A 72,089-nucleotide genomic window follows, 5' to 3' on the forward strand; every position below is an offset into this window, starting at 1 on the left:
TTCAAAAATGCAAAGAGCATTAAAAACTGGGCTAGGATGTACTTACAATCAAGCTTGAAAGATGAAAAAACCCTAGCTATGGACTCCTTGAAAAATTCAGCCAGGGTGAAGAAGATGGACACCAATTTTGACTTGATTTTCCCTTTTTATTCTTTTATTTACCAAATGACCAAAATGCCCTTTTTACCAAACTTAAAAATTTTATCTCACCAAGTCCATTTTTGTCCACTAACTTAAAAAATGGTCTAATTATCATATAAGGACCTTTAATTTAAAATTTCATAGCAATTGGACACCTTTAACAAGTAGAACTTAACTTTTTCACTTTTTACGATTTAGCCCTTTTGGCTAAATTGAGTGCCCAAACATCAAAATTTTTGAATGAAATTTTCACAGAATAGTTCTATAAAATTTTAGACCATAAAAATATAATAAAATATGGATTTTTCTACGTCAGATTTGTGGTCCCGAAACCACTGTTCCGACTAGCCCCAAAATCGGGCAGTTATAGTGGTGCTTCGTTACAACAAAAATAATCAATAAAATAAGCCATCGTGATCCACTAGAAAAACCCACAAAGTTGACCAGGAGTAATTTGGTACTTTTGAAGGAGATGGCAATAAAATGGATGTAAGGGCAAGTAAAACCCGACTTCCAAGGCATGGAGGGGAAGCTAAAAACTATTATCATTGGTATCACTGAGCCTGTGTGGTCCCTCAAGAATGGAGAATTCGTAAGTAAAGTTGCGGATTTGAACCCCTTGCGCACGCAAAACTCGACTCATCTCTTTATATTTTATAGTGCAGGTGAAAAAGTTGGCTTCAATGAGGACCTTAGAAGTGCGCTCTCGCGGTGGGCAACATGGAACTAATTGGCCTTGAGCTTATCTCATTCTCGTCATATCTCCGATGCAAAAAGAAGAAGAAAAAGATAAAGAAAATTTAAAACCTATAATGAGGAGTTACTAATATTTATCTTGAAGAAAAAACTGATTCTATTTACAAAAATGCTAAGTTCGTGAGTTTTAGGGCTTCAGAAAATCCCCTTTTAGAAGAAGTCTCTTCCCTATCGTTTTGACGGTTTAAATAACCGAGGGGCACCGAGGGTCAGATTTACACAAATGTGATCTACCCGTATTTGTGGCTAAGATAACATCATATTCCAATAGACGCTGCATATTCTGCAAGCCATAATAAACGCGAAGTGATGGCCCTAATGAGTGCCACTTTATAATCCTCCTTAGGCCCACTATGGGGACTAGATTGTTATACACCAACGACCACCAATCCAAAACCCAGATAAGATCCGGGTTGCCTACCTGCGACCTAGATCTGCCCCGCTAGATAGATGTGTGCGAGACGTATAGCGAGAAGATAGCCAGGGGAGCTTTAGGTATCCACTTACACGATTCGACAGGAGTTCGTAGTCTCAATTTGCACATACCCAAGGAATTCGCATATGGTGGATTATGAGGTTCATCAGGTGACCCAGAACGATACACGTGTCTAGCATTCCCAAGGCCTGCTCAGAATGTCAATCCTATGAATAGTAGGGTCAAGTTTATGAATAGTGGAGTCAAATCATGAACAGTGATAGTATGTATAAATACTTGAATGTTCTCTTTAATGAGACACACAAAAAATTACTCAACAAAATTATAAAGAACCATGTAACATTTTAATTGAAAAGTTAACTATATTAACTGCTCGAACTAATTAATAGCATTATAAAAATATAGAGACCAAACTATGTTAGAAATTAAAGTATAATGATTAAAGATAAAATTTAAGTCTATTAAAAGGAGCAAAACTGAAAATTAACCATTTTTTATAAAGTGAAAAAAAAAAGAAGAAAAAGAAGAAGAAAAGAATCATGGTGTGTGTCACGTATCAGAATGAGGAAGGTCCAAATATATAATTATATAAATTTTGAGCATATTTTGGGGACTAAAACTAAAATTATATCATTGTTTGAAAATCTAAAGGAAAAAAAAAAGAAAAAGAAGAAAGGAAGCTTTGTTTGATTTTTAAGGGGGTTGAAAGAATGAATGATTTTGTACACTACTTTTATAGTGCATATAACGGATATTAATTTCCATTAAACTATAATCGTGAAAAACCAAATTATTTTAAATTTAGAAAAGAAAAAGAAAAAGTTTGGATATGAAGGGTAATTATGGGAATAAAGATATAAAACAATTACACGTACCCAAAATTTCAACCCTATTCCTTGTGGAACAAGGCAAATGGTACCCTTTTGCTACATTTATGTGTAGATTACTCTACCAAAGCCACGTCAGCAACTAACACGTAGCGAATGCACCACATTGTTTGGTTCAGTTGAGAAGAAACCACCTTAACATGTAGATCATAATATAGTTTTTAATTCATTTTTCTTATATTTTATGTTATTACTCATTTATTTATTTGTTTGTAACAAGGTGGAAAAACGCACGCAAAAGGCAAAACTAACTCAGTCTTTACATTGGACCCACCAAAACTTAACGACTTGCTTTTGAAATTTTATTTGGATTTAAATTTTAACTTATACTTTATATTATTCCGCCACAATATTTAAAATCAAGTTGAAGAAATAGTTCAAACAATTTAATTTCGTCTTTAAATTATGTTTGAGAGTTTATTGCAATTTATTGATCGAAATAAATAATGGGTTAGGTAACTCATTATTGTTCGAACATCCATTTGAAAAGTAGGAGGATTTGAATAAAGATATAGGTCCAAAAAATAAAGTCCATTTTCTAAAACAGTTAAGCTTCGAGCAATTCAGTTCGAATCAACTTAAATTTTTTTCTCTTATTTTGGTGTCATTTCACTATTATATTACTACTATTTTATTGTTATTGTTTGGATATTGTTTAACTTTTATTTTTTGTTAATTTTACTACTATTTTAGAAACAGTGTTATTAAGTATAAATTTTTTAAGGTATTTTATATTTATTGGGAAACATTTATTTTAATATTTTTTGTATATTTGATTTATTATATTTTTTAAATTTACTTTTTATATAAAAAGATAATCTAAAAAAATAATACGGGCAGACCAAGTTAGGTGGGGTTTAGTATTATTAATCTGAACCGGGCTTGAACAAAATTTTATTCCAATTTTTGAGACCTAAAATTTTGCATTGATCCAATCTGGACCTAACCCAACTCATAATTAAGTCTAAATTAAAAGCCACGTTTATGTAGTCAACTTGGATTTAATTTAAATAATAAAATTTCATTAAATTGTTTTTCATTCCTAAAAGTATAAATATTAGTTATATTTTTATTCCTTCAAAAAAATAAATTTATAAATTAAGTATAAATAAAAACAATTTATTATATTCCTAGAAGTATAAAATTTTATTTTAAAGAGGCGAAGTTTACAGAGTGTGAAAAAGTCGTGAGGTAATAATAATCTCACGTAAGTGCCTCAATTTGGTGAACTAAAACATTTATTCATCTTAAGTACCTTTTATTATTATATATTTGTATAATGCAATCATAAATGCACAAGTGATCTAAGAGAGATGATTTAGAAATAATATAATGATTTAAACAATCCGAATTTATACATATAAAAAGTGCATTAAATCAGTCTTAATAATTTAAGATCGGGTTCAGAAATATTTAGATTCAACTTTGATAAGGAGAATTTATCAAAATTTATCTAGAGTAAAATATTAAAACATTCCATAGATTCCTAAAGAAGATAATAGAATTACAAAAATAATTCAAAAGAGGAGAGAAAGTCTTTAGGTGTTTGAAGTTTTCCATTAAGGATTTAATTATATTTTATTTTAATCTTTTAAAAAAATGCATTAAATCATGATAATTTGTTTTCTTAATTAAAATATTTTTCAAACCCATAATTTAATCAAATTTTTTAAGAAGGATGAAATAATAGTTAAAAGTTTGTAAAATAGATAAATATTATATGGCGTGAGACCATCAAATTTTAATTTAGTTTTAGTTATTTGAGTTTGATACTTTTTTTAACCTCGTATTTATGTTATTTTTTCGTTTCGTTCGTGCTTATATTGTTTAGAATTTAATTTAGTTTAGGTTGGTACTTGAGTTTGATATTCTTTTTTCCTAATGTGCTACTTGTGTTTTTTTTTGTTCAATATGATACTTGTATTTGACAAAAGTTATATATTTCGGTACCTAAAGGTAATGATACTAACTTTTTAGTGTTTAATTCAGGTTTTAAGGTTGATTTGATGAAACTTAATTGCTAATGTTATTATGTTTTTTAAGGTTATATATCTTTTGTCAAATATAAGTACCACATTGGATCAAAAAATAACACAAGTACCACATTAGAAAAAGAATGTCAAATTCAAGTACCAAATTATGTATTGAGCCTTTATTTTTATTTTTTTTGTATAAAATCGTTTTTAAGAATTAATTTGAAATTCAAATGTTAACTACTATATTATGCATGCTTTGACTAAGTCGGTATCACACATCAATCAAGCCCCAACTTAATGTGAAATTACCAAAAGGTTACTTCTTTTACAAAACAATAAATATTATTTTGAGAGTAGTTATGTCCTTTTTTATTTGATAAATCTTAAAAATACATAAACTTAATGAAAATGATGAGATTTAAACCCATGACCTCTACTATCTTAACTTTAACATTTCAACCAAAGCAATGTTTGATTATCATATCAATTTTTTTATATACATACTTTCACCTAAATTGTGGGTGTGCCATAATCTAGTATCTACAGTCTCTTTATTTAATTTCAAATTGTGAGCTCCCTTTAAAAAAATAATTAAATGGCATTCTGGTTTGTTAGTGTTTTGTTTTTGAATGCAAACTGGCGTACTCTTATTAATAATGAAAGAGAAAAATAATAGTCATAAAGCAAAGACAATACGGTTCTCGGGCAAACCAAGAAAAACAAAAATGAAAGAAAATAAAATCCTTTCCTCTTTTTTGCCCTAGGGACCTCTCCATGCCAATATGAAATCTCATATCACAAATTAAAACAATGATCTGGCTTAAGTCTGAGACAATCAGTTTTTTGCTAGAGAATGAATAAGACCTTCTAGCTCCTAAAGACATTTGTTTCGTGGCACTCAGCTGGGATGATGGATGTTCTGTCTGTCTGTCTTCGCAACCTTCTGAACCACCACTGGAGCTTTTTCGATCCACCAAACATCTTGTTTTCGCCAAAATCCTTCCGTAGCCAACAGGTTAGCTACTCGATTTCCCCCTCTCTTTATATGTTGGAACTTGATTCTTTCAAAGCCCGCAGAAATTTGTTTCGCATCCCAAATGAAATTACTAATAACCGACATGTCAATGTATGTCGCTTTAAGCTTCTTTATCACCACCAACGAGAAGTTTTCTACTTCCATAGACCGAAAACCCATCTCCTAAGTGAATCTAATTGCTTGGGGTGCTTCCTAAGGCCTCTGCAGTTAAAACATTAGGTATGTATCGATTCCATAAGCAAGTTGCATTCATGATAAATTCTTCACTGTTTTTTATGATAATACCTATAGTTGACATTTCCAGATCCTTTTAAAAGCCCACATCGAAGTTCACCTGAACAAAAGGCTCTAAAGGAGGTCACCACCCCATTGACTCTGTTGGCGTAATGTAACAACTCATTTTTTAGTGGTACCGAAAATGGTGGTTTTAGTACCCCATTTTTAATGATCGAGTCGAAAAATATTATTTATAATATTTACAATTCTAATATAGTATAATATTGATATTTGATCGGTAATTTTATTGAACAATTAGTAATTAAGGTACAAGGGCTAAATCGAAAAAAGCTGTAAAAGTTAATTTCTATTGGTTTTATTATATTAGTGGGCTAAATAATAATTATTAAAGCTTGTAAAACGTAATTATTATTATTATTATTACTATTACTGTTGCATTATTACTATTATTATTATTATTATTATTATTATATTTTTCTTTTGTATTTACTTATACGTTGTTATTATTATATTAATTAATTTAATATTATTATTACCATTATTATTTTCCTTTTTATTTTTATTTATTTACTTTTTATTATTGTCATATTACTAAATTAATTAGTTTCACATTATTATTGCTATTATATTTCTTTTTATATTTATTTACATAACATCTTAAATACATTGATTCTATTTTATCATATTATATATATTTATTCATATTCTTTTGTATGATTACAAGCCTTATGGATCCGCATTTCTAACCCTGATTTTGATGGAGAAGCCAAGGGATCTCATCAATGTATTTAGCAGAAGTAACTTTCTCGTTTTCCTTTCTTTTTTATTTAAAAAAAAAACTAAAACATGCCATATGCAAAAGAGGAAAAAAATATTGAGGATGAAGAGAAAAATTTAAAATCACCTTGGATTTTTATTCTTAGTATTGGATTTTCTCGGTGTGTGTGTAAGTTTTTACAGTTACATTCGTCGGATTTTATAGCGAATTTACTGAGTAAAATAAAATAAAAATAAAAATAAAATTACATTTTATTCTTTGTTATTTGTCAGAGACTCATTATTCTCCTTCTCGTATGTTCCATTTGCAAGAAAGGCCGTACACAAGCATGAGCGGAGCCAGCTGAGGGGTCAGGTGGCCCACGTGTGGTCTTGGAGACCATTGTTAGTTGCGGCGTGAGAGGAGATAGCTAATCTGCTGGTGTTTTCGAAACCTCTAGGGTTTCGGTGTTTTCGATTATTGGGCCTTTTTGGGTCATTTTGGGTCTTTGGTTTGGGCTTGTTTAATGGACTATTAATTTGGACTTTATTTTGGTTTTTTATTTATTTATTTTGATTTATTTTGTTTTTTTTTGGTTTTTTGTGTAAGCCCGGGCACAAATTGGGTCTTACAGCTGCCCCTCTTTGCTCATTGTCGTGTAACGAGAATAGAGCAAAGACTTAAAATAGGGCCAATTTTGCCCGATTTTGCTGAATTCTGACTATAAGGAAATAGGACTGGTGACTTAAATATGCCCCATTGCCAATACATGGAGATAAGATTCGCCTTCCTCAATCTGCTCCACAACTGCCTAGGGAGATAAGATCTGTAATCTTCAGTCTGCTTCCTTGCTACCTCAGGAAGATAAGACTACAATTTTCAACCTGCTCTCTTGCTACCTCAGAGAGATAAGGTCTTGAGGCTTAAATCTGCTCCATTGCCGGTACATGGAGATAATATTTGCCTCTTCCAATCTTCAATCTTCAGTCTGCTTCCTTGCTACCTCAAGAAGATAAGACTTCAATCTTCAAACTGCTCTCTTACTACCTCAGAGAGATAAGGTTTGGGACTCAAATCTACTCCATTGCCGATACATGGAGATAAGATTAGCCATCTATGAAGATCTACTCCGCTGCAACTTCAGGGAGATAAAATCTTCAATTCACAATCTGCTTCCTTGTTACCTTAGGAAGATAAGACTTACTCTTCAACCTGCTCTCTTGCTACCTCAAAGAGATAAGGCTGGTGGCTTAAATCTGCCCCATTGCCGATACATGGAGATAAGATTAGCCATCTGCGAAGATCTGCTCCGCTGCAATTTTAGGGAGATAAAATCTTCAATTCCCAATCTGCTTCCTTCCTACATCAAGGAGATAAGGCTGGTGACTTAAATTTGCTCCATTGCCGGTACATAGAGATAAGATTTGTCGTCTTTGGTCTATTCCACTACTACTTAGGGAAATAAGACCTGTAATCTTCAACCTATTCCACTGCCACTTCAGGGAGATAAGGTTTGTCATCTTTGATCTATTCCGTTGCAACTTCAGGGATATAAGATCTGACTTCACCAATGTTACTACACCGTCCTCTTGGACCTGTCCTGTAGACTCGGTTTCATGTATCATGTTTATGCCAACTAATTAGAATGCTATGATCAAAATGAATCAAATACTCCTAATTAGACGTGATGCTTATGACACATAATTAGGATGCTATGATCAAAATGAATCAAATGCTCCTAACTAGATGTGATGCTAATGTCAAATAATTAGGCCGTTATGATCGAAATGAATCAAATGCTCCTAACTAGATGTAATGCTGATGTCAAATAATTAGGATGCTATTATCGAAATGAATCAAATGCACCTAACTAAATGTGTTATGAATGATATATGAAGGTAAAAATGAAAATGATCCTTTTTTAAATGATCTTTCTTTTTTCTTTTTTCCTTTTTTTTTAAAAAAAAAAGCTTAAGGTATCATCGCTCATTGTTCACCAGAGCATTATCACTAATTTATTATGCTGTCATCTTGTTTGGCTGGTATTCTTAACAGAAGACCCAAAGAAACAATCACATTCTTTCGAAAGCTTGCCCATTGTAATTCCGAATCCCTCTACATCGTAACCACGGAACATAAAGTTTGAACTTCCCACTGCAACTTCAGGGGAATAATCATTTGATTTCTTCTATCCATCCTGTAACCACTCAGAGGTATAGAATTTGCATCATCTTCAATCAATTTGACCTATTACACCCTTCTCTAGGTATAATAAACAAATGTATATGCCTGATATCTGCATGAATACAGAATACCATTTTATTTTTCTGAGAACAATCCCATGTCTCATTCTTTGCCAGGATCATAACACCAATTAATATTTCTGATAGAAAATCCAAGGAGATAATCTCAATTTGGGCTTAAATATTTCCAACCCTTAAGCTTGGTGAGTTTTAAACAGTAGTCCTGTTTCAGGCTCTTGTATTATTTAGAAACTCCCCAAAATAATACGCGAAACTTCCTTTATGAAAGTATTATTAGTCCAAAAATCATTGTTTCAATGCAAAATGCTAAAAAAAGATCATAACTATGGACAAGAAAGGAATTAATTGAGAACATTTCTCGAATCAAATAAGCAAATGCAACCAAGAAAGAAACTTATTGGACGTGACCTAAAAAGAATAAAGTAATCAAAGATAACAAAAGAAACAGGCCGTGTTTGATCCGTTAAATTGCACACGGCCGTGTGGGTCAATAGCCAGGCCGTGTGAATCATGAGAGCCTTGGTCGACACCCTCGAAGGACACGGACATGCGAGTAGCCCGTGTGGCAAGGCTTAGGCCGTGTGATCTTCTCGATTTGGTTCATTTTGTTCCTTTTTAGCTCATTTTTGGCTCATTTTGACTCTTGGTGCTCTCCTGAGTATTAAGAGCACCAAAATCTACAAATCTAGTATTAAACATCCATAAATATGCTAAGTATTTGGGGTAAAACAATGTATAATTTTGGCGTTTATCAAATACCCCCACACTTAAGCATTTGCTTGTCCTCAAGTAAAACTCTCATTTACTGCTAGAATTCATTCCTCTCAATCACATAATCATTACTGATAATGTTACAAGTTATTCCATAGAAAATCATATAGTGAGAATTCAACTATAGGGGGATTAAAAACTTCAAACAATCTAAATTGAATACTTTGATAACAAAATTATAGGTAATCTCCTTCATTCAAGTAATTAACTTTAGTCTTAAATATACAAGAGATGACATCCTCACTAACGATTCACTCAAATCACTCAAAGTGTTTAAGGTTCAAGATTAAACACTCGATTGTCTAACATGAAAAGTTATTACCATAGGCTTGCATGAAAATCAAATCTCCACCACTTGTAAATGATATGATACACTAATCAAAAGGTCTTTGTATGGTTGTAATGGGGTTTAGGCTACAGGTATGGATACAAGTTGAAGAGACAAGGGTTAGAATCGAGATAATTTCAATATATTACCCCACTATCAAAAAATTAATTACTGAACCACAAACAAATATCTAGAACTATTTTACATGAGTTCATGACAACTTTAGCTTGCTGAGGATTACAATAATAATACTGAGTTTTTTTTTTAAGAACAAATCAAGTCAATACAATATAGAAATCATACTTTATGATTCAGTAACAAAAAATGGTGAACATATTGAGGTAACAGTATCAAATTTAATCTCGATAAAAAAAAAGTAAATTAAGTAAGAGGATTTCAACAATAATAGGTTAATGGGTTAATGATGAAGGTTAATCAATAAAAAAAAGGTTAGTAGGCTCAAAGGGGGTTTACTAAGGGTTTAATTATGTGAGAAGGCTTTTTATGGAGTAAATGGGTTGAATCCTAAGTGCCTTTATCACCTCAGTGTATCAAATCATACGTGTGATCTCGATATGCATAATCGAAGCAAGTTCTAGAATAACAGTTCAATGTTGACACACTCAAACCACAAAAGAAGTGAGCAAGAAAGAAAGCTATATGCTCAAAAGGCTCAAAAATCTCACCAAAAATTTGGGTTTTTGATGTCATTCCTGTATACTTAAGATTTCAAGATAATACCTCAATTTAGGAAAATAGTCTAAAAATTTTAGTTCTCAAAATATCAACTTATCATTCTCGATTCTCTAATGTCCTATAATCAAATAATCATGCATACTTCCCATGGTCTAATTCATGACATATCAACAATAATTATAGATCAATCAGAATTCATTCGATCAAGATTATGAGAAAATCACTTAAGCACAAGACCAAATTCAGGGATTTGAGAATAATACAAAAAGTTAGGTTTCATGTTGACCCCCCCACACTTAAGATGTACATTGCCCTCAATGTACAAAGATAGATTATTCAAAATAAAGAAAATCATAAGAGGATAGGAGGTGAAACTCCCTGTTATATGGATGCAGAGCTTGATTCTGAGGCTGGAGTGTTTGGGGAAAGTAGTAACTGCAATCGTTGTTGGCTAGATGAAGAAATTGGGTCGTTGAACATGGCACTCGTAAGGTATTGTTTCCCATTTGTTTCTTCATTCTGTAAAATATTCCTAGCAGCTTTACTTGGAAGTCTGTAGAATCATGAAGAGCTTATTAAGAGTTGGTGTGGAAGAGAGCGTAATGGGTTTACTTGTTAAAAATACCAGAAAATGAAAAAAAGAAAATTTACTAATATAGATATGTCTTGTAAAATAAAATAATCAAATTGAAATGAAAATAAAAATAAAATAAAAATAAAAATAAAATAAATAAATAAATAAATAAATAAATAAGAATAAAAAAGATAGGAGGATTCGATGATCCTCGTCAATAGGGCCCTCAGGTGGTAGCATTGGGGTGGCAATGTGAAAGTGCTGGCACAGCTGCTGCATCATGGCCTGCATATCGTTCATCTGTCAGTCCCGTTATCGATCTCGCTCGTGAATCATCTCGAACTGTGTAGTGTAATACTGCTTAAAATGGGCGAGTCGATCAGAAAGGTGTGCCAATGAAACAGCCGCATGAACTGGTCGTTCCCTAGGTGGCGTGGTGGAAGGCTCCTCATGATGTGGGGGAATATCATCAGGAATGTCCTCAAGATCCTCCTCGTCAATGGCATGAGAGAGACGGTACTGAAGAGGATCGGTCCCATGTCGGTGCTCGATCATCCTCATGTGTAACATAGTCGTGATGCCCTGTGAGGACATCTGACCTATCAGTGTAAGCACTGATGACTAGGCCACGGTGTTGAGGAGGCCGAAGTGTCTAGCAAGGCGCGTCACCTAGGGGTCGGTGGACATCACTCCCTTCTTATGCCGCTCGGTCTGATGGCGAATGGCGAAAGCAATAAAGTATGCCAAGTTAGTCACGTGTGCATTCTCTATGCACTATAAATAGTAGGCGTCGTGGGTGTTGACGACACCGGTGCTCTCTCTCCTCTTGGTCAATGTGTGTGCCAATATGGCATAGAGATAGCGTAGGGAAAGAGCGAGAGTTAAGGCTTTCGAGCGGCTGGGGTTGTAGGTGGAAGAGAGTGGTGCCAAAGCTTTCCAGCACAAGGAGAGAGAAATATGGATATTTCGTGGTAATGCATTCATGTCTTCGTCCTCCATAAACTCATCGGTGTAAAGTCCTAGAGCGACTCCAAACTCTGGGACACTCATTGCGTGAACTAGACCACCTAATCGGAAGTGAATGGTGCCTGGGTTGTCATTGTTCGTCATCACCACCTGTAAATGAAAAGTAGAGCATAATTTTAAAGTTAGCTCTAAATAAGTGGGATCGGTAATAGAAAAGAACCGTTCCCATGTGTTTGTGGATAAGAGGGCGCGGATGGCATCAACTAGCTGAACTTGCTCGACGGCAGCCCAGTCAATGTAGTAACCTGTAGTGAGGGGTCGTGCACGTAGTATTTGAAATAGCTCCTCCTGCGAAGCTTGCAGAAATTCAAGGAACGGGTGCCGAACTTCGGCTGTAGCACGTACCGAAGAAGAACCCGGTCCCCTACTTCTCTTTGAGGATGGGACCACGGCCTTCTTGCCTCTCAATGACGACATAATGTTCTTAAAAATACATGAGCATTGATAGAATCTAAGCTACATTAGTAGTTAAGCAAGAGACCTAAAACTAGTATATTCTATTTAGTAGCTTAAACAATTCAAATATAGAAAATTCTAATGCAAATTCCTAACTTGTCTAAAACATATTTTTAATAGTAACAATATCTATGTAAAGCATGTAGAATACTAATGTAGCAACACAAATTGGAAAAATAAGGTTGAGAAAGTGAACCAAAGGTTGCTGTAGGGCGGTGCATGGGCGTGTTAGTGGCGAGCATGGGTGTGTGACACCGGGATATAGCTGTGTGGAGGAAAAATGGAGGGTATAGAGAGGGGAAAGTGGGGATTAATGTAAGGGGAGTGGATTTGAGGGTGGTTTGGGGGTTGGGGAAGTGAGAATTTGGGGAATGGTGGCTGGAATAGGGATTAGGGAAGGGGGAAGGGTAGATTTCGGCAAGAGTTTTAAAAAAGGGAAGAAGATGAACAGTGGTTTGCTTATATAGGGGAGGTTCACACGGCCTAGGGCCACGCCCGTGTACTTTGAAGGTGAGCCCGTGTTTTTCGAATTTTGCAATTTAGGTCGTGCCCGGCTACTATCCCATTCCCATGTGTCTTGGACGTGTGTCAAACACGGCCATTTCCCACGACCATGGGGATTTATCACACCCCGTGTTTTGGGGAAATCATGTCCCGCTTCAACAAGCCAGTATTGTACGGTCGTGTCTTTTCCCTTATTTGGCCACGGCTTTAGGCACGCCCATATGCCTGGCTGTGTATGCTGAAAAACTTTGCAATTCAAAAATTAAGTTAATGATTCAAAGTGTTAGAAATTAAAAATAAAGAAATCAAAATATGTTAGTGCTCGGGTTGCCTCCCGAGAAGCGCTTATTTATAGTCTAAGCTCGACTTACCTCTCCGTTGAATGATCATGGTGGTTTGAGGAGTTTATGCTCCTCATTCCTGCTGTCAATCTTAAAATAAGGTTTTAATCGGGTGTTGTTTACCTTAAAACTGTCGAACTTGGGATGACTCACCTCCACCGTACCGAATGAAAAAATACTGAGTACCGTAAGAGGGATTTCCTCATTTGGTGTGGTAGTGACAATGTGGGGATCTACGGCATCTAGTAAGACTTTATCGCCAATCTTAAGTTGATTAGGAGAGGTATCAGGCTTGTTTTGGCATAGTTTCGGTTTATCATGTGTTCTCTATTTGTGTGCTTGTCATTCATCTAGCTCCTCTATTTGAAGCATTCATTCCTCATGGGTGTCTTTGTTCGCTACTTGATAATAGTGCACTGTCTTCATTGTCTTGGTTCGAGGAGGATCCTGCAAGGACAATTGAATATTAATTTTATCATTGACAAATTTCATAGCGTTATCTTGAGTCTTAGAAGTTTTGACTGAATCGCGTGCTTGGAGTGTTACTGCGTCGTCTCCTGCACGAAGTGTTAGCTCTCCTGTGCCTACATTAATAATGGTTCTGGCAGTTGCTAAAAAGGGTCGTCCTAAAATTAAAGGTACCTCGTTATTCTCATCCATATCTAAGACGACAAAGTCTATTGGGTAAATAAATTTATCAATTTTAACGAGAACATCTTCAATAATACCTTTAGGAAATCTAAATGTTTTGTCAGCCAATTGTATATTCATCCTAGTCTGTTTAGGTTTACTGAGACCTAGTCGTTTAAACATATTATATGGCATAACATTTATACTTGCCCCTAGATCAGTTAAAGCATTATTCACAGATAAATTACCAATTAAGCAAGGAATTGTAAAACTCCCTGAATCTTTCAATTTGTTAGGTAGCTTATTCTTTAGAATAGCTGAACAGACTGCATTGAGTTCCACATGCGATGTAGCGTCTAATTTTCTTTTATTGCTCAGAAGTTCCTTTAAGAATTTTGCTGAGTTGGGCATCTGGGACAGAACTTCAATAAAGGGTAAGTTAATATGTAATTTCTTTAAGAGTTTGACAAACTTACCGAATTGTTCTTCTGTTTTGTCTTTCGTCATCACTTTAGGATATGGCACACGAGGTTCATGATTCGTACTTACCTATTTAGGTTCATTATCGTTTACCTCTTCTCGACCTTTGTTCATCGCGTTGTCTTGCTGTAATTCTGGCTCCGGTGCAATGAATCCTTCCTTATTTTGAGTACTAATTGCATTGAGGTTTCCATCGGATTAGGTTCAGTATTACTTGGTAAGCTACCTTGTGGTCATTCGGAGATTAGTTTTGATAGCTGGCCTATCTGAGTTTCGAGTCCTTGGATCGATGCTTGTTAATTCTTAAGTACTGTCTCGATATTTTGGAAACGGGTTTCTGACACTGAGATGAATTTAGAAATCATCTCTTCAAGATTTGGTTTCTTCTCTTGTTTATAAGGTGGTTGTTGAAAACTGAGGATTTTGTGGCTTTTGATTCCCTTGACCACCCCAGAAGAAATTTGGATAGTTCCTCCAACCTGCATTATAAGTATTACTGTATGGGTTATTTTGAGATTGGAAGTTATTGTTACCCATATAGTTGACTTGTTCTTCTTCAGTTGTAGAATTGAAGGATTGGTATTCTATATGCACACCTCCGCCACTTGAGTCACACCTCATTACTAGATGTACCTGCGTAGAACCAAGTAAACCGTCAATCTTTTTATTGAGAAGTTACGCTTTGATTAGAGAGCATGGTGGTGAATCGATGTTATAAACGTCATTTGTTTTCGTTGGCTTTGTCCTCATAACTTGCGCTGATAGTTATTCGGTGACATCTCTCTATAAATTCATAGGCATCTTAGGTGTTTTATTATTGATGGTTCCGCCAAGAATGCGTCAACCATTTGCCTAGTCGAGGATTCGGGCCATTGTGGAATATTTGTACTTGAAGCCAAAGCGATAACCCATGGTGAGGGCACCTTCTCGATGAAGTCCTTGTATCTCTCTCATGCATCGTAAAGTGTTTCTAAATCCATCGCACAAAAGAAGAGATATCATTACTTAATTTAGTTGTTTTAGGCGGCCAAAATATTTCGATAAAAATTTCTCGGTCATTTGTTCCCAAGTAGTGATAGACCCTCGTGCTAACGAGTTCAACCAACTGTTTAGCTTTGTTTCTCGGTGAAAAGGGAAACAACCGAAGATGTATGGCATCATCAGAAACGCTATTGATTTTAAATGTATCGTAAAATTCCAGAAAGTTCTCTAAGTGTGCGTTGGGATCTTCATCCTGCAAACCATCAAACTGAACAAACTGCTGTATCATCTGAATAGTGTTAGGTTTTAATTCAAAAGTATTTACAGCTATTGTAACATCCCGAAATAGGGCCTAAACGGAACAGTGGTTGCGAAACCACAAATCCGAGGTAGAATGTAACGGCCTAATTTTCAGTGGTGTCAAAAATGGTGATTTGAGATCACTAAATCGGACAAATAAGATTGAACAAGATAGTAACTTAATATTTATGAGTCAAGTAAGAATTTAGAAGAATTTGTGAAATGGTGAAATTAGTGAATTAAAATAATTTATTAGGTTAGACGGGTCAAAAACGAGGTATCGAGACCTCGAATTTGAAAATCGAGCTATAAATATTTTTATAAATATTTATGAAGTGTCATTGAGTTAGTATTAAAGTTTCGTTAGAAAATTTTGATGTTTAGATAGCTAATTAATTAAAAGGACTAAGCGAAAATAGCTCAAAATTTGTTAAATTGTGAGTAAATAGCTTAAGTATTTAAAAAGATGGATTTAAAGAGCAATTAGACCCAAAGGTTAATGGCTGGACGGTTTGGGTATGAAATAAGCAAGAAAACAATGTGAACAAGGGACAAAATTGGAATTAGCATAAAAGTTAATAGTTAAAAAAAATGATGTAATTGAAAATCTAGACATTTCTTCATCTTTCTCAGCCAGAAACGCAGTAGCAGGTCTCCTATGCTGGTTTTTCATATTTTTGCACCATGTAAGTTCAATTTTTACTATTTCTTAGTAATTTTTATGTTTTGTGACTTTTACAATTAGGTCCAATCATCTAATTCATTAGTTTTTGATTTGGTGGGTGAAATTGGAAGTTACCCTAGCTGAGTAAGGGTAGTTTATGATGAATTATTATGAAATTGAAGTTCTAATTTCATATTAAGGTTGTTTTATTAAGTCATTTTGATAGAAAATGGTATTTAGGACCTAATTGTGAGCAAAATTGTGAATTAGATGTTGGTGTTGAAATTCAGAATATCAAAGGCTGTGAAATAGTTTATAATGATAAAATAAAAGTGTTAATTTAGAAAAAATTAGTTCAATTGATGGGTGAATTGAGTAGGGACTAAATTGTAAAAACTGTAAATTTTGGGGTAAAAGTGCAATTTCGAATTTTGAACAGCATAAATTGTGAAGTGAAATAGAAATCAAATAAATTCTAATGAGTAGAAATATTTTATATTATAGATCAAGAATCCAAAGAAGAACGAGGAAAAGAAAAAGTAAAGGACTAAATTGTAAGGTTTAGTCACATTTTGTATCAAGGTAAGTTTACAGTAAATAAATGCAATATTCTTTTATTTTACATTATTATTGTCAATTTCCAGCATTTATATATTATGTTATGAAAATATTTAAAGTCGAATTTAAGGTGAAGTGACAGAGGAAAAGTGTTAGAAAGCCCCGGTTGAACCCTAGGAATGTTAGGATATTAGGGTTGACAGGACAGAACAGAAATGAGCCATGTAAGTCCATATTAGAAATATGGCTTTGGAGACAGGATTGAGCCATGTAAGTCCATATTATATATGGCATTGGAGACAGGAATAATTCATTTAAGTCCATATCAAAGACATGGCATTGGCAGGATATTGATAGACAGGAACGACCCTAGTATCCTTAGTATTCCGAGTGGTTCAACGGGTCAGGATACGAGTTAAATTACAGTGAATTAACAGCAAAGGAAAAGTAGATTATACTTATGAAAAAGGAAAGGTCAGGTAAGAAAGAAGGTAAGGGAATAAAGAAGAAGATAGAAATTGAGAAGTAAAGAAATTTATGATGTTAGATGATATTATGCATAATTATCCATTATGTTGAATGTTGTGATTTATTTGCTTGTAAGCTTACTAAGCCTAGTGCTTAATCTCTTTATTTTCTTCTTCTTATAGTACTTATCTAGTCACTCGGGATCGAAGGAAATGTCGGAGGCCGATCACACTATCAAAGAAATAACTCGGTATAACTAGGCGTTTTGTTTTGGGTATGGCATGTATAGAAACTTAGCTACTTTTGGTATAATATGAATAATGAATGATGTGTAAATACTTGCTAGTGATTAGCTAAGAAAATAGCTGATGATATACATGTTTATTAATATGTATGATTGAATGATGATTATCAATGAAAATTATGAAAAATGTGAAAGTAACCTAAAACAGATTCAAGTAACAGAAATGATGTAACTTTGAAAATCACTAAAATTGTAGAAACATAGTTTGAAGATGAATAATATATGAAATTAAAGCTTATTATGTATACTTTCTTATGGAATAAGCAAAACAGGTAAAAGTATTATATTTTATGATATATCTGAGTTTTAGTGAAACAGGGTCAGAGCGATTTCTGGATCCCCTGTTTCAAGTTTGGAAATTCACCATAAATTGTAAAAAACTAATTAGAAGGTATAATTTATATGGTTAGAATGCTTGTTGAATCTAGTTTTGATAGAAACAAACAACTTAGTCATATGAATTTTGTACAGGAAGAAAAATGGTTCGTAGTAAGAAGAGGTTAGTGCAGTCGAGTTTTGAAATAGGGGAAACTTTAACTAATAAACTGTACTAATTGGCTAAGTCAAAAATTCTAGAAAAAAATTAGTAGATATATATATGAGTCTAGTTTCATGAAAAATTTACGGATCTTAATTTTGAGTTTTGAAACTCGAGAAATGAATTTTTAAGTAACCATGACGCAGAAAAATAGTTTATTCCGAAAATTAAAATAAGTGATTTAGAGTTGTTTAAAAGGTAAGATAAGTTTAGTAACACCTCAAGCTTGACTCCGGTGATGGTTTCGGGCGTGGGGGTGTTAAAGCTTAAAGCTTACCCCCTTCCTTTTCATTTCTTATAATGTCATCAAGCCAGCTCGGGGATTGAAGTAAGTCGGAGATCTATTCGCACTATCAAATTATTGTTTTGGGTACTTATGATTCCATTATTTTGAGTTATGGCATGTATAGGGACTTGGTCTTTTTGTGATATGTGTCATTATTGATTTGGCCAAGTGTGTTGGCTAGTAATGGTAATTGATTCATTTTGTAAATGGCCATATGGTATTGGCTAATATTGGTTAAGTATATATACATATGATGATGCCTTTCATAGATGTGGTTATTGCATGGTTTGTGATGATAAGTATGAAATGTTGTATGTGATAGAAATTAGCATGAAATTGATGTGTGGATGCCTTGGTTGTGGCTGAATTGGTAGTGTGTATATGCTTGGATGGGTGTTGTTTGATGTTGTGTAGGTTGGTGCAAGTAAGGATGGCAAAAAGGCTTGGTAAATAGTCTTATTTTTTTCCATATAGGTAGACACACGGCTTACCCTATAGGTGTGTGGTCCGACCATATGACCCCTGTATTTTAAATTTTAGCTACGAATTGGCCACATAGACAGAGACACGGTCGTGTGTCTCATCCGTGTGAAGGACACGACCTAGGGACATGGGCGTGCGCTCAGGACGTGTGAAGTCTGCACGTGTGAAGTCGGGTGTTGTTTACCTTAAAACTGCCGAACTTGGGATGACTCACCTCCACCGTACCGAATGAAAAAATACTGAGTACCGTAAGAGGGATTTCCTCATTTGGTGTGGTAGTGACAATGTGGGGATCTGCGGCATCTAGTAAGACTTTATCGTCAATCTTAAGTTGATTAGGAGAGGTATCGGGCTTGTTTTGGCATAGTTTCGGTTTATCATATGTTCTCGATTTGTGTGCTCGTCATTCATCTAGCTCCTCTATTTGAAGCCTTCATTCCTCATGGGTGTCTTTGTTCGCTACTTGATAATAGTGCACTATCTTCATTGTCTTGGTTCGAGGAGGTTCCTACAAGGACAATTGAATATTAATTTTATTATTGACAAATTACATAGCGTTATCTTGAGTCTTAGAAGTTTTGACTAAATCGCGTGCTTGGAGTGTTATTGCGTCGTCTCCGCTTGCGAGTGTTAGCTCTCCTGTGCCTACATTAATAATGGTTCTGGCAGTTGCTAAAAAGGGTCATCCTAAAATTAAAGGTACCTCGTTATCTTTATCCATATCTAAGACGACAAAGTCTATTGGGTAAATAAATTTATCAATTTTAACGAGAACATCTTCAATAATACCTTTAGGAAATCTAAATGTTTTGTCAGCCAATTGTATGTTCATCCTAGTCTGTTTGGGTTTACTGAGACCTAGTCGTTTAAACATTTTATATGGCATAACATTTATACTTGCCCCTAGATCAGTTAAAGCATTATTCACAGATAAACTACCAATTAAGCAAGGAATTGTAAAACTCCCTGAATCTTTCAATTTGTTAGGTAGCTTATTCTTTAGAATAGCTGAGCAGACTGCATTGAGTTCCACATGCGATGTAGCGTCTAATTTTCTTTTATTGCTCAGAAGTTCCTTTAAGAATTTTGCTGAGTTGGGCATCTGGGACAGAACTTCAATAAAGGGTAAGTTAATATGTAATTTCTTTAAGAGTTTGACAAACTTACCGAATTGTTCTTCTGTTTTGTCTTTCGTCATCGCTTTAGGATATGGCACACGAGGTTCATGATTCGTACTTACCTATTTAAGATCATTATCGTTTACCTCTTCTCGACCTTTGTTCATCGCTTTGTCTTGCTGTAATTCTGGCTCAGGTGCAATGAATCCTTCCTTATTTTGAGTACTAATTGCATTGAAGTGTTCCATCGGATTAGGTTCAGTATTACTTGGTAAGCTACCTTGTGGTCATTCGGAGATTAGTTTTGATAGCTGGCCTATCTGAGTTTCGAGTCCTTGGATCGATACTTGTTAATTCTTAAGTACTGTCTCGGTATTTTGGAAATGGGTTTCTGACACTGAGATGAATTTAGAAATCATCTCTTTAAGGTTTGGTTTCTTCTCTTGTTTATAAGGTGGTTGTTGAAAACTGAGGATTTTGTGGCTTTTGATTCCCTTGACCACCCTAGAAGAAATTTGGATGGTTCCTCCAACCTGCATTATAAGTATTACTGTATGGGTTATTTTGAGATCGGAAGTTATTGTTACCCATATAGTTGACTTGTTCTTCTTCAGTTGTAGAATTGAAGGATTGGTATTCTATATGCACACCTCCGCCACTTGAGTCACACCTCATTACTGGATGTACCTGCGTAGAACAAAGTAAACCGTCAATCTTCTTATTGAAAAGTTCTACCTGATTAGAGAGCATGGTGACTGAATCGATGTTATAAACGTCGGCTATTTTCGTTGGCTTTGTCCTCATAACTTGCCGCTGATAGTTATTCAGTGACATCTCCTCTATAAATTCATAGGCATCTTCCGGTGTTTTATTATTGATGGTTCCGCCAGCAGCTGCGTCAACCATTTGCCTAGTCGAGGGATTCAGGCCATTGTGGAATATTTGTACTTGAAGCCAAAGCGATAACCCATGGTGAGGGCACCTTCTCAGTAAGTCCTTGTATCTCTCTCATGCATCGTAAAGTGTTTCTAAATCCATCTGCACAAAAGAAGAGATATCATTACTTAATTTAGCTGTTTTAGCCGGCCGAAAATATTTCAGTAAAAATTTCTCGGTCATTTGTTCCCAAGTAGTGATAGACCCTCGTGCTAACGAGTTCAACCACTGTTTAGCTTTGTTTCTCAGTGAAAAGGGAAACAACCGAAGATGTATGGCATCATCAGAAACGCTATTGATTTTAAATGTATCGTAAAATTCCAGAAAGTTCTCTAAGTGTGCGTTGGGATCTTCATCCTGCAAACCATCAAACTGAACAAACTGCTGTATCATCTGAATAGTGTTAGGTTTTAATTCAAAAGTATTTACAGCTATAGCAGGTCTAACTATGCTAGATCCAGTTCCTGTTAAAGAAGGTTTAGCATAACCATACATAGTACGTGGAGCAGGATTTTGATTAGCCGCAATTGTAGGAGGTAACTGATTGCCTTGGTTTTCGGCCATCTCGTCGGTTGGAGGTTGAGTATCGTCTTCTCGCTCGTTCTCCGTGTATCGTAAGCTACGCCTTATTTCTCTTTGATTTCTACGAACTGTGCGATCGATTTCTTCATCAAGAAGTAATAGTCCTGACGGGTTTCTTCTAGTCATAAACTATAAAAACCTGCGAAGAGAAAAAAATAAGTAAATTAATAAATAATAATAATAATAAACTAAAATTAAATTGCAAGAAAAATAAATGGCTAAAGTAATAAAAATTTAGCGCTCCTAATATTTTGAATCCCCAGCAACGGCGCCAAAAACTTGATCGTGTGATTCGTAACAAGTAATAAATATTTATAATAAAGATCAAACTTAAACTAACTATTATCACGATGAAAAGGCAAGCACACCTATCGAACAATAGTATAGTAATGGCAAGACCAGGATATCGTACCTAAGGGACCCAAAAGTACTAGTAATAACTATCTTTTTATTATCTAGCCTAAGAATAAAAGGGTTTGTTTATAAAACTAATTATCTAAACTAATTAACTAATTTAATTAAAGCAAAGAGAAAATTTGGAAAAAGACTTGAAGAAAAGCAATTGATAAAGACGACACCCAAGGAGGAATCCACCTAGATTTCACTTGTTATCTGACTCTGAATTAGACGATTTATTCACTTGACTTGATCCGTGAGATTCCCTAACCTATGTTATTATCCCTTTCGAGACTAATAACGTCTAACCCTCAGTTGAATTAATCAAAATTTCTTTCTTAATTAAAACCCCTAGGGAAGCAGTAAATCACTCTATGGACTCCCATATTAGGTTCCACCCTAATCCGGTAAAATCTCGTAACCCTATTTCTAGGCGTTCGATCAACTCCGCTTAATTATGCCAAATCTACTCTTAGACAAGGTCTATTCCTCCTCTGCATAAGCACATCAAATCATGAATTAATACTCGGAATATTAATTCAAGCATTAAGAACACATAATTAAGAACAAATCAAGTATTTATCATACAGTTAGGATAATAATAACAAGATCCATCATAGGTTTTATCCCCTTAGGTATCTAAGGGGTTTAGTTCATAATAAAATAAGAGTACATCTCAAAAGTATAGAAATAACAAAACATGAAGAAAACTCTAAAACCCCTGAAGGAATTCTGAGAGAGATCTTCAGTCTTGGAGTAACTCCGGCTTTTGGGATGGATCGTCTGACTTCTTTTAAGTAATTCTTAGCATGTGGTTCTGTATTCCAGAAAAGTTCTGGAAGAGGCCCCCTTATTAGGTCACACTTAGGGTGTTTATATAGGCTTTAGATTAGCTCTCTTCCTCCCTAAGTACCCTTTTCCGTGTAAAATACAACTCTTTGAAAAAGGGGCACGCCCGTGTGCCACGACCGTGTGACGTGTATGCTAGATCGTGTTCGATCCGTTAAATTGCACACCGCCATGTGGGTCAATGGCCAGGCCGTGTGAATCATGAGAGTCTTGGTCGACACCCTCGAAGGATACGGGTGTGTGAGCAGCCCGTGTGGCAAGGCTTAGGCCGTGTGATCTTCTCGATTTGGTCTGTTTTGTCCCTTTTTAGCCCGTTTTTGGCTCCTTTTGACTCTTGGTTCTCTCTTGAGTACAAAACATGAAATAACCGGATTAAGAGCACCAAAATCCACAAATCTAGTAGTAAACATCCATAAATATGCTAAGTATTTGGGGTAAAACTATGTATAATTTGGCATTTATCAGTAAGTGATTGAATGCCGAAAGGCTGGCTTTCGGCTTTGTTAAGGCCTAAGGTTTGTAGTTGTTGTCAAATTAGTGATTTAGATTTAGTGTTTCATTACTAAAATTGGTCGTTCAAATGTTGAATTTAGGTTCTAGCATTCTCGTTGTTGGATTTGCATCGAAAACAAACCAGGTGTGTAATGGAATCCTCGAAAAATAGTGAATGATGTGATGCCAAAAAGCCACTACCGATGTCACATAATCATGTGAGCCACACAGCCGCGTGACAAGTCATGTGAGCCACATAAGTATGTGTAACATCCGATTTTGGGCCTAGTTGAAATAGTGGTTTCAAGACCACAAATTCAAAGTAGAAATAATAATTTTATGAATGTGTTGAGGTCAATGATATGCTTGCATGATTATATGAAAGTTTCGTTAAGAAATTTTGTTGATAGAGTGTCCAATTTGATTTTAAGACTAAATTGCAAAAGTTGCAAAATACGTGATTCTAGAAGCTTTAAGTATGAAATAGCTATGGATTATTAATTAAAGGTCCTTAAATAGACCAATTTCTATTTTATAGACAAAATTGGGCATTAATAAGTAAATTTTGAAAGTTCAAGAAAAGGGCATTTTGGTCATTTGACTAAAAAAGAATAAAAAGGAAAATTAAGTCAAAATTTGGTCATCTTCGCATGCCATAGCCGAAATTCCTAAGGTCATCATAGCTAGGGTTTCTTCAACTTTCAAGCTTGATTGTAAGTGCATTCTAACCCGCTTTTAATGTTCTTTACATTTTTAAGCTATTATCAACCGATCTAGCCATTTCTACCATTTATTTGAGCTAGGGTTAATGCTTAGGGTTTGAACCATGTGTGACATGCATGTATTTTGATGTTTCATGGTAGATTATGAAAGTTTGATGTGTGATAAACATCATTTACTAAGTGATTTTGATGAAAACACCTAAAAGGGCTTATTTATAAAAGTTATAAAAATAAGTAGTAGAAATGTGATTTGATGAAAAATGTGGGCTGGTATAAGTATGATATAGGTTCGGTAGGCTTAGGTAACAAAGAAAATGAGTACATTTCATTTTACGAGCCTAAGGACTAATTTGTAAATATGTGAAAGTTTAGGGCAAAACTATAATTTTTCCAAAATATGGTTTTTGGACTGATTTGAATAATGTGATAATTAAACGAGCTAAATTTGCTATTATAGATCGAGAAAAACGGAGTACAGACCTAGACTGGGGAAAGAACAAAGTTATGGACTAAATCGAATTAGTTAGCTATATTTTGTATCGAGGTAAGTTTGTGTGTAAATAATGCAACTTATATTATGTATTTAATATTTTGTTATTGTATGATTTTTACAATTACCATGGATTCGTCCAGCAAAGATTTGATACGGCGAAATTCCCGGCTGAACCTTAGGAAATTAGGATACAAATGTCATGACATTAGGGTTATGAGTTTACGTGTAAGACCATATCTGAGATATGGCATTGTTATGAGATTTTGTGTAAGACTATGTCTGGGACATGGTATCGATATGAGAATTGTGTAAGACCATATTTGGGCTATAGGCAATGATATGAGATCCCATGTAAGACCATATCTGGGATATGGAATTGGTATGATTCTATGTGTATGTGATTCCCGAGTATCCTTTAGTATTCCAAGTGGTTCAATGGGTAATTTAAAAACAATGTCAAAGACGTGAAAGGTTATGATTATGTTATGAAGTAGTACAGGTACGTACGCAAAAACTCATAAGAAATTATTTTGATTTAAGATGCATTATTGGTAAGGATGCAAGTGAGTAAGATATGTTTATGAACACTTGATGATTTTGTGCTAATTTACATTATGTTTTATGTATGTTATTGTATGTTTAAAGTTGTTAATTATTTACATGCTAACTTACTAAGCTTAAAGCTTACCCCCTTCCTTTTCATTTCTTATAATGTCATCAAGCCAGCTCGGGGATTGAAGTCGGTCGGAGATCTATTCGCACTATCAAATTATTGTTTTGGGTACTTATGATTCCATTATTTTGAGTTATGGCATGTATAGGGACTTGGTCTTTTTGTGATATGTGTCATTATTGATTTGGCCAAGTGTGTTGGCTAGTAATGGTAATTGATTCATTTTGTAAATGGCCATATGGTATTGGCTAATATTGGTTAAGTATATATACATATGATGATGCCTTTCATAGATGTGGTTATTGCATGGTTTGTGATGATAAGTATGAAATGTTGTATGTGATAGAAATTAGCATGAAATTGATGTGTGGATGCCTTGGTTGTGGTTGAATTGGTAGTGTGTATATGCTTGGATGGGTGTTGTTTGATGTTGTGTAGGTTGGTGCAAGTAAGGGTGGCAAAAAGGCTTGGTAAATAGTCTTATTTTTTTCCATATAGGTAGACACACGGCTTACCCTATGGGTGTGTGGTCCGACCATATGACCCCTGTATTTTAAATTTTAGCTACGAATTGGCCACATAGACAGAGACACGGTCGTGTGTCTCATCCGTGTGAAGGACACGACCTAGGGACATGGGCGTGCGCTCAGGACGTGTGAAGTCTGCACCAATTTTAAGAAAAATTATGAAAATTAAATCACGCATTGGCCATGTGACCTTAATTCGTTGATGATGTCATAAACAAATAGTTACACAGGTTAGGGACACAGGCGTGTGTGACCACACAGCCTACCCACACGGGCGTGTCCCAAACCACACGGGCGTATGACTCCTCTATTTATGAAAAATTTTCTAAGTGTTTGGAGAGTTTCCAAAGTTCTCTGTTTAGCTCAGAACCGCCCCCAATGTATGTTTTGGGCCTCGTAGGCTCGTCTAAGGGACGATACGAATATTTTTAAACATTTTAAATTTGTGTGGAAGTTCATGTCTCGGTTCTGCATGATTGCTTGTGTGTAAGTCCGATAATGCCTCGTACTCTATTCCGACGTCGAATACGGGTAATGGGTGTTACAGCTGGGTTATTTGGGGCGTGTGGCCACACGAGCATGTGTTAGGCAATGTGGGCCCAAATTTTGTAAAATTTAGTTAAGGTCATATTTGAAGTGCGATTCTAGATTAGCCACCTCGTAGGCTCCAAAATGTGTTATGTATGATTTATAGTTATGAAATATGATATTCTGCCTCTGTTTATGTGATTTCTGAAAGCATGATTTTTTATAATCTGATGTGTTTACAATATATGTCATATGTGCATCCGATATCTGTTTAGTATTGCATGTGCATTGAGTGGAATATTGATTAGATGGAGGAAGTGTTAGCAGTTTAATGATTTGCCTTATTTGATGGTATTGCCACACCTACTTGATTCTAACGGATTACTGCATTAATTCTAACGGCTTGGCTGCATTATTCTAAAAAGTGACATATGCCCACTTACAGGTGTGTGGAGTTGGATGGGTATTTATTGCCCTAATTGGTGTGTAGGGTTGGATGGAGATGGTATATAGTGGATGGGGTAGGATCTGAATATGTATTTGAATTGCAATTGTATACGTATCTGTTATTTTATATGCATCTAATTTTTTCTGTGGGTTAAGTTATACACTGGGCTCGTAAGCTCATCCTTTTATTTTATCCTCTCAGGTAATCAGCAAACCTAGGATCAGACGGCATGCGAAAACTTAGGATTAGACTTTTTCGATAAAAACAGTTTAATATAAACTTTATGTTAATATTGGACTTTTCAGACTTTTTAGTTGCTTTTGTTGATTTTAAGCAACTAATATATTTCTATTAGCAAAAATATTTGCTTAAAAGTTAAACTATAGTTTTCAACACTTAATCACTTAAATGAATTTTGTAATAAAGTAATGGCATAAACGAGAATTTTCCTTAAAATTGAAAAATGATTTATCAAAGTTAGCACTGGTTTTACCACACGTTTTCAAAGTAAATTTATGGGCTTTTCAATAAGTTAGTGTAACTCTTCAAGATTTGGCCATAACGTACAAGCGGGGTGCGAGGTATTATAATATCCCAAGAGAAGAAAATAGAGAAACAAATTGCATAGCTAAAATAACTTTTGACAGAGAGGAAGGGTTACAATTATTTGCAGGATGTCCTAGTGATTTAGTTTAATTGGTTGTAATTTTATTTTATTTTTTCAAAAAAAGAAGAAGAAGAAGATAGATTATTTTTATATTTTTCGTTAAAAAATGCAGATTTTTCCTCTTTAAAGAAAGAAAGTGATTTTTTCCATTTAATGTCACTATTATTTTATTACCTTTCCTTTCCATTTACTTTACTCTTTTTTCTATTTTTTTTTCTTTTAAAAAAATAAGTCAAAAATCTAATGCGTACTAACTTACTAACCCCATATCAAATTAGAACACGGTTAATACTAATTCAAAATCAGCAAAGGTTAACACAATGAACCAAAGTTAAAGTCACATCGTTAAACATGTTATTATTTAATTGCTGATGTATTATTACATTTTGTCGCAATTCTAACTAGGTTATATAGGGTTGTTCTCTATTTTGCAACAAAACCCCTTTAGAGAAAAAAAAAAGAAAAAGACAAATACTGTTAATTTAGTTGGCATTAATATTATTAATAATATGAAAAATCTAAGTTCGAATACGTTAAACTATACTTATCCTCTTATTTAAGAATTGAAAAGAATGTATAAATAGTTCTTATATAAAAGAAAAATTGCAAAATTTAAAATTTAAACTTATTGCAAATATAGGATACTGTGTATCAATTTAATGAAATAGAATTTAATCAAATAGAAAGCACTTTGTGGGTATATATATATATATATATATATCAGATTTGCTAGCCCTAAGTTGTGTCTATCTATTTATTATAAAATGATAGGCGCTCAATTTCCATCGCATAATCACAAATTGATACTATTAATGGTAGCTTTTTGTCATGCAGACTTGCACAAAATATAGTTTTTAGAGACAATATAAAGGTATGTCTAAATAATTATAAAATCAAATCAAATTAATATAAATAAATATAATAAATAAATAAACAAAGGTAAGTCCTCCAACCTTTAATTTCAATATAATTAACAACAAAAAGTTACAACCTAACATCTTGAACTTAAATACTTTTTGCATGGGGAGTAATTAATTTAATTAAGTAGAAAGGTTTGGTTTTAATATAAATGGCTAAATTAATAAAAAAATTCATTAATTTTTTATTTTATTTTAATAAATTTATATACTTTTATTACGTCTTAATAATCACTTAATATTTGTGGGTTGAGTCTTAGCTTGATTGGTACAAGTATTGTTGCCAATGTAAGAGAACATGAGTTCAAATGCGTTGAAACGTATTATCCTCTTATTTATGGGTTGAGGATGGATTATAGATAGTTCTAAGCATTGTAAGCAAATATGATCAAAACCTATAATAAAATTATTTATAAAAAAAACACACTTAATCTTTTAAATTATACTCAAAAATAATTTAAAAGTTTAAAATATAGTCGGATAAGCCTTTAATTTTCTAAATTATTATAGCTAAATGAACCGTTGAAATAAAAGCTTAAATTATGGGTTTTTTTTCATATGATAATCTAACAAAAGTAATTAACATCGAGTTACAAAAATTTATTTTATTTTTAAAAGGAAAATTGAAGTAAATAATTTTAATATTTTAGCCAATATAAAACTACTAACCAAAACCCATTTTCCTATATATTTTTCTTCTTCTTCTTCTTTTCCTAGCTATATAGTATAATAACATAAGAAATCTTTGTTGATGGTCATAGAATTACTTGAGAAAGGAGATTATAAACTAATTTCTCTTTTGAGTGTCAAACCTTCTAGTGTTGAGTGTAATCTTTGGGTAACCAAAAGCTGTCGGCTTGTTATTGCATGAGCTTGTTTGTGGTTAAGAAATTATAGCATTTATGTTTATATGGTCAAATATTCATAATATTATTGTAAAAACTAAGATAAAAGTTGAGTTCAAGTGAAGCCTTAATATAATTTTAAAATTTATTTATTAATTAAATTTTAAAAATATTGATCACATGTTTTAATGTTTACACTATGATATATATTAATGATACACCTACTATATAGAATAAAAATATTTCTTTTAAAAATTAATTGTTGTTAATGTAAGACCCAATTTGTGCCTGGGCTTACACAAAAAATCAAAAAATAAATAAAAAATAAATCAAAATAAATAAATAAATAACCAAAATAAAGTCCAAATTAATAGTCCATTAAACAAGCCCAAATCAGAGACACAAAATGACCCGAAAAAAGGCCCAATAACTGAAAACACCAGAAACCCTAGAGGTTTCCGGAAAACACCAGCAGTTAGCTATCTCCCCTCACGCCGCAACTAACAGTCGGTCTCCAGCACCACACGTGCGCCACCAGCCCCTCGCGCGCGTCTCCGCTCATGCTTGTGTACAGCAAATAACAGCAAAAAAATGTATTTTTATGTTTATTTTTTATTTTATTTTACTCTGTAAATTCCGCTATAAAAGCCTACGAATGTACCTGTAAAAAACTTACACACACACTGAGAAAATCCAATACTAAGAATTAAAAATCCGAAGGTGATTTTAAATTTTTCTCTTCTGTCCTCAATATTTTTTTCCCTCTTTTAATTTGGCTTGTTTTTAGTTTTTTTTTTAAAAAAAAAAGAAAGGAAAACGAGAAAGTTACCTCTGCTAAATACATTGATGAGATCCCTTGGCTTCTCCGTCAAAATCGGGGTTAGAAATGCGGATCCATAAGTAAAAGTGATTTTTGAGTGTTGATTTTCCATAGAAATAAAGGCCGAACCTACATCAATCACCAATTTTAATGGTGAATTGATGATGAAATAGCCTTAGCAAATGAAGGCCGTTGAGTTGAAACCCTAATAATTGGGTATTCAATTCGTGCTTTGAAGAAATGGCTGATGGCCATTTATTTTCTTTTAGTTTTAGGTGTATAACAAAAACGGCGCCGTCCAAGCTTTGAGGGTCCGCGCACTAACCCGCTGGGCTACCCAGATCCACGCCCTGTCCTCTGAAATGGTCAATTTGCGCGTGAGGTACTTCAATCGCGTCCTGTTTGCTACTTTGTTTTTTTTTTTTTAATTTGACCTTCCAATTTGTGCGTTTTTTCACTTTGATCCACGGTTTAGTGCAGCATTAGGGGTTCGGGATATTTGTAATTTCAGTCCCCACATGTTTGTGCGCTTAGCACATTGATCCTATTTTGCCATTATTTTATTTGTAAATCGGTTCTCCTGTTTTAACCTTGCTTCAATTAAGTCTTATCCACATTTTTATTTACTGCACATAAATTTTTTTCCTACATGCTAGATTATTAATTGTGATATTTTGTTGCTTTGATAATTAAATTTCGTTTTGAAAAGCATTATAATGATCTTTTATTTATTCTATCATTTTAATAATTGGCATATTATTTGTGGTAAAATTTATTTTAGTTTATGAATGCTGTTAATTCTATGATATTTTATTTTTTAATAATGTTTATTCACATATTTTAATTGTTTGTATTCTTTTAAATTCATTTATTTTATGTGTCATTTAAATTGTTATTAAACATATATTTAGTACTTATATTTAATTTACATCCATTGTTAAAGCTATGATATTCTTATACATATAGTTTTTAATAAACTTGTATATAATTGTGTTTTTAAATTTATTACGTATATAATTTATGATAAAATTAGGTTAATCTTATAATTCATATTTTAATTAAATGATATTTTGACATACAATTATTTCTAACATTTTTCACATGTATATAATCCATATTAAATTATTTTTACTATGGTACATGTTATTATTTTCATATAACTTTATGTAAATATTTTTCTATGTATGTATCCTCTTTTAAAGTTATTTATGTGTATAATATATTTCTTTTAAGAACCCTATTTTAAATCATATAATTTATTTATTGTATACACTCTCATATTATCCTTATGGATTATATTTTTATATATATATATATATATATATATATATATATATATATTACCTATATAACTTATATATTTACTTGTTTCTTTCATACCTTATTAATTTCATTTTTTTTAAAAATAATTATACCCAATTTTACTCGTATATACATGTTTCATAAATTTATTTTGTATATTATTTTATATAATGTATTGTCATTCCTTCATATTTAATACATTATTTAAGTTATCATGTGAATTATCAATTTTAAATGAGTTTGTGTTTTAAATATTTCATATATAATTTGATTTGAACTTTGTATTTTATAATAACTATTTCAATAAACATGTATCCTAAGTTTTTATGCAAATTTGTCAACTTATATACGTATTATATGATTATTAATTCATCATTATGTTGAAAATGTCTTATATTGATTTCTAATTCCATTTTATTTCATATATATATATATATATATATATATATATATATTTTTTGTTTTATGCATCATTTTATTTTGTGTCATGTTAATTATAGCGTCGAAACCATTTTTTAGAGGGTTTTGGAAAAACGGGATCGACTTTAAGAAAGATGAAAACGGGAGTTGCCACCAATCTTTTTAAGTGTGATTGGACCACCAAATAAAACATTTTGGTCTACGATTTTTTAGAAAACAGGTTCGGGAGTCGGTTACGTATGAGGAATGATTAACACCCTCGTAACGCCCAAAATTGGTACCAATTCTGTCCTAATGTCGAAACCTTGAAAAGATTTAAAAGTATGACCTCTTTTTTAAAATCTGAATAAATTGAATTGAAAATCGAGATTCTTTTGTTTCAAAAGAATACTATCATCACATCCACCATGTTAGGACACAATGTTTTTAAATTCTCGTAGCTAAGATCATCTTGTGATTTGGAAAATTTGTTTAAAAAGGTATTTTAGGTATTTAGACAAATGAGAAATAGCAACCTAGCATGTTAGGGTACTATTTCCCGAATTTTTAAATACAAAAATATTGCCTTATTTTAAAGAAAAAAAAACCTTTTATTTGAAATTCTTTTAAAATAATGATGCAAGTAATATGTTACAAGATATCAAAATTAAAGCAATATAAATTACATAATACATACCAATATTTCATGCAAATATAATTGATTAAAAACAATAACATAGAATGATGGATAATTGATATGATAAAATTAACATACTAAAACAATGATAAGTAAATATAGAAGAAAATACAAAAAGAGACTAGCAAAACTTAAAAATATACAAAGTAAGTTAAGAAGTAAAATGTTTAAATAACAATTAAAATAAATACGATATTTTAAAAAATGGATATTAAAATAATATAGATATAAAGAAATGATTAAAAAATAATTAATGCTTTGTAAATAGATAAAGAAAAAGTAATTTATGAAATATAATAAAATAATATATATAAAAGTAATGAAACAAAACTTTATATAAAAAAATATTTTAAAATATCATACAATATGTATATATAAATGTAAATAATACATAATTTTTGATAAAAATTTAAAATAATATATGATAATAATATACAAGCTTTAAAATAATACTTATAATACATAAAATAATATATGAAAAGTAATAATATAGAAAAATAAAACAATTTTATATTTATAAAAAGATTTAGAATAAAATAAATAATATATACGAAAAATAATGAATGAAACAATATTATTAAAATAATTCAATATAAAAAAGGGTTTAAGATAAATATATATATATATACAAAATATTGAAATAAATAATAATAATCTAAAAAGAAATAAAGTTAGAATAAAAAATAAAATTTAGAAAGGATTAAATTAGAATAGAAATAAAAATACGATGAAAATTCGAATTTAAAAATAAAAAAGGGTCAAATTAAAATGTGCGCACAAGGAGGGGATTAAAGCGGAAAATATCCCTTTTAGAACGACATCGTTTATGCTTTCTTTTTACAAGAGCCCAAGGACCAAATTAAAATAAAACAAAATATTTGAGCAAAATTAAAAGATAAAATAAACCTAATTTTAAAGGATAAAATGCGGAAGGACCAATTGGGAAATTAGCCCAATAACGAAAACACACGCGATCCTTTGGCCGAGTCGGTCGACACGCGGGTCCTTTTGTTTAAATGACGTCGTTTTAATGCTTATTGAATTAAGCAAAACGATGCTGTTTAATAAAGCTATATAAGCTAAAAACCAAAATTTCATTTCTAAATCATTTTAAAAAAAAAAAAAAAGACGAGCCTAGAATGCTCTCCCCTCCTCGGCCTGAACTCCGGCGACGATTGTCGGCCACCGCTGCACGCGCCTTACGCGCCACCGTACACGGTGGTCGGAGGTTCAAAATTCCTCCCCTTTCCAGGCGAATCATAGGTAAAATCTTTTATTTTTATTTTTTAAATATTCGCGTATGAAATTTTAAAAAGTGGACTGCTTTTCTCTTGATTTTCAAATCTGTTTTTGTCTACTATGTTTTGCATGTATAAAAGAGAAGGAAATGAAATGAATAAAGTTGAAGAACGTTTGAATGACAAAATAAATCACCTCCGTTCTGACTTAAAATGCTGTATTTTATTGTATAATCTTTGTGTATATCCCCCCCTTTACAATGTTTTTGATTCTTGATTTTATAGCCTGAATACATATATAGAAAGTACAATCTTTGATTTCTTTCTTATCCTGCCTTGATCTTTCTTTCCTTTTTGCAGTGCGTGGCGAGATCTTGATGGATTGGTGCGCCGATTATGATGATTACAAAGACGATTGAAGGCCGTCTTTGGCGGGGCTCTTACTGCATTGCTTGTGGCTCTAAGGATTGCTAGGGTTTCTGCCTTGGTGTTTCGAATTTGAGCCCTGTTGAGTTGCTGCTTATTGGGTTTGGGTAGGCTTAGGATTGGGTTGGTCTAGTTAGGTATTTTGGGTAAAGGGTTTAATTTGGTTAATATTTGGGCTATTGAAATCGGGTTAGGGTAATGGGTAATTTAAAATCTGATACTTGGGTCAAAAGGGGTTTAGGCTAAAGGGTATTGGGTTAGTTTAGGGTCTATTGGGCTGGTTATTTATTGGGTTTGTATTTTGGTTTGTAAAAGGACTGTATAAATGGACACTTTGATTTTTTTTAAATTTGGTTTATTTATTTTAAGGCCCGGGCAAAATATGGGTTCTACAGCTGCCCCTCTTTGCTCATTGCTGTGTTAACAGAAATAGAGCAAAGACTAGAAAAGACCCAATTTTTCTCAGGCTTGCCGAGTTTTGAGTTCTTCGATCTGCTCCCCGTCGAATACAGAAAGATAAGATCTATCATTTTGGATCTGCTTCAATGTAAACACATGAAAGTCAGATCTGCTATGTTTTTGACCTGCTCCCTGTCTAATACAGAGATGCCAAATCATTTTGGATCTACTTCAAAGAAGGTCGAATTTGTTATGTCTTTTATCTGCTCCCCGTCTAATACAAAGATGCCAAATCATCTTGGATCTGCTTCAATGAAGGTCAGATCTGCTGTCTCTTCGATCTGCTCCCCGTCTAATACAGAGATGCCAAATCATCTTGGATCTACTTCAATGAAGGTCAGATCTGCTATGTCTTTGATCTACTCTCCGTCGAATATGGAGATGCCAAACCTGTTTCTTCGATTTGTTCTCTGACAGTACAAAGATGCCAAATCATCTTAGATCTACTTTAGCGTAAACACGTGAAAGCCAAATCTACTATGTCTTCGATCTGCTCCTTGTCAACGCAAGGATGCCAAATCATCTTGGATCTACTTCGATGTGAAAACATCCGAAGGTTAGATCTGCTATGTCTTCGATCTGCTCTCCGTCGAATATGGAGATGCCAAATCATCTTGGATCTGCTTCAATGAAGGTCAGATCTGCTATGTCTTCGATCTGTTCTCCGTCAAATATGGAGATGCCAAATTTGTTTCTTCGATTTGTTCTCTGATAGTACAGAGATGCCAAATCATCTTAGATCTGCTTCAGCGTAAACACGTGAAGATCAAATCTACTATGCTTTAGCCTGTTACCCTACTGCTTAGAGGGTTAAGGCGCATCAATCTTCATTGTCCCTTGAAGGACATAACCTGTATAATGCGTATTAGTTCATGCCTAATGATTAGGATGCTATGATCGAAATGAGTCAAGTGCTCCTAATTAAACCTGTTATAATGCAAAATGTTTATGAAAATAACTCCTATTTCAGACGTCATCACTCATTCATCTATCGAGCTTTCCACCTTGTTCTTCTCGACATATCAATCATACTCTGCTCGTATGCCTCGAATCTTCTCCATCAATTTGGTCTACCGTACCATTCCCCGAATGTTATGACCCATTAAAGATGTTTATGAAATGATCCTTTCTTAATATCAATATTGCTTAAAACGTCCAACCACCTTTTGGACTGAAGAAGAAAATCTCTCGAGTATCTCCAACCCATACATATGAGAATTCCTTAAACAATTGTCTTGTTTCAGTTTCTTGTAATATCTAGAATTTTCCAGAGTAATATGCAAAACTTCGTTTGTGAAGATATTTTAGTTCATCTATCATTATTTCAATGCAACATGCTTTATGAATAATGGGAGACAAATAAATTGATCCTGAGGATAATTAGATTTGGACAAATTATTGGAAGGAATGCAAAAAGATTAAACTGAGAACATATCTTTGCAAAGAAAAAGAATCCAAAGATAGTAAATAGGACAAAAATCAGATGCCCCAGATATCACCGCTTGAGCGTCTATACACCAGCTCCATGAACACTTTCTTGAGTTCAACTTGTGTTTAAAAGATCCAAAGTAATTCGTTGATGCCTCAATATGTAACATACTTCACTTCTCGTTGAATCCGATATAGCAAGGTCACCGCATGACTTTCCAAATTTGAGTTGCCCTTTCGGGTTTTCAACTCAAAACCCCTTTGGTCTCAAGGTGCCCTTTACGGGTTTTCACCTTGGCCTCTCCATATTTTTTTTCTTTTTCTTTTCCTTTTTTCCTCTTTTTTTATTTATTATTTTTTTTGAAATAGAAGTCCCAAAGTGCCCTTTGCGGGTTTTCACCTTGGCTTCTCTTCTCCTTCAGACAAAGTACTCTTTGACCGAGTCCAAATTCACTGGATCAGATAAATTCTTCCTATCCATTTCTTTTCAAAATTAGTGCACCTCTAGAGAAAGCCCTCTTCGCAACATATGGCCCTTCCCAATTCGGCATCCCTTTGCATGGGAAGGAACTCTTTCAGCACAAGGTTTCCTTCATGAAATTCTTTTGGACGAACCTTCTTTGTCATAAGTCTGTGTCATCCATTTTTGGTACATTTTCTTAGGATGAATACTTTCAAGTTAAGTTTACTAAAGGTATTCAATTCTTGACTCCATCAAAGCTTGGATGAAAAATCTTAATTCATAAACCTATGAGAAAGAGATTGCCCCAGCAGCAGTCCTGGCTGTTGTTTGTCAAACCCTACAAAAAGATGGTTCAATGATTCTCAGCAGACAAAAATGAAGTTGCTAACTTTATCCTTCAACTTGGAAAACTGAGGTACAGAGATTACTCCCGGAGCATACATCCCACCATGACTTGATGATGTTTCTGAAACATCCCTAATCTTCATAAATTGCCCCCAACTATGAAGCTGGCAAATGAGCATAGCAAATAGGAGCCACAAAAAATATGGCTGTGGTGCTCCTTTGATACATATAGGATAGAGAATGAACAAACTCTTGCAGATCATCAGCCGAAAACCCAGCCTGGTCTAAGAGAACATGATAGTGGGTTTGCCTCGTGATTCCAATCATTCCAGCATGGGTACCAAGGTAAAAATCATTGTTCTTTGGATGGCATACTTTGTTGTCAATGACAGTACCATGTAGCACATTTTCAGGAAATCCCTACTAAAAAAAACTTGGTATGATGGTTTTTTGTACAACAATAACCACAATCTTTAGGGTTCCACTTCTCGTCAATGAACTTGCAAGCCTCAACAACTTGATCAAAACTTGATTGAATTGAGACTCGCTAACCCCATCCCTGAAAATAATGATTTGATCAGGTTTCCTCTTCCCTGAACTTGTATAGAAGTCTAAGAGAGCTTCCTTTATGATACCGTCATCCACTTTGTCAGAAACTATTTTGAAGAAAGAATCTATCATTTTAAGCTTCAGAGACTGTGTACGGCCTGATGCCCCATAGCTGGAAATCAATGGCCACCGCCTGGAGCTAACCATCGCAACTATTGACTGCACATCAAACTGCTCAGGAAAGCCAAACAATGCACCCATTCCAAAGATGATGGTTGGAACCTTTGAAACAACTGGAATTGAAGGTGTTTGCCCCAACGTAAGCATAGAAAGTAAGCGATAGTTTCTTATGCCAATTTTTACCAGTCTCGGTCATCTTCTGTAATTTATTTTTCTTCTTTTTCTTTTCTTTTGGCAACATTTGTTGTACTGTGGTATGGCGCCTTATCTTTGAAAAGACTGTAAACTTTTGGCATTGTGCAATTGGATATGATGTTTTTGTTTTTTTTTTTTTGAAATTCAATGACTATTGACTTTGTAATATTGGCATATGAAGCTATCTCTACCCTTTTAACGGAGCAGTCGACAACCAAGATGAACCATTGTCAACTTGAAACTTTTGACAGGCCCATAACATACATGCCCTATAAGTCTTGGCTCATTAAATTCGGCATTTATGGTATAACTGATGCGATCCCCTTCCATGGTGAACCAACAATGCCCAAGGCTCTTGTTTATCCTAGCCATTATGAATCCTCTTGCTTGTGTTCTTCCGACGTTCCTATGGACATCTATGAATTCCCATAATAGTCCTAACAAGGTCTTGTTTTGTCTCTCTGGTTTTGTACGTTCCAATTTCTCAACCTTTCCTTCCTCTAAGGCTAAATTCTCTACCACCTCTTTATGGGGTAAAATTTGCTGCTCTTCTTGCTTTACTATTTCCAACAAATCAGAAGATAGATTACAATCTCTGTCATCTTCAAAGTACTAAGATTCCTCTAAACACATGTCGCGCTCAAAAAGGAACTCTGAATCTGTAATATCGTTGCCTATGTCATTGATATTTAGGGACCCATTATAGGCACAAAAGAATATATAAGGAATAAATAAATTCAAGCATGATTATTTACATGTTATGAATGCAATTTAGAAAGAATTTTAAAGGTCAAAAGAATATTTATCGGTAAAAGAATGAAAGAATATTTGCTCGCATTGATCATGAAAGATATGTTTTATTGAAACAATGATGTCCGAACATGAGCTTATTTCACAAATGAAACCTTATTGTTTCTAGGCTTTAAAACAATAAGTGTGTTCTAAACATTACTCTAGATTAATCTTTAAATACAAGGATCACCTCCATAATTTCGTTGTTCAAAACATCCCCAAATGTGCAAAGGCTCAACAATTTTTATTTCTTGATTCCTTATTCGGATACGTCATTCAAATCCTCTAACATCAAGTTTTGTTTAAAAGCCCTGAACTTGGCGCATTCTTGGATCCCATGCCCTCTTCTCTTATGGAATTTACCCTTTTATCTAGATGATAGGGTAACAGATTTTCTACTCCAGAGGGACCACCGAAGTTTACAACACCCATCTTAATGAACCTCTCAATTACCTTTTTAAAGGCAGTGCAATTCTCAATCGAAAGTTCTGTGATTCCCGCATGGTATTCGCATTGAGTGCTTGAATCATACCATTTGGGGTATGGGGGATACTACGATTTTAAATGAAAAGGGGCTACTACGTGTGCATCAAATAATCTTTGATATAGCTCCTTATACGACATCTGGATTGGTATAGATGTAAGTTTTTCAGAACTCAGTCTCGAATTGGATTCCTGATGGCTAGTAACTTTTGGCTAGCTTATGGTAATCATTTTCACCTCTTTTTCCTTTTTCTTCATTGCCCTCGAAGTGTTACTTCGGGAGCTCCACTCTCGTATTTTAAAAGCTTCGTGCTATTTTGGAAGCTCCACACATGTCTTCTTCGCTTCTTCAATGGCAACAAGATTGGCTGAATTGCCCCTCGAATTGAGACCTGAGCCTACTGAGTAATTTACTGGTGCCACCATACCGGCCTGATACTGTTGGAGACTGATAGTAACAGGTACCTCGTCTGGTCGAGTTTGGACGCTTATTGGAGTAAAACTTGGAGAATAAACGATGTCCTCAATATCATCCTCAGTGTTGACCACTGGGCTTTTCTTCTTTTCAAGCCCTTCGACTAGTAATTGCCCCAGCTGGCCAATTACATTTCTTTGGAGCTCTAACATTTGATCACGTATATCTTGTTGAATCTTGGTTAGTTGCTCTTGCATCTGTATTTGCCTTTGCTCCAATCTCTCCAACCTTTGTTCCATATCCCCGGTTACCCTCTGAAATTTTTTTTGCCTAATTAGGGTCTTTTTATGAATTTAAATGCATATGACGTGGTGTGATGCAATGCAAATGCATGAATGCAAAAAGGTATCGATTTTGATTCAATTTCATTTTAAAAAACATTATTTAAGGAACAAAAATCTTTTCATAAAACAGATTACAAATATACTTTCGCCCGTAGGCCTAGAGTCTTAACCCTATCCAATAATAATGCTAACTCTCGTCCTTTGTCTAACGATGACTCATACACTATACTCAGCGTTCTAACTTGTATTGCCAAATCCTGTAAGTGTTCAGCAACCTCTCAAATCTGAACTAGAGCCTGTTCCATGACATGATCTCTATCTCTCACTTGATCCCGAAAATGGTGAAGTTCTCTTTTCCATTGTTCTTCTCTCGCCTCGAGCTGCTCAATTCGTAGCTCACAGTCCTGTAGTGCTGCTTCTAACCCTCAAATATTGTGCTTCATTTCCTCGATCTTATCCAAGCTTGCCTTTAATTCGATTGCAGAGTTACGACTTCGGTAATGATGAAGAGACCGTCCAAGTTCAACTACTTTAATCTTTAATCTATGCTTTTCTTTCTGGCTTTCTGCTAAACTCCTTTCTAAGGCTTGATTCTGTGCTTGCATCTCTTGAAACTTTTTCTCTCAATGATCAGCTCTGGTTCTCTCTTACTGAATCTCTTGCTGCCATTGCTTTGAAGTCTTTCCCAACCCAGATTTTTCATTGACAACTGTATCTTCTTATAGTTCTCTTTCAGATCATCTCGGTCTTCTTCGACTTTGCTCTTTTCCTTTCTTACTTTTTCAACCTCAATCTTTTGAACGTCGACGTCTAGGCTCAAATACATCTTTTCCTCTTCTAGTTTCTCGATATTCTTCCCAAGCTCCAAATTTTTTCTCTCGAAATCTTGTTTCATGACGTCTAATTCTGATGGAACTACTCGTAAGCTTTCCTCCAATGATCTAGCAAATAAGGAAGATCTCCATAGTTCTGGTAGAACAACTACCTAACCTTGTCATCCCACTGGGCCCAAATGTCCTTCATCTCCTGAAAATCATTCTGTGTCAAACTGATATGAGTAAAGTCCCACAACTCCAATGTATATCCCTCAATGACACTATCTCCTTTCTCTAACTAGGTTTTCTCTGACCACGCACAAACGGAAAAGTTGTTCTCTACTTTATTAAGATATTCATTCCTCATTACAAAACTTCCTAACTCAGAAATCGAACCTTGAATCGACACGTTTTAATGATGAATGACATGCGATGATGACAAAAAAAAAACAAGTCAGTATCATATAAAAAGATGTAATAAACAAGCACTTATAAAGGTAGGTACTAAAGGTCATCACCATACTACCTAGGGCAAGCACTTAAAGTTCACTATATGTAGTTTGGTTCTAAAGCAAGGGTACCTAAACCAGCAGATTCCTCGATCCTCACCCATTATAGGCTTATATGGACCAAGTTCGGTTATGTGGAGATGAAAATCTCACGAAGACATAGGTACGGATGTATCCCGGAAGTAATCCACTAACTCATGCGAAGGTGAAAACCTCACGAAAGCTTAGTTTCTCACTCCCACCTAAGGGTGTGACCACAACGGTCATGTAATGCAATGTGTGCGAAAAAGTAACAACCATATGCAGCAAACACATGTAAAAAGGATCATATTTTTCAATCAAGTTTTCAAATTTTGACAAGAGGATAGAAATTAGTCAATTTTACGGCTTAACTCTCTTATTAGTCCCCAGCGGAGTCGCCAAGCTGTCGAAACCATTTTTTAGAGGGTTTTGGAAAAACGGGATCGACTTTAAGAAAGATGAAAACGGGAGTCGCCACCAATCTTTTTAAGTGTGATTGGACCACCAAATAAAACATTTTGGTCTACGATTTTTTAGAAAACAGGTTCGGGAGTCGGTTATGTATGAGGAAGGATTAGCACCCTCGTAACGCCCAAAATTGGTACCAATTGATTGATTTTCTGTCTTAATGTCGAAACCTTGAAAAGATTTAAAAGTATGACCTCTTTTTTAAAATCTGAATAAATTGAATTGAAAATCGAGATTCTTTTGTTTCAAAAGAATACTATCATCACATCCAACATGTTAGGACACAATGTTTTTAAATTCTCGTAGCTAAGATCATCTCGTGATTTGGAAAATTTGTTTAAAAAGGTATTTTAGGTATTTAGACAAACGAGAAATCGCAACCTAGCATGTTAGGGTACTATTTCCCGAATTTTTAAATACAAAAATATTGCATTATTTTAAAGAAAAAAACCTTTTATTTGAAATTCTTTTAAAATAATGATGCAAGTAATATGTTACAAGATATCAAAATTAAAGCAATATAAATTACATAATACATACCAATATTTCATGCAAATATAATTGATTAAAAACAATAACATAGAATGATGGATAATTGATATGATAAAATTAACATACTAAAACAATGATAAGTAAATATAGAAGAAAATACAAAAGAGACTAGCAAAACTTAAAAATATACAAAGTAAGTTAAGAAGTAAAATGTTTAAATAACAATTAAAATAAATACGATATTTTAAAAAATGGATATTAAAATAATATAGATATAAAGAAATGATTAAAAAATAATTAATGCTTTGTAAATAAATAAAGAAAAAGTAATTTATGAAATATAATAAAATAATATATATAAAAGTAATGAAACAAAACTTTATATAAAAAAATATTTTAAAATATCATACAATATGTATATATAAATGTAAAATAATACATAATTTTTGATAAAAAATTTAAAATAATATATGATAATAATATACAAGCTTTAAAATAATACTTATAATACATAAAATAATATATGAAAAGTAATAATATAGAAAAATAAAACAATTTTATATTTATAAAAAATTTAGAATAAAATAAATAATATATACGAAAAATAATGAATGAAACAATATTATTAAAATAATTCAATATAAAAAAGGGTTTAAGATAAATATATATATATACAAAATATTGAAATAAATAATAATAATCTAAAAGAAATAAAGTTAGAATAAAAAATAAAATTTAGAAAGGATTAAATTAGAATAGAAATAAAAATACAGATGAAAATTCAGAATTTAAAAAATAAAAAAAGGGTCAAATTAAAATGTGCGCACAAGGAGGGGGATTAAAACGGAAAATATCCCCTTTTAGAACGACATTGTTTATGCGCTTTCTTTTTTACAAGAGCCCAATGACCAAATTAAAATAAAAACAAAATATTTGAGCAAAATTAAAAGATAAAATAAACCTAATTTTAAAGGAAAATGCGGAAGGACCAATTGGGAAATTAGCCCAATAACAGAAAACACGCGGATCCTTTGGCCGAGTCGGGTCAACACGCGGGTCCTTTTGTTTAAATGACGCCGTTTTAATGCTTATTGAATTAAGCAAAACGATGCCGTTTAATCAAGCTATATAAGCTAAAAAAACCAAAAAATTCATTTCTAAATCATTTTAAAAAAAAAAACAAAAGAGACGAGCCTAGAATGCTCTCCCCCTCCTCAGCCTGAACTCCGGCGACGATTGTCGGCCACCGCTGCACGCGCCTCACGAGCCTAGAATCTTTTTTTGTTTTGTGCATCATTTTATTTTGTGTCATGTTAATTATAGTGTATATTATTTTTGTATTAATTATTCACTATCCATGCTTAAAGAATGTTGGGTTACATCATACTTAAAATAATTGTATATAATTTTTAGATGTATTAAGTGAGGTTTATTATACTTTGTGTGTATTATTCCATGTTCATTAACCTTTTTTATATATATATTTGTTTTGTTACAATACATTAGGTATTTCATCTATTTTAAAACAAATAAACGTATTTTGAGCAAATTCTCTATTTTTCTGCCATTCAAAAATTCTGAAATAAGACAATATCTAATATTTGGGGAATTCGAAAAATCGTGCTCAATCGTACTGGGTATGACTTTTTCGGTGAACTAAATATTTGGATAACCTTTTATAATTTAGTGTATCAGTTTTCAAAAGTCAAAATTCAATCGTATTCTTAAAGGTATAAAGGATCATATTCAATTGTGCTAGGTATGATACCGCATATCTTTAAAACGAGAGAATTTTGACCGCTAATTTGAGCTATTCAAACATTTAAAAAAAGTCGTACTTCGGAAAATCTTTTCTTTTAAAACTTTTGATATAAGGACAGCATCAAATCAATTTGGTGCCAATTTTTGGGCGTAATGAGGGTGCTAACCCTTCCTCATGCGTAACCGACTCCTGAACCCTTCCTCATGCGTAATCGACTCCTGAACCCCTTTTTTTGATTTTACATGAACCAAATTTATTTTTCATTGAATAAAGCGTTTTAGTAGGTGGTCCAATCACACCTAAATCAGGAGATTGGTGGCGACTCCACATTTTTGTTTTGTTTAGGTGTGATTGGACCACCTACTAAAACGCTTTATTATTTTTATTATTACTATTACTGTTACATTATTACTATTATTATTATTATTATTATATTTTTCTTTTGTATTTACTTATACGTTGTTATTATTATTATATTAATTAATTGAATATTATTATTACCATTATTATTTTCCTTTTTATTTTTATTTATTTACTTGTCATTATTGTCATATTATTAAATTAATTAGTTTCACATTATTATTGCTATTATATTTCTTTTTTATATTTATTTACATAATATCTTAAATACATTGATTCTATTTTATCATATTATATATATTTATTCATATTCTTTTGTCTGATTACAAGCCTTAGATTTTTCATTGTTTATATTATGATTCATATTATCCTCATTATTATTATTATTATTATTAGAACCCTTTTACATCCCATCTATCCATATGGTTTTTTAGTGTTTTTTTTGTTTTTTTTATCTTATTTTATTTTTAGCTTTTGCTCGTTATTTTTCTTTTTATCTGTAATCAGCTTGTCTGTTTCGTCAATTCATTCTCGTCTTTCTCGTTATTTTTTTAACGCATTTATTTTGTTACGCATATTATCGTCGTTGATTTATTTTCATAACAAATTTGTGTTACATTAATTTTACTCGATACATAAATTATGTTTTCTAAAATAAGTGATATTTCGTATTTTGAGATTCGAAAAATTGTACTTTACTCACGGGGTTTCGACTTTCTTGATAAATCCAAATACCGAATATTTTCAAAACATAAATCTTTAAATATTCTCGTTCTAACTTACGAAATATGATTTCTTTCTAAAACCGAGATAATCAAATATCTTTGAAAAATAAATAATTTTCAATGTTTATTCTCGTTTCGGGGATTTAAAATAATGTGTCCTAACTTACGGGACATAATTCTTTTTCTCGATTAACGTCAAACACACCTTTTTCTCAAAAAAAATTTTCAATTAAGCAATAATTTAACGATGGATCGTATTTTTCTTCAAAATTCTCAATTTTCGACACTAAGACACTAATTAATCAACTAGGTACCAATTTTGGGCGTTACGAGGGTGCTAATCCTTCCTTGTTCGTAACTGACTCCCGAACCTGTCTTTCTAAATTTTATGGATCAAATTCGTTGTTTAAATAAATCAAAACATTTATTAAAAATAACCACTTTTACGAGGTTACTTGATCATACCTCATCAAAAAAGATTGGTGGCGACTCCCATGTTTTCATTTTCAAAATCAAGTCAACCCTGTTTTTCAAAAAAATGGCTGTGACACTACTAGGTCGAAGTATTCATCCTAAATGAATCATAAAGGTACAATATTGATTAAGTGTTTATTACTTTAGATAACACAACTAAGTTCTTATTTTTGAATTTTTTTTTAAAACTCTGGTTTTCCCTTAAACCTATTTTTTACTGCGTTTTCCAAACCCGATCTCTCAACAAATTCTTCTATTGATTGTCACTTTACAAGGAAGGGCCTCACTAAGAATTTTCCATATAAACAAAATCACCTTATATGGGAGTTTATAGGACCAAAAGAAAATTCCATACCTTTTCTATAAGGTACTAGTTGTGCACGTATGATACTCCAACTTGCTCATTTAGAGCTTGAAAGTAGGTCGATTTAACAAAGAACTCATCATCATTTGTGTGTATCCACATCGCTTTTGGAGGTCCCTCAATCAATAGCTTTGAACTAGTAGGGTTCTGTCATATCAAATTCTCAAGAGACACATCATTACCTATATAGTTGTGCGCCACTCCTCTATTAACTATAGACCATCCACTCTAGTTTTGCCATGAAATGTTATCTTTTATTACCAATAATCCCCTTGATTTTTCCTCTATTTAAAGGAAGCTTTCCCTTGTGCAATATTTTTTTATCAAAGTGTTAGCTTCTAAGGATCAACTCAAGATCGCCTATAGGGAAGTTGAATAGGCCTTTGAGATGTTGTGGTGGAAGCAATAAAGATTGTGCAAAAAAGAGCACAAGAATTTATAGTGGTTCGACCCCAATTGCCTTTGAGAATAAGGTTTAACCTTATAATCTCCCTTAAGATTTATACCCCCAAATCTTAAGATACAACTCCCTTAAGGTTTCTACCCAAACCTTAAGAATTAACCCTCTCTCAAAGAGAAACAAATAAACAAACAAAGAAATAATCCTTACAAGATCAAGATGTTTTCCAATTAAGCACAAATACAAAGAACACTTGAGCTAAATGAATACAATGAAAGCTCACAAGTGTTTACAAGAAAAGGTATGAAAGAATTAAGCTCTAGGTTATTTTGATTTATCTTTAAGCTTTGCACATTGCTCTTCTTATTACTAAACCTTTGGGAGATTGTATTTATACCCACTAATTGATTTCCAACAGTTGTGGTTGTTGTAGAAGTGAATATAACCATTGGGGATGAAATACCAGGTCATTAACTTCACTTGCAGCAACGAGTATCGATACCTATTAAGAGAGTATCGATATTTTTTAAGATTAATGTATTGATTTCAATGACTGTTGGAGAAGGAATATCGATACCTGAGGGATTTATCGATACTTTTATGAAAAGTATCAATACCAGATCGATACCTAGTAGAGGTTACAAATTTTAGAATGTCAATTTGGTATCGATTAACAAAGGAGTATCGATATCTTGTAGAATATCGATACTTAGACAAAAAAAATATCGATACTTTTTGTCCTAGAGCAATTCTAATTTGTTCGAAAATGATTAAAACATATTTGAAAATGTTTGACTCAATTAAAACCATTTCAACTTGATTTAATGAAATTGCTCAACTTTACTTTTATTCAAAAACACTTTAATTTGTTATATCAAAACATATTATCCAATAAGACTTAGTTTAACACAAAATTTCTTAAATCAACAATAATTCCCATTAGTGATTCTCCCTTCTAACAAGTTTGGCCAATAATGCTTTGTTCATTGCTTGCATGTTTCAAATCCTAAGACCACCTATGGATTTGTTTGAGCAGATTTATCCAATAATTCCCATTAGTGATTCTCCTAACAAGTTTGGCCAACTTGAGTTTGTGTTCATCTAACACATATCATCAACCTATAGCACATTATATATAGTATAGATTATTAAGTTAAAACATATAATCTTAGATAAATAAAAAAAGTAATAAAGCTTAATCAATATTAATGTTTTAATACTTTTTTAATTATAACTATACTATATATTTAAACTTTTGGTATTATGAATTAATCCGACCCAACTAAATTAGAAAAATAAAAGGAAATCAAATTAAATACTACTTTAGATAATTGGAGATAGGATATAAAGTTAATATAATAATTATTAAATATTTTCTAACGAAACAAAATCCAAGATGAGTTAAAACGAAAGCTAAAAAACTCATTTTACAAATTCAACGTAATATTTTCTCATTAGTATTTTTATTACTTTTATTAGCTGTCGAAACCCTTTTTTTTATTTTAAAAACAATGGGGATCGACTTTTGAAAACAAAAATGTGGAGTCGCCACCAATCTCTTGATTTAGGTGTGATTGGACCACCTACTAAAACGCTTTATTCAATGAAAAATAAATTTGGTTCATGTAAAATCAAAAAAAGGGTTCGAGAGTCGGTTACGCATGAGGAAGGGTTAGCACCCTCATTACGCCCAAAAATTGGTACCAAATTGATTTGATGTTGTCCTTATATCAAAAGTTTTAAAAGAAAAGATTTTCCGAAGTATGATTTTTTTAAATGTTTGAATAGCTCAAATTAGCGGTCAAAATTCTCTCGTTTTAAAGATATGCGATATCATACCCAGCACGATTGAATATTATCCTTTATACCTTTAAGAATACGATTGAATTTTGACTTTTGAAAACTGGTACACTAAATTATAAAAGGTTATCCAAATATTTAGTTCACCGAAAAAGTCATACCCAGTATAGTTGAGCACGATTTTTCGAATTCCCCAAATATTAGATATTGTCTTATTTCAGAATTTTTGAATGGCAGAAAAATTGAGAATTTGCTCAAAAATACGTTTATTTGTTTTAAAATAGATGAAATACCTAATGTATTGTAACAAAACAAATATATATATAAAAAGGTTAATGAACATGGAATAATATACACAAAGTACAATAAACCTCACTTAATACATCTAAAATTATATACAATTATTTTAAGTATGATGTAACCCAATATTCTTTAAGCATGATAGTGAATAATTAATACAAAATAATATACACTATATGTAGAACCCATATTTTGCCCGGGCCTTAAAATAAATAAATCAAATTTTAAAAAAATCAAAGTGTCCATTTATACAGTCCTTTTACAAACCAAAATACAAACCCAATAAATAACCAATTTAATAGACCCTAAACTAACCCAATACCCTTTAGCCTAAACCCTTTTGACCCAAGTATCAGATTTTAAATTACCCATTACCCTAACCCGATTTCAATAGCCCAAATATTAACCAAATTAAACCCTTTACCCAAAATACCTAACTAGACCAACCCAATCCTAAGCCTACCCAAACCCAATAAGCAGCAACTCAACAGGGCTCAAATTCGAAACACCAAGGCAGAAACCCTAGCAATCCTTAGAGCCACAAACAGCAGGCAAGAGCCCCGCCCAGCACGGCCTTCAATCGTGCTGTAATCATCGCAATCGGCGCACCAATCCACCGAAGATCTCGCCACAGACCTGCAAAAAAGGAAAGAAAGACCGGGCAGGATAAGAAAGAAATCAAAGATTGTACTTTCTATATATGTATTCAGGCTATAAAATCAAGAATCAAAAACATTGTAAAGGGGGGGATATACACAAAGATTATACAATAAAATACAGCATTTTAAGTCAGAACGGAGGTGATTTATTTTGTCATTCAAACGTTCTTCAACTTTATTCATTTCATTTCCTTCTCTTTTATACATGCAAAACATAGTAGACAAAAACAGATTTGAAAATCAAGAGAAAAGCAGTCCACTTTTTAAAATTTCATACGCGAATATTTAAAAAATAAAAATAAAAGATTTTACCTATGATTCGCCTGGAAAGGGGAGGAATTTTGAACCTCCGACCACCGTGTACGGTGGCGCGTAAGGCGCGTGCAGCGGTGGCCGACAATCGTCGCCGGAGTTCAGGCCGAGGAGGGGGAGAGCATTCTAGGCTCGTCTCTTTTGTTTTTTTTTTTAAAATGATTTAGAAATGAAATTTTTGGTTTTTTTAGCTTATATAGCTTTATTAAACGGCATCGTTTTGCTTAATTCAATAAGCATTAAAACGGCGTCATTTAAACAAAAGGACCCGCGTGTCGACCCGACTCGGCCAAAGGATCCGCGTGTTTTCTGTTATTGGGCTAATTTCCCAATTGGTCCTTCCGCATTTTTATCCTTTAAAATTAGGTTTATTTTATCTTTTAATTTTGCTCAAATATTTTGTTTTTATTTTAATTTGGTCCTTGGGCTCTTGTAAAAAAGAAAGCGCATAAACGATGTCGTTCTAAAAGGGGATATTTTCCGTTTTAATCCCCCTCCTTGTGCGCACATTTTAATTTGACCCTTTTTTTATTTTTTAAATTCTGAATTTTCATCTGTATTTTTATTTCTATTCTAATTTAATCCTTTCTAAATTTTATTTTTTTATTCTAACTTTATTTCTTTTTAGATTATTATTATTTATTTCAATATTTTGTATATATATATATATTTATCTTAAACCCTTTTTTATATTGAATTATTTTAATAATATTGTTTCATTCATTATTTTTCGTATATATTATTTATTTTATTCTAAATCTTTTATAAATATAAAATTGTTTTATTTTTCTATATTATTACTTTTCATATATTATTTTATGTATTATAAGTATTATTTTAAAGCTTGTATATTATTATCATATATTATTTTAAATTTTTATCAAAAATTATGTATTATTTTACATTTATATATACATATTGTATGATATTTTAAAATATTTTTTTATATAAAGTTTTGTTTCATTACTTTTATATATATTATTTTATTATATTTCATAAATTACTTTTCTTTATCTATTTACAAAGCATTAATTATTTTTTAATCATTTCTTTATATCTATATTATTTTAATATCCATTTTTTAAAATATCGTATTTATTTTAATTGTTATTTAAACATTTTACTTCTTAACTTACTTTGTATATTTTTAAGTTTTGCTAGTCTCTTTTGTATTTTCTTCTATATTTACTTATCATTGTTTTAGTATGTTAATTTTATCATATCAATTATCCATCATTCTATGTTATTGTTTTTAATCAATTATATTTGCATGAAATATTGGTATGTATTATGTAATTTATATTGCTTTAATTTTGATATCTTGTAACATATTACTTGCATCATTATTTTAAAAGAATTTCAAATAAAAGGTTTTTTTCTTTAAAATAAGGCAATATTTTTGTATTTAAAATTAGGAAATAGTACCCTAACATGCTAGGTTGCTATTTCTCATTTGTCTAAATACCTAAAATACCTTTTTAAACAAATTTTCCAAATCACAAGATGATCTTAGCTACGAGAATTTAAAAACATTGTGTCCTAACATGGTGGATGTGATGATAGTATTCTTTTGAAACAAAAGAATCTCGATTTTCAATTCAATTTATTCAGATTTTAAAAAAGAGGTCATACTTTTAAATCTTTTCAAGGTTTCGACATTAGGACAGAATTGGTACCAATTTTGGGCGTTACGAGGTGTTAATCATTCCTCATACGTAACCGACTCCGAACACATTTTCTAAAAATCGTAGACCAAAATGTTTTATTTGGTGGTCCAATCACACTTAAAAAGATTGGTGGCAACTCCGGTTTTCATCTTTCTTAAAGTCGATCCCGTTTTTCCAAAACCCTCTAAAAAATGGTTTCGACGCTATAATTAACATGACACAAAATAAAATGATGCATAAAACAAAAAAGATATATATATATATATATATATATATATATGAAATAAAATGGAATTAGAAATCAATATAAGACATTTTCAACATAATGATGAATTAATAATCATATAATACGTATATAAGTTGACAAATTTGCATAAAAACTTAGGATACATGTTTATTGAAATAGTTATTATAAAATACAAAGTTCAAATCAAATTATATATGAAATATTTAAAACACAAACTCATTTAAAATTGATAATTCACATGATAACTTAAATAATGTATTAAATATGAAGGAATGACAATACATTATATAAAATAATATACAAAATAAATTTATGAAACATGTATATACGAGTAAAATTGGGTATAATTATTTTTAAAAAAAATGAAATTAATAAGGTATGAAAGAAACGAAGTAAATATATAAGTTATATAGGTAACAATATATATATATATATATATATATATATATATATATAAAAATATAATCCATAAGGATAATATGAGAGTGTATACAATAAATAAATTATATGATTTAAAATAGGGTTCTTAAAAGAAATATATTATACACATAAATAACTTTAAAAGAGGATACATACATAGAAAAATATTTACATAAAGTTATATGAAAATAATAACATGTACCATAGTAAAAATAATTTAATATGGATTATATACATGTGAAAAATGTTAGAAATAATTGTATGTCAAAATATCATTTAATTAAAATATGAATTATAAGATTAACCTAATTTTATCATAAATTATATACGTAATAAATTTAAAAACACAATTATATACAAGTTTATTAAAAACTATATGTATAAGAATATCATAGCTTTAACAATGGATGTAAATTAAATATAAGTACTAAATATATGTTTAATAACAATTTAAATGACACATAAAATAAATGAATTTAAAAAGAATACAAACAATTAAAATATGTGAATAAACATTATTAAAAAATAAAATATCATAGAATTAACAGCATTCATAAACTAAAATAAATTTTACCACAAATAATATGCCAATTATTAAAATGATAGAATAAATAAAAGATCATTATAATGCTTTTCAAAACGAAATTTAATTATCAAAGCAACAAAATATCACAATTAATAATCTAGCATGTAGGAAAAAAATTTATGTGCAGTAAATAAAAATGTGGATAAGACTTAATTGAAGCAAGGTTAAAACAGGAGAACCGATTTACAAATAAAATAATGGCAAAATAGGATCAATGTGCTAAGCGCACAAACATGTGGGGACTGAAATTACAAATATCCCGAACCCCTAATGCTGCACTAAACCGTGGATCAAAGTGAAAAAACGCACAAATTGGAAGGTCAAATTAAAAAAAAAAAAACAAAGTAGCAAACAGGACGCGATTGAAGTACCTCACGCGCAAATTGACCATTTCAGAGGACAGGGCGTGGATCTGGGTAGCCCAGCGGGTTAGTGCGCGGACCCTCAAAGCTTGGACGGCGCCGTTTTTGTTATACACCTAAAACTAAAAGAAAATAAATGGCCATCAGCCATTTCTTCAAAGCACGAATTGAATACCCAATTATTAGGGTTTCAACTCAACGGCCTTCATTTGCTAAGGCTATTTCATCATCAATTCACCATTAAAATTGGTGATTGATGTAGGTTCGGCCTTTATTTCTATGGAAAATCAACACTCAAAATCACTTTTACTTATGGATCCGCATTTCTAACCCCGATTTTGACGGAGAAGCCAAGGGATCTCATCAATGTATTTAGCAGAGGTAACTTTCTCGTTTTCCTTTCTTTTTTTTAAAAAAACTAAAAACAAGCCAAATTAAAGAGGAAAAAATATTGAGGACAGAAGAAAAATTTAAAATCACCTTCGGATTTTTAATTCTTAGTATTGGATTTTCTCAGTGTGTGTGTAAGTTTTTACAGGTACATTCGTAGGCTTTTATAGCGGAATTTACAGAGTAAAATAAAATAAAAATAAACATAAAAATACATTTTTTGCTGTTATTTGCTGTACACAAGCATGAGCGGAGACGCGCGCGAGGGCTGGTGGCGCACGTGTGGTGCTGGAGACCGACTGTTAGTTGCGGCGTGAGGGAGATAGCTAACTGCTGGTGTTTTCCGGAAACCTCTAGGGTTTCTGGTGTTTTCAGTTATTGGGCCTTTTTCGGGTCATTTTGTGTCTCTGATTTGGGCTTGTTTAATGGACTATTAATTTGGACTTTATTTTGGTTATTTATTTATTTATTTTGATTTATTTTTATTTATTTTTGATTTTTGTGTAAGCCCAGGCACAAATTGGGTCTTACATTAACAACAATTAATTTTTAAAAGAAATATTTTTATTCTATATAGTAGGTGTATCATTAATATATATCATAGTGTAAACATTAAAACATGTGATCAATATTTTTAAAATTTAATTAATAAATAAATTTTAAAATTATATTAAACTTCACTTCAACTCAACTTTTATCTTAGTTTTTACAATAATATTATGAATATTTGACCATATAAACATAAATGCTATAATTTCTTAACCACAAACAAGCTCATGCAATAACAAGCCGACAGCTTTTGGTTACCCAAAGATTACACTCAACACTAGAAGGTTTGACACTCAAAAGAGAAATTAGTTTATAATCTCCTTTCTCAAGTAATTCTATGACCATCAACAAAGATTTCTTATGTTATTATACTATATAGCTAGGAAAAGAAGAAGAAGAAGAAAAAATATATAGGAAAATGGGTTTTGGTTAGTAGTTTTATATTGGCTAAAATATTAAAATTATTTACTTCAATTTTCCTTTTAAAAAATAAAATAAATTTTTGTAACTCGATGTTAATTACTTTTGTTAGATTATCATATGAAAAAAAACCCATAATTTAAGCTTTTATTTCAACGGTTCATTTAGCTATAATAATTTAGAAAATTAAAGGCTTATCCGACTATATTTTAAACTTTTAAATTATTTTTGAGTATAATTTAAAAGATTAAGTGTGTTTTTTTATAAATAATTTTATTATAGGTTTTGATCATATTTGCTTACAATGCTTAGAACTATCTATAATCCATCCTCAACCCATAAATAAGAGGATAATACGTTTCAACGCATTTGAACTCATGTTCTCTTACATTGGCAACAATACTTGTACCAATCAAGCTAAGACTCAACCCACAAATATTAAGTGATTATTAAGGCGTAATAAAAGTATATAAATTTATTAAAATAAAATAAAAATTAATGAATTTTTTATTAATTTAGCCATTTATATTAAAACCAAACCTTTCTACTTAATTAAATTAATTACTCCCCATGCAAAAAGTATTTAAGTTCAAGATGTTAGGTTGTAACTTTTTGTTGTTAATTATATTGAAATTAAAGGTTGGAGGACTTACCTTTGTTTATTTATTTATTATATTTATTTATATTAATTTGATTTGATTTTATAATTATTTAGACATACCTTTATATTGTCTCTAAAAACTATATTTTGTGCAAGTCTGCATGACAAAAAGCTACCATTAATAGTATCAATTTGTGATTATGCGATGGAAATTGAGCGCCTATCATTTTATAATAAATAGATAGACACAACTTAGGGCTAGCAAATCTGATATATATATATATATATATACCCACAAAGTGCTTTCTATTTGATTAAATTCTATTTCATTAAATTGATACACAGTATCCTATATTTGCAATAAGTTTAAATTTTAAATTTTGCAATTTTTCTTTTATATAAGAACTATTTATACATTCTTTTCAATTCTTAAATAAGAGGATAAGTATAGTTTAACGTATTCGAACTTAGATTTTTCATATTATTAATAATATTAATGCCAACTAAATTAACAGATTTGTCTTTTCTTTTTTTTTTCTCTAAAGGGGTTTTGTTGCAAAATAGAGAACAACCCTATATAACCTAGTTAGAATTGCGACAAAATGTAATAATACATCAGCAATTAAATAATAACATGTTTAACGATGTGACTTTAACTTTGGTTCATTGTGTTAACCTTTGCTGATTTTGAATTAGTATTAACCGTGTTCTAATTTGATATGGGGTTAGTAAGTTAGTACGCATTAGATTTTTGACTTATTTTTTTAAAAGAAAAAAAAATAGAAAAAAGAGTAAAGTAAATGGAAAGGAAAGGTAATAAAATAATAGTGACATTAAATGGAAAAAATCACTTTCTTTCTTTAAAGAGGAAAAATCTGCATTTTTAACGAAAAATATAAAAATAATCTATCTTCTTCTTCTTCTTTTTTGAAAAATAAAATAAAATTACAACCAATTAAACTAAATCACTAGGACATCCCGCAAATAATTGTAACCCTTCCTCTCTGTCAAAAGTTATTTTAGCTATGCAATTTGTTTCTCTATTTTCTTCTCTTGGGATATTATAATACCTACCCCGCTTGCGTTATGGCCAAATCTTGAAGAGTTACACTAACTTATTGAAAAGCCCATAAATTTACTTTGAAAACGTGTGGTAAAACCGATGCTAACTTTGATAAATCATTTTCAATTTTAAGGAAAATTCTCGTTTATGCCATTACTTTATTACAAAATTCATTTAAGTGATTAAGTGTTGAAAACTATAGTTTAACTTTTAAGCAAATATTTTTGCTAATAGAAATATATTAGTTGCTTAAAATCAACAAAAGCAACTAAAAAGTCTGAAAAGTCCAATATTAACATAAAGTTTATATTAAACTGTTTTTATCGAAAAAGTCTAATCCTAAGTTTTCGCATGCCGTCTGATCCTAGGTTTGCTGATTACCTGAGAGGATAAAATAAAAGGATGAGCTTACGAGCCCAGTGTATAACTTAACCCACAGAAAAAATTAGATGCATATAAAATAACAGATACGTATACAATTGCAATTCAAATACATATTCAGATCCTACCCCATCCACTATATACCATCTCCATCCAACCCTACACACCAATTAGGGCAATAAATACCCATCCAACTCCACACACCTGTAAGTGGGCATATGTCACTTTTTAGAATAATGCAGCCAAGCCGTTAGAATTAATGCGATGAATCCGTTAGAATCAAGTAGGTGTGGCAATACCATCAAATAAGGCAAATCATTAAACCGCTAACACTTCCTCCATCTAATCAATATTCCACTCAATGCACATGCAATACTAAATGATATCGGATGCACATATGACATATATTGTAAACACATCGATTATAAAAATCATGCTTTCAGAAATCACATAAACAGAGGCAGAATATCATATTTCATAACTATAAATCATACATAACACATTTTGGAGCCTACGAGGTGGCTAATCTAGAATCGCACTTCAAATATGACCTTAACTAAATTTTACAAAATTTGGGCCCACATTGCCTAACACATGCTCGTGTGGCCACACGCCTAAATAACCCAAATTGTAACACCCATTACCCGTATTCGACGTCGGAATAGAGTACGAGGCATTATCGGACTTACACACAAGCAATCATGCAGAACCGAGACATGAACTTCCACACAAATTTAAAATGTTTAAAAATATTCGTATCGTCCCTTAGACGAGCCTACGAGGCCCAAAACATACATTGGGGGCGGTTCTGAGCTAAACAGAGAACTTTGGAAACTCTCCAAACACTTAGAAAATTTTTCATAAATAGAGGAGTCATACGCCCGTGTGGTTTGGGACACGCCCGTGTGGGTAGGCTGTGTGGTCACACACGCCTGTGTCCCTAACCTGTGTAACTATTTGTTTATGACATCATCAACGAATTAAGGTCACATGGCCAATGCGTGATTTAATTTTCATAATTTTTCTTAAAATTGGTGCAGACTTCACACGTCTGAAAGCGCCCATGTCCCTAGGTCGTGTCCTTCACACGGATGAGACACACGACCGTGTCTCTGCCTATGTGGCCAATTCGTAGCTAAAATTTAAAATACTGAGGGTCATATGGTGGGACCACACACCCATAGGGTAAGCCGTGTGTCTACCTATATGGAAAAAAATAAGACTATTTACCAAGCCTTTTTGCCACCCTTACTTGCACCAACCTACACAACATCAAACAACACCCATCCAAGCATATACACACTACCAATTCAACCACAACCAAGGCATCCACACATCAATTTCATGCTAATTTCTATCACATACAACATTTCATACTTATCATCACAAACCATGCAATAACCACATCTATGAAAGGCATCATCATATGTATATATACTTAACCAATATTAGCCAATACCATATGGCCATTTACAAAATGAATCAATTACCATTACTAGCCAACACACTTGGCCAAATCAATAATGACACATATCACAAAAGACCAAGTCCCTATACATGCCATAACTCAAAATAATGGAATCATAAGTACCCAAAACAATAATTTGATAGTGCGAATAGATCTCCAATCGACTTCAATCCCGAAATGGCTTGATGACATTATAAGAAATGAAAAGGAAGGGGTAAGCTTTAAGCTTAGTAAGTTAGCATGTAAATAATTAACAACTTTAAACATACAATAACATACATAAAACATAATGTAAATTAGCACAAAATCATCAAGTGTTCATAAACATATCTTACTCACTTGCATCCTTACCAATAATGCATCTTAAATCAAAATAATTTCTTATGAGTTTTTGCGTACGTACCTGTACTACTTCATAACATAATCATAACCTTTCACGTCTTTGACATTGTTTTTAAATTACCCATTGAACCACTTGGAATACTAAAGGATACTCGGGAATCACATACACATAGAATCATACCAATTCCATATCCCAGATATGGTCTTACATGGGATCTCATATCATTGCCTATAGCCCAAATATGGTCTTACACAATTCTCATATCGATACCATGTCCCAGACATAGTCTTACACAAAATCTCATAACAATGCCATATCTCAGATATGGTCTTACACGTAAACTCATAACCCTAATGTCATGACATTTGTATCCTAATTTCCTAAGGTTCAAATAGAATTTCACCAGTATCAAATCTTTGCTGGACGAATCCATGGTAATTGTAAAAATCATACAATAACAAAATATTAAATACATAATATAAGTTGCATTATTTACACACAAACTTACCTCGATACAAAATATAGCTAACTAATTCGATTTAGTCCATAACTTTGTTCTTTCCCCAGTCTAGGTCTGTACTCCGTTTTTCTCGATCTATAATAGCAAATTTAGCTCGTTTAATTATCACATTATTCAAATCAGTCCAAAAACCATATTTTGGAAAAATTATAGTTTTGCCCCTAAACTTTCACATATTTACAAATTAGTCCTTAGGCTCGTAAAATGAAATGTACTCATTTTCTTTGTTACCTAAGCCTACCTGAACCTATATCATACTTATACCAGCCCACATTTTTCATCAAATCACATTTCTACTACTTATTTTTATAACTTTTATAAATAAGCCCTTTTTAGGTGTTTTCATCAAAAATCACTTAGTAAATGATGTTTATCACACATCAAACTTTCATAATCTACCATGAAACATCAAAATACATGCATGTCACACATGGTTCAAACCCTAAGCATTAACCCTAGCTCAAATAAATGGTAGAAATGGCTAGATCGGTTGATAATAGCTTAAAAAATGTAAAGAACATTAAAAACGGGGTTAGAATGCACTTACAATCAAGCTTGAAAGTTGAAGAAACCCTAGCTATGATGACCTTAGGAATTTCGGCTATGGCATGCAGAAGATGACCAAATTTTGACTTAATTTTCCCTTTTTATTCTTTTTTTAGTCAAATGACCAAAATGCCCTTTTACTGAACTTTCAAAATTTACTTATTAATGCCCAATTTTGTCCATAAAAATAGAAATTGGTCTATTTAAGGACCTTTAATTAATAATCCATAGCTATTTCATACTTAAAGCTTCTAGAATCACGTATTTTGCAACTTTTGCAATTTAGTCTTAAAAATCAAATTGGACACTCTATCAACAAAATTTCTTAACGAAACTTTCATATAATCATGCAAGCATATCATTGACCTCAACACATTCATAAAATTATTATTTCTACTTTGAATTTGTGGTCTTGAAACCACTATTTCAACTAGGCCCAAAATCGGGATGTTACACAGCCCATGTGGCTCACACAGCTTGTCACGCGGCTGTGTGGCTCACATGATTATGTGACATCGGTAGTGGCTTTTTGGCATCACATCATTCACTATTTTTCGAGGATTCCATTACACACCTGGTTTGTTTTCGATGCAAATCCAACAACGAGAATGCTAGAACCTAAATTCAACATTTGAACGACCAATTTTAGTAATGAAACACTAAATCTAAATCACTAATTTGACAACAACTACAAACCTTAGGCCTTAACAAAGCCGAAAGCCAGCCTTTCGGCATTCAATCACTTACTGATAAATGCCAAATTATACATAGTTTTACCCTAAATACTTAGCATATTTATGGATGTTTACTACTAGATTTGTGGATTTTGGTGCTCTTAATCCGGTTATTTCATGTTTTGTACTCAAGAGAGAACCAAGAGTCAAAAGGAGCCAAAAACGGGCTAAAAAGGGACAAAACAGACCAAATCGAGAAGATCACACGGCCTAAGCCTTGCCACACGGGCTGCTCACACACCCGTATCCTTCGAGGGTGTCGACCAAGACTCTCATGATTCACACGGCCTGGCCATTGACCCACATGGCGGTGTGCAATTTAACGGATCGAACACGATCTAGCATACACGTCACACGGTCGTGGCACACGGGCGTGCCCCTTTTTCAAAGAGTTGTATTTTACACGGAAAAGGGTACTTAGGGAGGAAGAGAGCTAATCTAAAGCCTATATAAACACCCTAAGTGTGACCTAATAAGGGGGCCTCTTCCAGAACTTTTCTGGAATACAGAACCACATGCTAAGAATTACTTAAAAGAAGTCAGACGATCCATCCCAAAAGCCGGAGTTACTCCAAGACTGAAGATCTCTCTCAGAATTCCTTCAGGGGTTTTAGAGTTTTCTTCATGTTTTGTTATTTCTATACTTTTGAGATGTACTCTTATTTTATTATGAACTAAACCCCTTAGATACCTAAGGGGGATAAAACCTATGATGGATCTTGTTATTATTATCCGAACTGTATGATAAATACTTGATTTGTTCTTAATTATGTGTTCTTAATGCTTGAATTAATATTCCGAGTATTAATTCATGATTTGATGTGCTTATGCAGAGGAGGAATAGACCTTGTCTAAGAGTAGATTTGGCATAATTAAGCGGAGTTGATCGAACGCCTAGAAATAGGGTTACGAGATTTTACCGGATTAGGGTGGAACCTAATATGGGAGTCCATAGAGTGATTTACTGCTTCCCTAGGGGTTTTAATTAAGAAAGAAATTTTGATTAATTCAACTGAGGGTTAGACGTTATTAGTCTCGAAAGGGATAATAACATAGGTTAGGGAATCTCACGGATCAAGTCAAGTGAATAAATCGTCTAATTCAGAGTCAGATAACAAGTGAAATCTAGGTGGATTCCTCCTTGGGTGTCGTCTTTATCAATTGCTTTTCTTCAAGTCTTTTCCAAATTTTCTTTGCTTTAATTAAATTAGTTAATTAGTTTAGATAATTAGTTTTATAAACAAACCCTTTTATTCTTAGGCTAGATAATAAAAAGATAGTTATTACTAGTACTTTTGGGTCCCTTAGGTATGATATCCTGGTCTTGCCATTACTATACTATTGTTCGATAGGTGTGCTTGCCTTTTCATCGTGATAATAGTTAGTTTAAGTTTGATCTTTATTATAAATATTTATTACTTGTTACGAATCACACGATCAAGTTTTTGGCGCCGTTGCTGGGGATTCAAAATATTAGGAGCGCTAAATTTTTATTACTTTAGCCATTTATTTTTCTTGCAATTTAATTTTAGTTTATTATTATTATTATTTATTAATTTACTTATTTTTTTCTCTTCGCAGGTTTTTATAGTTTATGACTAGAAGAAACCCGTCAGGACTATTACTTCTTGATGAAGAAATCGATCGCACAGTTCGTAGAAATCAAAGAGAAATAAGGCGTAGCTTACGATACACGGAGAACGAGCGAGAAGACGATACTCAACCTCCAACCGACGAGATGGCCGAAAACCAAGGCAATCAGTTACCTCCTACAATTGCGGCTAATCAAAATCCTGCTCCACGTACTATGTATGGTTATGCTAAACCTTCTTTAACAGGAACTGGATCTAGCATAGTTAGACCTGCTATAGCTGTAAATACTTTTGAATTAAAACCTAACACTATTCAGATGATACAGCAGTTTGTTCAGTTTGATGGTTTGCAGGATGAAGATCCCAACGCATACTTAGAGAACTTTCTGGAATTTTACGATACATTTAAAATCAATAGCGTTTCTGATGATGCCATACATCTTCGGTTGTTTCCCTTTTCACTGAGAAACAAAGCTAAACAGATGGTTGAACTTCGTTAGCACGAGGGTCTATCACTACTTGGGAACAAATGACCGAGAAATTTTTATTGAAATATTTTCTACGGCTAAAACAACTAAATTAAGTAATGATATCTCTTCTTTTGTGCGATGGATTTAGAAACACTTTACGATGCATGAGAGAGATACAAGGACTTCTCGAGAAGGTGCCCTCACCATGGGTTATCGCTTTGGCTTCAAGTACAAATATTCCACAATGGCACGAATCCTCGACTAGGCAAATGGTTGACGCAATCTTGGGAACCATCAATAATAAAACACCTAAGATGCCTATGAATTTATAGAGGAGATGTCATCGAATAACTATCAGCGCAAGTTATGAGGACAAAGCCAACGAAAATAGCCGACGTTTATAACATCGATTCACCACCATGCTCTCTAATCGGTAGAACTTTTCAATAAGAAGATTGACGGTTTACTTTGTTCTACGCAGTACATCCAGTAATGAGGTGTGACTCAAGTGGCGGAGGTGTGCATATAGAATACCAATCCTTCAATTCTACAACTGAAGAAGAACAAGTCAACTATATGGGTAACAATAACTTCCGATCTCAAAATAACCCATACAGTAATACTTATAATGCAGTTGGAGGAACCATCCAAATTTCTTCTAGGGTGGTCAAGGGAATCAAAAGCCACAAAATCCTCGGTTTCAACAACCACCTTATAAACAAGAGAAGAAACCAAACCTTAAAGAGATGATTTCTAAATTCATCTCGATTATCGAAAACCCATTTCCAAAATACCGAGACAGTACTTAAGAATTAACAAGTATCGATCCAAGGACTCGAAACTCAGATAGGCCAGCTATCAAAACTAATCTCCGAATGACCACAAGGTAGCTTACCAAGTAATACTGAACCTAATCCGATGGAACACTTCAATGCAATTAGTACTCAAAATAAGGAAGGATTCATTGCACCTGAGCCAGAATTACAGCAAGACAAAGCGATGAACAAAGGTCGAGAAGAGGTAAACGATAATGATCTTAAATAGGTAAGTACGAATCATGAACCTCGTGTGCCATATCCTAAAGCGATGACGAAAGACAAAACAGAAGAACAATTCGGTAAGTTTGTCAAACTCTTAAAGAAATTACATATTAACTTACCCTTTATTGAAGTTCATCCCGGATGCCCAACTCAAAAAATTCTTAAAGGAACTTCGAGCAATAAAAGAAAATTAGACGCTACATCGCATGTGGAACTCAATGCGATCCGCTTTCACTATTCTAAAGAATAAGCTACCTAACAAATTGAAAGATTCGGAGTTTTACAATTCCTTGCTTAATTGGTAGTTTATCCGTGAATAATGCTTTAAGCGATCTAGGGGCAAGTATAAATGTTATGCCATATAAAATGTTTAAACGACTAGGTCTCAGTAAACCCAAACAGACTAGGATGAACATACAATTGGCTGACAAAACATTTAGATTTCCTAAAGGTATTATTGAAGATGTTCTCGTTAAAATTGATAAATTTATTTACCCAATAGACTTTGTCGTCTTAGATATGGATAAAGATAACGAGGTACCTTTAATTTTAGGATGACCCTTTTTAGCAACTGCCAGAACCATTATTAATGTAGGCACAGGAGAGCTAACACTTCGTGCAGGAGACGACGCAGTAACACTCCAAGCACGCGATTTAGTCAAAACTTCTAAGACTCAAGATAACGCTATGTAATTTGTCAATAATAAAATTAATATTCAATTGTCCTTGTAGGAACCTCCTCGAACCAAGACAATGAAGATAGTGCACTATTATCAAGTAGCGAACAAAGACACCCATGAGGAATGAAGGCTTCAAATAGAGGAGCTAGATGAATGACGAGCACACAAATCGAGAACATATGATAAACCGAAACTATGCCAAAACAAGCCCGATACCTCTCCTAATCAACTTAAGATTGACGATAAAGTCTTACTAGATGCCGCAGATCCCCACATTGTCACTACCACACCAAATGAGGAAATCCCTCTTACTGATTTTCAGTTTTTTTCATTCTGATGCGGTGGAGGTGAGTCATCCCAAGTTCGGCAGTTTTAAGGTAAACAACACCCGACTAAAACCTTATTTTAAGATTGACAGCAGGAATGAGGAGCATGAACTCCTCAAACCATCATGATCATTCAACGGAGAGGTAAGTCGAGCTTAGACTATAAATAAGCGCTTCTCGGGAGGCAACCCGAGCACTAACATATTTTGATTTCTTTATTTTTAATTTCTAACACTTTGAATCATTAACTTAATTTTTGAATTGCAAAGTTTTTCAGCATACACAGCCAGGCATACGGGCGTGCCTAAAGCCGTGGCCAAATAAGGGAAAAGACACGACCGTACGATACTGGCTTGTTGAAGCGGGACATGATTTCCCCAAAAACGGGGTGTGATAAATCCCCACGGCCGTGCGAAATGGCCGTGTTTGACACACGTCCAAGACACATGAGAGTGGGATAGTAGCCGGGCACGACCTAAATTGCAAAATTCGAAAAACACGGGCTCACCTTCAAAGTACACGGGCGTGGCCCTAGACCGTGTGAACCTCCCCTATATAAGCAAATGACTGTTCATCTTCTTCCCCTTTTTAAAACCCTAGCCGAAATCTACCCTTCCCCATTCCCTAATCCCTATTCTAGCCACCATTCCCCAGATTCTCACTTCCCCAACCCCCAAACCACCCTTAAATCCACTCCCCTTGCATTAATCCCCACTTTCCCCTCTCTATACCCTTCATTTTTCCTCCACACAGCTATATCCCGACGTCACACGCCCATGCTCGCCACCAACACGCCCATGCACCGCCCTACAGTAACCTTTGGTTCACTTTCTCAACCTTATTTTTCCAATTTGTGTTGCTACATTAGTATTCTACATGTTTTACATAGATATTGTTACTATTAAAAATATGTTTTAGACAAGTTAAGAATTTGCTTTAGAATTTTCTATATTTGAATTGTTTAAGCTACTAAATAGAATATACTAGTTTTAGGTCTCTTGCTTAACTACTGATGTAGCTTAGATTCTATCAATGCTCATGTATTTTTAGGAATATTATGTCGTCATTGAGAGGCAAGAAGGCCGCGGTCCCATCCTCAAAGAGACGTAGGGGACTGAGTTCTTCTTCGGTACGTACTACAGCCGAAGTTCGGCACCTGTTCCTTGAATTTCTGCAAGCTTCGCAGGAGGAGCTATTTCAGATACTACGTGCATGACCCTCACTCAGTTCTTGCATTGGTGAAATGCCGTCGAGCAAGTTCACTAGTTGATGCCATCCGTGCCCTCTTATCCACAAACACATGGGAACAGTTCTTTTCTATTATCGATCCCACTTATTTAGAGCTAACTTTAAAATTATGCTCTACTTTTCATTTACAGGTGGTGATGACGAACAATGACAACCCAGGCACCATTCACTTCCGATGTGACAGCCCAAAATTGACCCTAGTCGGAAGGTGGTCTCGGGACCACAAAACCGAGGCATAAAAATAATTTAAAATTATTTCGATGCCTATAATATGTGTGTATTCATGTATGACATTTTTTGATGATTGGTTTAGTGTTATAAAGGTGAATTTCACTAGAAAGGACCTAACAGTGAACTTTGAAAGTATGAGGGGGAAATGTGTGATGACTAATTAAAGCATGCATGCAAAATAATGGACTTGCATGTCAAATTTCCCTTTATAGGTGGTGGCCGGCCATGACAAGGAGGATGGGCTAAACATGTCATGAAACATGTTTTGTTGGTGCATTAGGGTGAAATAATAAACAAAGGTGTATGGGTGATAAAAAAGAAAAAAAATGTGTGTGAGTGGTAATCCCCCCTTGCCGTGAGTTGAGAAAGGGGAAGAAAAAATTTTGTTGTGTTCATCCTTTCTCATCCTTTTGGCCGAAAATCATAAGGGAAAGAAAGAGGATTTTTGCTTCATGCTTGGTTTAGAAGAGATCTAGAAGGTGATTTGGCTAAATTGGCATCAAGATTAAGGTATGTATGAGGTTGTGTTAGGAGTTTCATGCATGTTTTGGTTGCTAACTTGATGTGCATGTTAGCCATGGCTCAAATCTTTGTTATGCCATGGAAATGGTATTTGGCCAAAGTTGTTATGGTGATAAAGCCATTGCATGCTAAGTGTGAAGCTTGATGATGATGCATGCAATGATGGATTGTCTACTCTTGAGTAAGATTTTGAGTTTTCTCTTTGTGTTTAACCATGATTGAAGTTGAAAGGAGCATGATTGTCATATTCGGCCATGATGCATTCATGAGCATGGTTCATGCTTCTTGCATGTTAGTTAAAATTTGTATTTTGGATGGCTATGGACACCTTGAAATTCGGCCATGCTCATATATGTATATATATGTTTGCACATGATGTTTTGGCTATGAAGTAAGTGATGAATATATTGGTTTAAAGAAGAAGATGTTGAAGAATGCTTGTGAAATTGCAAGCACAATTCGGCCTAGCACACATATAAGTGCTTGATGCTATATTATAAGTTTTGAGCCACAATGTGCAAAGCATTAACTAGTAAAATGCATGCTGTTTTTGTGAGGTATTAAGTGCATAATTGGCCTCAACATGTACATGAATATTCGGCCTTGGGTAGCCTATTGAAGGCCTTAGCTTTTCCTTGATGCTCAAATAAATTGTATTGAATTGCTTGATGTAGTATAAAATGTGCATGACCATTGTGTATTCAAGCTAAAGAGTGGCCATATGACCATTTAAACTCCTTGTCATATTCGCCATAAGCAAGCACAATGAGGTTTTAATAAATTGAATTTGTTTGAATTAGCTCAAGAGCTAAGAGGGCCACAATTGGACAAGGGGAAGGAAAAAGTGATCGAATAGCCGAAAAAGCCGTTCGACAACATCCGAGGTAAGTCCTCAAGAAGTGACCTTACTTGAATTATGTGAGATGAAGTATGGATGTGTATGATTATTGATTTATGTGTGTATGAGAAATTGAATGATACCCGGCCGAGTCACAAGGCGAATATGCTTGTGAATATATGTGCGTTTGAGCCTTAGTAACAAAAATGAAATATGTATGTCCAATGATTATTGATGCATGTGTACATGAGAAATTGAATGATATCCGGCTAAGCCTCAAGACAATTATGCTGGAAATTATATCCGGGTTAAGACCAAAGGCAATTGTGCTAGTGGCTATATCCGGGCTAAGACCAAGGCATTCGTATGCGAGTTATTCTATCCGGGCTAAGACCAAGGCATTTGTGCACGTGATTATATCCGGTTATATTCAAGAATCTTGGGCTGGAGGTGAGTGTTGGTTGCTGTAATGAATTCAATTAGTACACTCGAAAAGCCCAAAGGATAAGGTACGTTATATGTGCATTGGAAAGTCGACATGTTTGAGCAACATTCGCTCAATCGACTAATGAATTTCAGTTATTGAATTGATTGATACTTTGTGAAAGTATATAATGATGAAGTGTGAAGTGAGAATGTGTATTAATGAAATGATGCATTTGGCTATGTGAATGTATTGCTGTAATTAGAGCTGATTATATTCCTTGAGACTTACTAAGCATAAAAAATGCTTACCCTGTTACTTTGGCTCTCTGTTTTATAGATTTCGCCGATAGCAATCGGATTCGGGATCAATAAAGTCGAAGTCATCCACACTATCCACGCCTCTATTTTGGTATAAATTTTGGTTGAACTTTGAAATGGCATGTATAGGACTACCCTTGTTGGTTGAATATGTTGTGATGTATATATGTACGGCCATGCTAAAATGGCTCGTAAAAGTGAAGTATCGACTTAGACTAATTGTGGTTTGTATGTATATATTTGGTGTCATGATGTGGCTATGGCTTGGAAATGGGAATGTTGGTCATATGATCAGCCATTGGCATGGTTAAAATGATCATATATGAACCTATGTATGGCAAGACTAGTTGGTTCATGGAGACTACCAAATAGGTAAGACCTACCTTAAAACAGATGCTGCCAGCTGCAGTGACGTGAATGTGAAAAATCACCAAAATTTGTAGGAATGGAATTAAATAGTGAATAAGCTATGTAAATGAACCTTGATGAGTCTATTTTCATATGGAAGAAACAAAATGGTCATAGGAGTTACATGTTAGGAGATATTAAAGCTATTGTGAGACAGGGCCAGAATGGTTTCTGGGTTCCCTATCGCAACTTTAAAAATTTACTATAAATTATCCAAAAAGAATTAGGAGACATACCTTATATTTACAGATTCCATTTTGAGTCTAGTTTCATTAGAAACAAACAGAACCAGCATTAAAGCCCTGTACAGAGAGATATTCAAGTTATACCATGCGAAGGTCAGAGCAGTCGATCCCTGTATCATGGGTGACTTTAACTAATAAACTGTACCAATTGGCCCAACCAAAAATTCTAGAAATAAATCCATGGATGGATATATGAGTATAAATTCAGGGAAAATTTACAAAACCAGTTTCCGAGTTTTGAAACTCGAGATATGATTTTTAAGGCGACAGTGACGTAGTTTTCCAGCCTGACTGGAAATGTCAAATGGATGGGCAAAACAAGTGAACTTGGCTTGTTAACCCTTGTGTCCGACACCGCGATGGTCTCGGGTTCGGGTGTTACAATTTTATTGGTATCGAGCCACGGTTTAGTCGATTCTAGGACTACCGTGATGTGTTTGGGGTCTAGCTATACATGCCATTAAATGATGAATCGATAGTGTGGTGATTTCGACAATTTGACTTTGTGTTTGTTTATAGCAATGGATCCCGATCCCAACCGAGCGATAGCTGATGATGTGGAGAGTGTGGCGCTGCTCCGCGCAAGGGGCAGCGGCCAAGGGACTCTCAACCTATGGCCAGCAATCCTAATGACGAGGCTAGGCAAGCCTTTTATAGTGTGATGAACGAATGGTTTAATCAATACATTCGAACCAACACTACTGTTCCACAACCTCCATTCCCGACAAATGCAACCCCGCACCTACTATACCTCCGTGACTGACCAAATAAGGTCAAGTAAGCCCCCATCGATAGGATTCGAAAACATGGGGCCACTGAATTTAAGGCTACGGATGATGATGATGCCGAAGCGAGCTGAATTTTGGTTAGATAACACTATCCGGTGCTTGATGAGCTATCCTGCACACCGATGAGTGCTTAAAGTGTACCATCTCCTTGCTACGAGTCCGCCTACTATTGGTGGAGTACTCGACTTACGTGGTGCCTAGAGAGCAAGTGACTTGGGAATTCTTTCAAACCGAGTTCAAAAAGTATATCGATCGAGATTCATCGACCAAAAGCGGAGGGAATTCCTTGATCTTAAGCAAGGTTCGATGTCGATTCTGACTCTGAACGAAAATTTGTGAGGCTTAGCCGATCACGCGAGAATGCATTTCGTCCGAAGCTATTATGTAAACGCTTGAGGATGGGCTGAATGATGATATAAGGATGTTTGTTGGCATCCTCGAGATACGAGAGTTCGTAGTACTTGTTGAGCGAGCTTGTAAAGCCAAGAGCTTAGAAAGGAGAAACAAAAAGCGATGTGGAACCGGAGAATTCGAAGAGGTCCTCGGAAAGTCTCTTCAACAAGCATCGAAGAGATTTCGAGATGATGTGAGCCGGTCTAGAGGCGTTTGGGCTTTTCTAGACGAGGACGCGATCAACCCCTGTGACCACACGAGTCACCTCGATCACGGTGGTGGAAATGATCGCCGAGAGAGGTGGAGTGTCCACATTGTGGAAAATGGCATTCGGGAGCTGTTGGTTTCGTGATCGCTCTGCTATAAGTGTGGATCGGCCGACCACTTTATGAAGGATTGCCCGAGGATGCATGAACATAATGTAAGTCGAGTGCAAACCCGGTGCTACCATCGCCGAGGTAGGCCACCTAGAAATATGGGCAATGTCGGTGGCGGTCGAGAGGATCTAGAGATGCTACCATCGATCCGAGGCTCGTGCTCTGCTAGGACTTATGCCATACGCGCACGCGAGGATCTTGCCTCTCCGGATGTTATTACCAGACTTTCACTCTTTTCAATACAAATGTGATTGCTTTGATTGACCACGGTTCTACTCATTCATATATATGTGAAACCTTAGCATCCAAAGAAGACTTTGCCCATTGAGTCTCTCGAGTTTGTAATTCGGTGTCAAACCCTTGGGTCATTACGTGCTTGTCAACAAAGTGTGCAAGAAAAGTCCCCTAGTGTTCCGAGGTTCTTGTTTTCCGTGGACTTGATGCTTTTGCCGTTCGATGAGTTCGACGTTATTCTTGGTTTGGATTGGTTGACCATGCACGATGCGGTTGTAAATTGCAAGAGCAAGACTATCGATTTGAGGTGCGCGAATAATGAAATAATTCGGGTTGAGTCTACGGACTTAAAGGGTTGCCACCGTAATATCGCCGATGTTGGCCCGAAATATGTAAGAAAAGGGTGCGAAGTGTACCTTGCGTGCGTGCTCGATAACAAGGAATCGTAAAAGAAACCCGAATCTGTGCTCGTGGTTTGTGAATACCGGATGTTTTCCCAAGAATTGCGGGTTTACCACTGCTCGGAAATAGAATTTGGCATCGAATTGGTACCGGTACCACTCAATTTCGATAGCTCCGTATCGTATGGCACCAACGGAATTAAAGGAGTTGAAAGCTCAGGTTGCAAGAATTGGTGGATAGAGGTTTTGCTCGCCGAGTTTTTTCGCCTTGGGTGCGCCAGTATTGTTCGTGAAGAAGAAGGATGGAACCATGCGGCTGTGCATCGACTATCGTCAGCTTAATAAAGCGACGATAAAGAACAAATATCCATTGCCACGTATTGATGACTTGTTCGATCAACTGAAGGGAGCCTCGGTGTTCTCGAAAATAGATTTGAGATCGGGCTATTATCAATTGCGAATCCGAGATTCGACGCACCCAAGACCGCCTTGAATCGAGATATGGTCACTATGAGTTCCTAGTGATGCCGTTTGGGCTCACTAATGCCCCTGCGGTATTTATGGATTTAATGAATCGGATCTTTAGACCATATTTGGATCGATTCGTAGTCGTGTTCATTGATGACATCTTGGTCTATTCAAGAAATGAGACCGAACATCTTTGAACACTGCGGTTAGTCTTTGCAAATTTTACGGGATAAGCAATTATATGCTAAGTTCAAGAAGTGTGAGTTCGGTTAAGAGAGGTTAGCTTCTTGGGTCATGTGGTATCTCAGACGGGTATTCGAGTCGATTCAATAAAATTTTAGCCATACTTAATTGGAAGCCTCAGAAATATTCTTGAGGTTCGAGACTTTTGGGGCTTGCGGTTATTACCGACGATTTGTAAAAGGCTTCTCAACGATAGCCACGCCGATGACGAAGCTACTCTAAAAGGATGTTAAGTTCGAATGGATGGAGAAATGCCAAAAAAGTTTCGATCAACTGAAAACTTATTTGACTGAAGCCCCAATTCTAGTGCAACCCGAGTCCCAAAGGAGTTTGTCATCTATAGCGACGCCTCTCTACTTGGGTTAGGTTGCGTATTAATGCAAGAAGGTCGAGTTGTGGCCTATGCGTCGAGGCAATTAAAGCCACATGAGAAAAATTATCCGACTCATGATCTCGAATTGGCCGCCATCGTATTTGCCTTGAAGATTTGGAGACATTACTTATTTGGTGAAAGGTGCCATGTATACTCGGATCACAAAAGTCTCAAATATTTGATGACCCAAAGAGACTTAAATCTGCGAGAAAGATGTTGGCTCGAGCTGTTAAAGGATTATGAGCTGATCATTGACTATCACCCGGGAAAGGCGAATGTGGTTGCGGATGCCTTGAGTCGTAAGTCGTTATTCACTTTACGACGATGAATGTGCACTTGTCATCCGATCCGACGGTGTGTTAGTGGCTGAATTGAAAGCCAAACCATTATTGACACACCAAATTCGAGAAGCTCGTAAAGTCGACGACGAGTTGGTTGCAAAACGGGCGTGTGTTCGAACAAGGACTCGGAGTTTCAAATCGACGATGACGATTGTTTGAGGTTCAAAAGTTGTCTGTGTGTCCCAAAGAATTCGAACTCATTTCGATAATTCGAATGAAGCCCATTGTAGCCGAATGGCAATCCACCCGGAGTACGAAGATGTACAATGATTTGAAACGTCGGTTTTGGTGGCATGGTATGAAGCGAGACATCTCCGACTTTGTTTGAGATGTTTAATATGTCAACAAGTGAAAGCGGAACATCGGTGCCTTCAGATTACTTCACCAATCACGATACCCGAGTGGAAATGGGATTGAGTCACAATGGACTTTGTATCCGGACCGCCATTGTCGCAAGTAAGAAGGATGCGGTTTGGGTCGTGGTAGATCAATTGACTAAGTCGGGCCACTTTGTCCCCGTGACGCACGGATTTTCAATGGACAAATTAAGCGGAATTGTACGCTTCTCGATTGTGAGATTACACGGGTGCCTATTTCCATCGTGTCGGATAGAGATCCGAGATTTACCTCGCGATTTTGGAAAAAGTTGCAAGAAGCTTTGGGTACCAAGTTGCATTTCAGACCGCCTTTCACCCCCAAACCGATGGTCAATCCGGCGGATAATTCGGATACTTGAGGATATGTTAAGATGTTGCGTCCTCGA

The 72,089-nt window shown here is 33.9% G+C and overlaps 3 long non-coding RNA genes and 3 other non-coding genes across 6 annotated transcripts; 3 read left to right on the plus strand and 3 right to left on the minus strand.

The window, feature by feature from the left end:
• Positions 1–15,201: 15,201 nt before the first annotated feature.
• On the plus strand, positions 15,202–15,308 carry LOC128289462 (small nucleolar RNA R71). Its single transcript, XR_008279111.1, has one exon. It is a non-coding gene; the product is annotated as a small nucleolar RNA R71 (small nucleolar RNA).
• A 5,652-nt stretch (positions 15,309–20,960) lies between these two features.
• On the plus strand, positions 20,961–21,067 carry LOC128289677 (small nucleolar RNA R71). The gene has a single exon (XR_008279322.1). It is a non-coding gene; the product is annotated as a small nucleolar RNA R71 (small nucleolar RNA).
• An 8,360-nt stretch (positions 21,068–29,427) lies between these two features.
• Positions 29,428–30,331, minus strand: LOC108463863 (uncharacterized). Its single transcript, XR_001868179.2, has 2 exons — positions 29,901–30,331; positions 29,428–29,732 (listed from the first exon to the last, which is right to left on the minus strand). It is a non-coding gene; the product is annotated as an uncharacterized LOC108463863 (long non-coding RNA).
• Positions 30,332–52,029: 21,698 nt separating this feature from the next.
• On the minus strand, positions 52,030–52,876 carry LOC128283270 (uncharacterized). Its single transcript, XR_008273617.1, has 2 exons — positions 52,830–52,876; positions 52,030–52,471 (listed from the first exon to the last, which is right to left on the minus strand). It is a non-coding gene; the product is annotated as an uncharacterized LOC128283270 (long non-coding RNA).
• LOC128283281 (uncharacterized) lies at positions 52,398–53,224 on the plus strand. The gene is made up of 2 exons (XR_008273628.1): positions 52,398–52,730; positions 52,984–53,224. It is a non-coding gene; the product is annotated as an uncharacterized LOC128283281 (long non-coding RNA).
• An 8,308-nt stretch (positions 53,225–61,532) lies between these two features.
• LOC128289928 (small nucleolar RNA R71) lies at positions 61,533–61,638 on the minus strand. Its single transcript, XR_008279569.1, has one exon. It is a non-coding gene; the product is annotated as a small nucleolar RNA R71 (small nucleolar RNA).
• Between the last annotated feature and the right edge of the window lie 10,451 nt (positions 61,639–72,089).

The sequence above is a fragment of the Gossypium arboreum genome, chromosome 2 (genome assembly GCF_025698485.1).
Source record: "Gossypium arboreum isolate Shixiya-1 chromosome 2, ASM2569848v2, whole genome shotgun sequence".
Lineage (NCBI taxonomy): Eukaryota > Viridiplantae > Streptophyta > Magnoliopsida > Malvales > Malvaceae > Gossypium > Gossypium arboreum.